This window comes from Ctenocephalides felis, unplaced genomic scaffold, assembly GCF_003426905.1.
Source record: "Ctenocephalides felis isolate EL2017-DRISC unplaced genomic scaffold, ASM342690v1 CF-g0.4_SCAFFOLD_01492, whole genome shotgun sequence".
Classification (NCBI taxonomy): domain Eukaryota; kingdom Metazoa; phylum Arthropoda; class Insecta; order Siphonaptera; family Pulicidae; genus Ctenocephalides; species Ctenocephalides felis.
The window spans coordinates 20,431,960-20,504,048 of NW_020537646.1; the positions used below are offsets into that span (position 1 = coordinate 20,431,960).

At 30.4% G+C, this 72,089-nt stretch overlaps 4 protein-coding genes across 5 annotated transcripts; 1 reads left to right on the forward strand and 3 right to left on the reverse strand.

Moving 5' to 3' along the window:
• Positions 1-1,045: 1,045 nt before the first annotated feature.
• Positions 1,046-4,123, reverse strand: LOC113370321 (basic salivary proline-rich protein 3-like). 2 transcript variants are annotated; one of them, XM_026610990.1, is made up of 6 exons: positions 3,775-4,123; positions 3,120-3,422; positions 2,640-2,909; positions 2,205-2,549; positions 1,723-1,919; positions 1,046-1,256 (listed from the first exon to the last, which is right to left on the reverse strand). In XM_026610990.1, exons 1-6 carry the CDS (start codon positions 3,885-3,887, stop codon positions 1,204-1,206), a joined length of 1,281 nt encoding a protein of 426 aa, XP_026466775.1. In that variant the 5' UTR covers positions 3,888-4,123; the 3' UTR covers positions 1,046-1,203. The 2 variants fall into 2 exon arrangements, with proteins under 2 accessions (XP_026466775.1, XP_026466774.1); XM_026610989.1 differs by having other exon boundaries at positions 2,187-2,549.
• Positions 4,124-4,492: 369 nt separating this feature from the next.
• On the reverse strand, positions 4,493-6,125 carry LOC113370437 (general transcription factor IIF subunit 2). The gene is made up of 3 exons (XM_026611101.1): positions 5,702-6,125; positions 5,335-5,546; positions 4,493-4,931 (listed from the first exon to the last, which is right to left on the reverse strand). Exons 1-3 carry the CDS (start codon positions 6,000-6,002, stop codon positions 4,635-4,637), a joined length of 810 nt encoding a protein of 269 aa, XP_026466886.1. The 5' UTR covers positions 6,003-6,125; the 3' UTR covers positions 4,493-4,634.
• Positions 6,126-6,392: 267 nt separating this feature from the next.
• LOC113370436 (G2/mitotic-specific cyclin-A) lies at positions 6,393-8,592 on the forward strand. The gene is made up of 7 exons (XM_026611100.1): positions 6,393-6,784; positions 6,853-7,040; positions 7,151-7,349; positions 7,513-7,736; positions 7,809-8,013; positions 8,094-8,338; positions 8,407-8,592. Exons 1-7 carry the CDS (start codon positions 6,635-6,637, stop codon positions 8,477-8,479), a joined length of 1,284 nt encoding a protein of 427 aa, XP_026466885.1. The 5' UTR covers positions 6,393-6,634; the 3' UTR covers positions 8,480-8,592.
• Positions 8,593-22,085: 13,493 nt separating this feature from the next.
• LOC113370010 (breast carcinoma-amplified sequence 3 homolog) lies at positions 22,086-32,631 on the reverse strand. The gene is made up of 15 exons (XM_026610648.1): positions 32,582-32,631; positions 29,637-29,876; positions 28,593-28,698; positions 28,271-28,501; positions 27,857-28,100; positions 27,545-27,750; positions 27,244-27,480; positions 26,955-27,146; positions 26,621-26,792; positions 26,307-26,519; positions 26,148-26,230; positions 25,649-25,854; positions 25,418-25,563; positions 25,057-25,209; positions 22,086-23,866 (listed from the first exon to the last, which is right to left on the reverse strand). The coding sequence occupies exons 2-15, from the start codon at positions 29,849-29,851 to the stop codon at positions 22,161-22,163; spliced, it is 4,110 nt and encodes a 1,369-aa protein (XP_026466433.1). The 5' UTR covers positions 29,852-29,876; positions 32,582-32,631; the 3' UTR covers positions 22,086-22,160.
• Between the last annotated feature and the right edge of the window lie 39,458 nt (positions 32,632-72,089).

Here is a 72,089-nt window from a genome sequence, read left to right on the forward strand (position 1 = left end):
ATCTTATTCTTCAAATATTTTAATAAATGATTTTTAATATATTATATTGTAATAATATTTACTGTGGTTGTCTAAAATTTAGTAGATGTACTATTGATTTTGCTTTTATGATACCAAATGCACATGCTACTTTTCTGATTAAGATATAAAAACAATTAATGCCAGAATGATTATGACCGTTTTAATTTAAAAAAGTTTCAAATATCTTGGCAAAATTATGTGATTTGCAATAAAATATACATATATGCAACATTTTTTTAAAATTATATGTATCTAAATTAATAAATATTGTAATCATTAAAATATTTCATATAGTATTCTCTATAAACATTATATGGCCCTATAAATAAAATATTGATATCTTTATTTAGTAGTTGCATATATGAAATTTTTATTTTTAATTATTCTGGACGTAGTGCTTTTTCAATGATTTGTATATTTGAATTATTTTTCTTCTGTTGTATATATTAATGCATTTAAGAGTTACTTGTATACTTTGGTCAATGCATTTTTTGTAATTAATCTAATAATGTTTTATATCACAATAGTATCACAGTTAAATTCTTGTTGAGGTACTTGAAATAAATAATAAAAATAAATTTAAATGTAAAATGATAATAAATATAAATTCTATGTAAAATAATTGCTAATTATATTATTAATATTAATTTTATTTTGTAGATTTTATGGTAAGTATAATGATATATCAATATATTACATAAATTATGTATTAATCGCAGCTTTTTTTGATACATATTTAATTTCAAATTATATCATTAGTATCTACATCTTGCTATATTAAAACGAAAATGCCACTATTGCAGAATTTGAAATAAATGTATAAAATAAATAATTTGAAGTTCTCACTCCTTTTGTGAAATGTCAAAAATGAACAATTCTAACAGTTGTTGAAGACAATTTCAATTAAACTCTATTAGCACAAACTAATACATACATAAATTATTTAACATACATTTCAAATAATGTAAATACTTTTGTGTAACAAAGTATTCATAAAACTTTCATACCTATATTGAAATGCCTTCAAAGTTTAAAATCTTAAAATATTCACTTAACTAACTTATCAAACCAACCTTTAACTTGTTCTGATGGTTTTAAGAAATTTCTCACCTAGTGATATAATCACTAATTTTAGCTTTTAGTACTCAGTCATTGACACAATAGTCAATTTTCAATTCAAGATTAATAGTAACCAGAAAAATCTTGCTTTGCATACGTTGAAGTATTTGAATAATCTATAAACATATAAATAATCTTACATTAGATGATCAAAAGTTTAAAAAAAAGTCTAACCGTAAACCGCATGCATTATTGGTCTCTGAGATTCATACTTGTTACTCAAACATTCTAAAGCTTGTGCAAAGTGTTCAAAAAACGTGCGCAAACGATTAGAGAATGCAATAAACTTCAAACATATGAAATTAATTCCTAAGTATGTGAATTTGACCTCAAAAACATACTGTAATTTGTAATTATTTATGTAGATATTGTTAGTTGATAAATCATAAGAATAAACACTACTGCAACCAACATTTTTCAATATAGCATACCATATGGCAAGTGCTATAAAATTACATCTCACTCAAAGCCATAAAATTAATTTTTAACAGTCAACAAAATCTAACTTATAATAAAAATTATAAAGTTCAACCCCATGCAAAGTTCTCATCAAATACACATAATAAGGAATAAATTATTTACCGTATCCTGCAGAATATGTCCTTTCATCATAACCACCTGCAGGTGTTGCATATTGATCTGTAGCTGTATATTCTTGGGTTGGATATGTCTGTGCTGGTGCTGGGGTAGCAACCTGAGCATTGTAGTCATATCCAGTACTTGTCGGAGCTGCAGTATATGGTCTTGCTTCAGAATAAGCAGTATTTGCACTGTAAGCACTGAAAAAAAGAATACATGAAAACTTTTATTAAGACAATTTGAGCACATATATGTTACAATATTACAATAATGTTCTGTGGCATAAGTATAAGATATCTTCATATTAACTAAGAGATGAAAGCTTGTATAAAAGCACTATTCAAAAGCCCATAAATTGTTCACCAATTTATTTTTGGTCTTAAAAAGTAAGCAGTTGTTATACTTTTACCACTTTATAATTTTATTCATTCTAAAAATAATAAAAGAAGCATATTATCTCTAATCACCTGTTATAATCTTCATACCCAGTATAACTTGGATATCCTGCCTGTTGTGCAGGCATAGGTGCAGTTTGAGCTTGCGGTACAATTGGAGGAGCAGCAGCTTGTTGTGGCATGACTGGTGCATGTTGTTGCACAACACCACCTACATATGGATGTTGAGGTGGTGGCGGCTGTTGTTGATGGTATTGAGGCGGCATTGGCTGAGGTGCTTGTGCATAACCATTACCAGCTTGTGCATAGTTTGGATCTGGTCCAACACCATTAACAGCACCATAATAAGGTTCACCACCCATTGGTGGCATTTGGGCTGGTGGCTGTTCATACATAGGTGGTTGCTGTGGAGGATACCCACCATGTGGAGGCATGCTAAAAATAAAGCATAAAATGATCAGATCAAAAAATAATAATTTTTACAAACATTATCTTATAAAAATGTTTTCATTAAATAGTTATTACTTAGGTGGAGGAGCTCCAAAACCATTCCCATGAGGTGGCATTTGTTGTGGTGGTCCATGCTGCATCATTTGTGGTGGTGGCATTTGTTGTGGTTGTTGATCATACCTCCCTCTCATTGGGCCTGGACCACCCATTCCAGGTGGCCCACCACCTGCTTGCATTCCACCACGTTTTGGTCCTCCACCAGGATATGGTTCAGGCCTCTGATTATTAAAATTGTTGCGATTCATACCACCTCTACCCCCACGACCCCTCATATCTCCATTACCCCTAAAAAATTTTTAAAATGCAATATAATTAGCTTACATAATTTAAATAATACAATTGCAATAGCATGTTTATTAAATTTCAAGATGTTAATAACTTTATAAGAACTAGTTGGATATTGCATTACTATAATATCTATTTCAATATCTAAATTAGAAACTAGAGAATTATTACAATCCGGAATTTAATTTAAAATATTACAGACCATATTACCTTTGATTAAAATCTCCACGACCTCTTGACATTCCCCCTCTACCTCTAAACATCCCACCCCTGTTGTGTGGAGGTCCTTGTGGTGGTCCCTGTGGTGCATGTGGCGGTACAGGTTGCAATCCATTTTGAGGTGGCAGGTCAGGTGGCCCACCTGGTGGTCCAGGAGGGCCGGGTGGCATAAAACCGCCTCTACCAGGAGGACCTCCACGAGACATTGGACCACCACGAGGTGGTCGCATACCACGCATTATGGGACCACCTCGGCCACCCATTGGTCCGCCTCGCATGGGCATTCCACGACCTCTGCAACAATTGAATGACAATAATTAAATTATGTTTAATTTTTTATTTGTTTTGTTAAACAGCTTCTATTGATAAATATATAGAACAGTTTCAAGCAAATATGGTAAATCTGATTGACGATCATTTTAATATTCATATTAATAACTTAAGTACTAATATAACATATTAGCACTGATATGAAAATATTATTGTAACGATTTCACAGTATTGATAATTTGTAACTAAATATTGTGCAAAATATTTATTAATATTCAGGAGCAAGTTTCACCTGATAAAATGAACATACACAATGAATTTCATGTCATCAACTCATCGAACCTTAATCATTAATGCAAGAAAATAAAATACTAACCGGCCGCGTCCATCAAATCCACGCCCTCTCATTCCCATCCCACGGCCCCTAAAATTTCCTCGTTGTGGGGGCTGGTTTGACCCTTGTCCTAATACTTGCGGAGAAGCATCCATTATAATAAATCAAATTTCACACGACAGAACAACAGTTAGCAATATAAGCAATTAGTTGAATGTACAATGGTGTAAAAACGATGCGTATAAGTATTGCAATAATATATAAGTCGCACAAATAAATATTTCACAAGCTTCAAGACCTAACCACTAAATAAGGATATAATTTCAAAATATAAAATGGCATCAACATATTTTTCCACGGATTTTACTTATGACATGGACGCCATTTTGAAAATCGGTTCGTCTTCTGTTTGTGTGTTTTGAAGTTTGAAGTTGAGACGTACCAAAATAAGCATGGCACAACTTGGACTTTTATGGTGGCGAACATGAAGGGAAGGAAAATTGAATTTGCAACTTCTGCGAATTCTACAAGAAAAGTTAAGCAAATAAGAAACAATGTATGCAGTCAAAAATGTTGATAAGTATTTTTATGAAAATTGTATTCATAAACATACCAAAATCAACATTTTTACATTAATGATAAAAACATTCAAAACCTGTGAAACAACAAGATATCAATGTTTGCATGTTGACCATTGATTCATAAATTACAGATGCCATCAAATTACTAAGAGCATTAAATTTATTGTTTTTGTATAATATTGCTTTTATCATGTACATTTCCAACATGCTATAAAACATAAAAATATAAATTAAATAGTGTTCAAACTTTTTAAAATTAGAAAACTTAGATTGTAACACCTTTTATTCTCAAAATAATATACCTAAAATATCACCACATTATCAATCACTATCACTACTATTTTTCTCTTCATTTTCCTCTTCCTTTTGATCATCTTTATAATGTCTATATTCAGGTTTTAATTCCCACATATTTCTGTGAGGATTTTTTAAATTATAATTACACACTTCTTTTAAAATTTCTTTTAAATATGTGACAGGCTGTCGTGTAATTTTAACTAGGTCCCTAATATTATAATATTGATGTTTCTCAAAGGCAGAGAAAAGCATTTCCAATACTGCATCTTTATCATCACGAGCCTTTTTGCCTTCTGCCTTCTTTCGTTCCATATATTCAATCTAAATTTGAAGAAGCAAATTGCATTAAAATAATTTACCACAAAATGTCTAAATAAATGCTATAAAAATTAATTGAAGATGTGAAAAATTAAATTTTTGTATTAAATTATTAATAAATATACAATGTAAATAGATTACATATTGAATTATGAAATTGGAAAAACAATAAACTTTATCTAGTAACTAAATCAAAAATAATTTTAACCTTATGGACATGAAGTTAAGTTGCAGAAATCAATTCTAAATTGCAGAATTTTAACTGTAAGTATAAAAGGTGTACTTGCACTGAATTTACTCTTTTTTAAATGAAAATAAAAATTCTTAAAAACCAAGACTCTAAAGGCTTTGGCAAATATATTAGATTAACAGTATATGCATTTTGAATTCTATTGTGAAAACTTACATTGGCTTTGTGATCTGAAACAGGCTTGAAATTTTGAACAACTCTGTCTAGCTGTTTAACTTGTCTCACCGGCATGGATGCCTTTTTAATAGATTGCAATTTCATATTCATGTAGCAATTATCTGCATAGGGCCTACATTCTAACTTTTGAACAATACGACCTTCCATAAATAAAAGTTCAGGTTTCGTATCTAAGGGATCTGTGTTATCCGCTGCAAAGTTAAAATAAGATAACAATAACATTAAAATAAACAACAAATGCAAAAGGTGAAATATTTAGGACTTTATCGCAAAGTAAAATTCTAAACTTCTCATTTTCACTAGAAAATATAAATCATTAGGTTATATAGAAATTGTAAACTCTTACGTGTCATATGAGAAAAAACTCCTAGCGTTTGCCTTGTCACAGTAGAAACGTCTAATCTATGTTCTTTTGGAATACTCATTTCTCCTGGTTCTTTGAGACATAATACGGCTTCTGATAATGTTAGTGATACCTGTGATTTTTGTCCTTCTGGTTTAACTATTTTAAGTTTACCCACTTCAATATTTCCAGGCGCTTTATCCCATTTATTAGCAATATATTTGGGTACCTTAACTAACCAAACACCTCTACCTCTATTGGCAGTGTTCAGTTCTTTATCAATATTTGGAGTGGCATTAGACATACTGCGATAGATATTTCTTTGTATATATGTTATTATTTCACTTATTCTGTGCAGAATTAAAATAGATTTAATGTGCAGAATTAAATTCGACGAACGGTATGTAACTGACAGCTGGCATGCAGTACAGCAGGTCACGAAGTATTGCCAGATTAAGATATTGTTATTAGCAGAAGTGTCAAATTTATATTTAACGTGTTGATTTCAACATAGTCATTAAATAGTGAATATTTTTACTACAATATTGTGATACCAATGTCTTCTGCAATAAGTTTCGAAGAATTAAGCAATATTTTAAAAATATTTGAATGACATCTTCAAAGTGTCATTTTACCCGCCCTTAACCGTTTTAGCTGACTTGGATCACGTGACCGCCGAACGGCGCATATAATTGGTGCAACAGAAGTCACAGCTGTGTTTGTGACGCTTGACTTCTACCCAGTCGAACTTTCTTTTACTATAACGACTTTTGGTATGTCTATTAATCGTTCTTGATTCGTTGAACATACTTAAAAAAAGACAATGGCAAAAAAATGAAACCGAATTTGGGTTAGAATATTGGATTTGAACGATAGTTGTGTTTTCTTAGTCACCTTGGACTCAGCTCGTTTTTGTTTTTTTCAATAAAATATTCAATGATGGCCACTTTTCGTATACATGACGACCAAGAAAACATCTCGAGCATGGCAGCGAATATAAAGGAGAATTCACAACCAGTGCAAAGTAAACGTGCAGTCCTGGGAGACATCAACATAAATAAACAGTCCAACAGAAATGTTAGACATGTGAGTTAAACAATTTTTTTCATTCATTTGTCATGTTACATATTTTAATGTCTTTTGTAAATTAATAGATCAAATCTTCCGCGGTTGGTGAACATACTATCAAAGGAGGTTTCAAAGATGAAAATGCATACAATGATAAGATATCGAAGAAAGTCATACCATCAATTCCTGTTGCGCAGTTTGAAGCATTCAGTGTTTATGAAGATGTGAAGACAGAAGATGTTATTACGAAGATTAAATCTAAAGAGGCTGTGAGGTAATCAAAATATATAACCTAAATTAGCCAACAAATCATCTTGTTTTCATAATGAGTTCATAAACCTTTAAGTTGTCTTTGATTATACATAAAGCATTTTATTCTCATAGAGCACCTCTCCAAGAGCTTAATAATGTGGATTCACCCATGTCAACTGGGGATGCAGAACTATGTCCTATGTCTGTTGATAAGTCTGTTGTTGTCAAGGAGCCGTGTAGTTTACCTAGTATTGAAAGAAGTGTGAGAGATCGATTCTTTGAAGTTGAAGAATACCAGAAAGACATATATCAATACTTACGAGATGCAGAGGTAATAAAACAATGCTTATTATCTTTACTTAATTCACCATGGTTTGTTTGAAAACACTTAGATAATATTCAAAATTAGTTTTGAAGGATTTTGTTTCTCTAATAGTGGCCAGTTTGTTCATACAACATTTCTGTGATTTTGCTAATTGTTATTTAATTTGTAGCTCAAGCATCGTCCAAAGCCTGGATACATGAAGAAACAACCTGATATCACTAACTCCATGAGGACAATTTTGGTCGATTGGCTTGTTGAAGTGTGTGAAGAATACAGGCTGCAGGCTGAAACTTTATCCCTGGCTGTCACTTACATTGATAGATTCCTAAGTTACATGTCTGTTGTTCGTGCAAAATTGCAACTTGTTGGAACTGCTGCGATGTTCATTGCAGCGTAAGGAAAAGAAATATTGATGCTTGATTAATTTGTTTTGATTACTTCTTAATTCATCAACTTATATTACAGTAAATATGAAGAAATCTATCCACCAGAAGCCTCAGAATTCGTTTATATCACAGATGACACTTACACAAAGAAGCAAGTTTTGCGTATGGAGCATTTAATACTAAAAGTATTGTCATTTGATCTGTCAGTACCCACTCAACTATCATTCATTAGTCTATATTGCATAGAAAACAACTTAGGAGAAAAAACACAGTACATGGCCATGGTAGGAGAATAATTTTAACAATTTTTAAATCTTCTTAATTATAAATAATTTCTAAAATCTCTTTCAAAATATATTTACAGTATATCAATGAGTTGTCTATGCTAGAAGCGGATCCTTATCTACAGTACTTACCTTCACATATGGCTGCAGCTTGTTTGGCTCTCGCTAGACATACTTTAGGCATGGATGCATGGAGTGAAGAGTTGCAAGAAAGTACACACTACTCAATGCATGAATTATATTCCTGTTTTTTGCATTTGCACAAAACACATAAAGAAGCTACTAATATACCACAACAAGCAATACAAGAAAAATATAAAAAGAAGTAAGTCAACAATATTACAATGTAAAATATACTAAATTACATTTATGTAATTACATTTACCTTTTCAGATACAAGCAAGTTTCAATCATTGATTCTCGACCAATTGAGGACTCCGCATATCTTTCGAACATTATAAAATGAACAGGAATGAAATTTTCATGGTTTTGCATAGATAAATTTCCTATGCAATGTAGGGCGACATAACAAATTTTAAAAGTTTTTCATTAAATTTTTATAAAAGTCTTCACACTTTGACACCATTTTATGGATGACTTTTTTTATTACCCTTAATAATTTTTGGTGTATTTTGATAATTGTCCTCTATATTTTTATAGTCTATTATTTTTATATATTGATATAACTTATATTACAATTAATATTTTAGTGTTTTTATAATTGCAAAACTAGTTTGTGGTATTTGTAGAACTATTTAAATAAAATTGTAAAAAAAAATAATTTCTTTAAGTCATCTTTTGATCTTCTTAAGTAAATGTTATATCTAATAAGGTATTATTTAAATACAAATCTCACAAGCATTATATATAAATTGTGTATAATTATTTATTCTTAAATATTATTTAATATTTAGTTAAAATGCCATGATCAAATGCCATTTTTGTATGGAAAGGTTAATTTAGATGTAGGTATATATTTAAATACTTTTGTACTTTTATACACTAAGCTCATAATAAATTAAAGTTCAAATCTATCATACTGTGTTTATCATGATTTTTTTGCATCTTTTTTCAAAATATTTCTGGCTTAAATCAGTCTTCTAATTACGTTGTCAACATAAAATTTAACAAAGTCCGATAATTTTAAATATCTCCACAATAACTGAAAATTGTGAATTTCATTTCATTTCAGTTCATGCTATTTTAAACTCTTGTGTACAAAAGCATTCAATTTAAATCAACATGCTTCCAGAAAATAATTGTAAGTGGCACTTTTCCTTAGAAAATTTTCAGATGATACCATTGTTTGACCCATTGTTGTAAAAAATTAATTATTTTATATATAATTACAATTAATCATAATTAAACGCTTTTCATAGGCCCATTATAAATAAGTTTTTTAAGACTATGAACTCAAGACCATATAATTCTTTCATAAAATTTTAACTTCCGTAGGGTAACAGTATTAGTAAAAAAATCGAAGATGAAAATTTGTGCATGTCTTACGTTTCAAAAGTTTCTGAATATTTTGGAGTACCGATTAACAGATGTGTATTATTCAAAATTTTGATTTCTATTGATGGGGAGACGTGCTCATTAGCTTATGATAAAGACCTGTCCAACCGTTTCGGAGATGCAAAGCCAGAAGTGTAAAAGAATAGCTATTCAGTCATCTAAACAGGTAGACAGATATACAAGTAAAAAAGTAGAAAAAATGGCATGTAAGAGAGGTAGATGATGGATAGGTAAACAGGTGCCAAGTAAACACCGAACGGTGGTAGCAGATTGCTACCGCCGCTCAGATCACACGATTTTATTGGGTGGTCAGGAAGATAAGTACAAGGGTAGACAGGTAGATACATCATATAAAAATCAAACTATTAGGGTGCATGGCATCGTGCCTTAAAGCAAATTGCTGGAACTTCCCGTAACGCAATTAAAAATCTTGGTACGGAACCCAAAAAAATTACACAAAATGTGTACACATTATTAAAAGATCTGATAATTTTGTGTGCATATGTTCAATAAACATTTTTGACCGCCAAATGACATTTTTTAAATTTATTTTTATTGAAAGTCTATAGCCGTTGGACCTGCCTTCCCAAAAATTTAATCATTTCTTCATCTTGTCAATACAAGTAAAATGTATTTTGAATTTTTAAAATCGGACGCTCCGTACTCTTAAAAACTGAGTTACTGTTTTTGGCATTTTTTGCTCGTATTTTCGGAACGGCTAGACCTGCCTTTGCCAAAAACTAATCAGCACGTCTCCTTATCGAATGTTTCTTGAATTATTCAAATCGGTTGATCAGTGTTCCCGAAATCGTCGACGAAATTTTGTATCCGCACACACAAACATACATCCGTTTTTTCTAAGGTATACCAAATTGTTCAGAAACTTTTGAAACGTAAAGATATATAAAATTTTTCTTTTTTCGCGATTACTATAATTTGCTATAAATTTCTCTATCGGTTGGAAAATTAAATTCGATTGAATTATTTTAATAATATTTTGTATCGAGATTTGATAATATTCAAACCGGCCTATAAAACATAGGAAGTATTCGGCATTCAGTACGATATAATATTTATCACTATTATATAATTAATATTAAATATAAGTTAAACGCATAATGAAATTTTAATTATAGAAACACATTTTTATTATAATCAAAAAAAGATTATAATTAGTACAGGATATATTCACTTCAAGCAGTGCATAAAAAAAACACTTGAATTTCACATTATAAATGCTTGAGGATGAATTGATTGTTAACTATTTCATTTAATTAAAGAATTTATTTCATTGGCTTATTTTGTAACTAATTCTCATACAGATATATAAAATTTGCTTTATGAAAATAACGCTATGGATAAATTCTAAACTTAATCATAAAACAATGTTTTTGTTTCGTACAATAGTAGAGAGACAAAAATTCTCAGATTTATACAAACACAGTATAAGATTCTAATAGGATCTTATGTATCTAAATATTTCATACATAAAGTAAGTACCTTATTTCCTACATCTATAACATTGAATTCCATTATATGGGATATTGCATAGCAATGATATATTAGACAATTAATATTCTAGAAAATTTGAATATATAAACGTGATGCTATATAAAAACAAATAAATAAAATTTCTTGAAAAAAAATCTTGAAAGATATAGTTCTCAAAACCAGCGTATTAGTTACACACAAGTCTTTAGAGTTTTATTCAGAAACCTCAAAAATATATCAATATTTCTGAACCATTATTGTTCTGAAAGGCCTCAAACCAAAAAATGCTTTCAGATTTCTTAAAACTTAAATAATAATAATGAATGACTTCTAAGGGCCAGAAAATCCTATTGAAAGAAATATACCTTCATAGAAAAATCAATAAAAAATATTTTTTCTGAAACGATAAACTATACCGAACTGTAAAACAAGTTAGATATTAAAGTCGCTTAGTTACAGTTACAGAACATAATAAAAAAATGTTTCTTATTTTATTGAATATAAATATTATTCTATAGTGCTATAAGGAGACGGAATGTGACTAGGTAATAGCAAAAATTCGATAAAAAGATCTATTATTGCATTGTGTAAAAACAACGGGCAATTAATTGCCTTTTTTACAGAAATAACTTTTTTAAACGCTTTTTATTGTTGCAATCCACCACAAAGACCAACGACAACTAAAGATTTAAAGGTGAGATTACTTAGATCATAGGATATTTCCGTACCGAATTTAATTTAAATCAATATCAGTTCACAGTAAATCTATTAATATATACAGTAACGAATTATTTGCTATAATAATGTATTTACGGAACCTAAATGTAATAATTAGTTGGTTGTAAACCCATATTGAGATCAAACCAAGCGCCAAATCATTTGTTATAACTAAAATAACTTTTTACTGTATATGGTTTTTAAAAATTATGTAAATAACCTACGCCGATATAATATAACACTAATTAAAGTATATAATAACGTTATGATTGTATAATAATTATATAGTATACTTATATATAATATAGGTAGAAAACTGCATCAGTTTTTTTTCAAACTTCATCCAAATTATTTTAAAACTAAGTTAAGTTCTATTTCCCAAACCAACATTCAACGTTTGTGATAAAAAAGTATCAGACATATTTATATCACACTGTTTATATATGTTATGAAAAACGACTTTTACCTAAACACTTGGTTAATTAATTAAATTAATTAACAAAATTCAAAGAAAAATCTTAATTTGTGTTCAGAAAAACTATTAAGTTGTATGAAATCCATGCAGAAAATTAAAATTACTTCTTACATACAAAAGAGAATAATTATTCTATTTTTTTATAAAAACTTAACATAAAACATATATTTTTCTTCACGGATTGTAGTATATATCAATAAATCTTCGAATATATTTGATATTTAGATTTATTAAATATGTAAAAAAAATAGTTTTTTTAAAAATGCTATTTCATAGGTATAAGTTCAAAATTAAAAAAAAATATTATTATTTATTTTGAAAAATCAACTCGCGCAATTCATTTTAATTAACTTAAAATCATTTGATTAAAATAGCAAGTGTACTTTACGGAACAGAATTCTAAATTTCTGCCAAGAAAAATGATTAAATTATATGAAGTCATGAAAAAAAAAAAAAAAACTAAAATTTTCTTATATATCTAAAATAATTATTCCATTTTTAAAAACTTAACTTCAAACGGTAATATAATTTTTAAGCTCAAATATATTGCTCTCTCCTGGCTTTTCAAAAGTAAACAAAAAATTCAATACCAATTTTTAAAATTAGTTTCTATCACTAATTTGCACTGATTCTAATTTGGGATTTCGAACAAATTTGCACCAAAATAATTTTTTAATTTATGATAAAAATTACGCATTTTTCTTAATAGTATTAACGTTATATTAATATATTACCTATTATTACTTTCGTAAAAAATTCTTTTCTCGCAGCTTATGAGAAGGTCCTTTGAAAAATTTATAACCATGGACTAAATTATTCTAGTTGACTTTCATGTTAAAAATGATTATTGTGCGCAATAAAGTTCATCATTTCATAAGTAATTTAAACACATTACTACATAAATAACATCAAAATCCAAATATTCAACTGCATATATAAAGAACTATTAATAAAGTTTTATATAAAATAATTTCTAATTTTATAAAATTTATCAAAATTTTTTAAATATCACCCAAATTGTTACTGACTTTGTTCCTCACACTGGGATAAGAGACATATGCCATCTTCCAGCAAAAAGGTGGCACATTTATTATTTTTAATAAGACCTAATTAATTTGTAATAACTAAAATTACAGTCTTAAATATAATAAAGTATGAAGACTCCAAGTAGCAAAGATTGTAAAAAAATATTTTAAACCTAATGTAGAAAAATATGTTAAAAACATGCTCCTATTGCTGGAAGGCGTACTAGTGGACCACGGTTCCCATGTTTAGTAATATTATAAAATATATGGTTAAAGTATTTTTAATATCAAACATTAAATGTTTCCTTTATGGCTTGTGAAAAAATATATGACATGTTTTGCGACTGAATTTAATTCTTCGCATTTACCAACAACCAAGTTAAAATTCGTGGCACTTTTACTTTCTTTAAATTAATTTTAGTATTTTTTAATTCATTTTTGGTATTTAAATATTGAGACCTATTTCCTGATTTACAGTTACATACAAAATCTATAAGATATTTTATTTAGTATCATATAAGAATATATGCTTATTATACGGATATTCTACTTTCTACGGTTAAGTATAAATGAATGCGATATATAAGTGTATATTATATTATATATATATATATATATATATATATATATATATATATAAGTATAACAATGTTAGATTAAGCTTGATGATGAATCCTTTTGCACGGGACGAGACAAACTATTCAAACCTGAAATTCTATTAGAAGAACGATTGTACAAATGTTCCATTGTTCTAAAGAATACTACTAAATAATGTCCTTTCTGATTTCACATTCATTCATATCGATTCAGATTATTTAAGATGTGAAATAAAAAATTGTCAGCGTAATTTCATAAGAAGTTCTATCCATAATTCTCATTTCTCATGTTCATAATTATTATATTAGCAAAGTTTTTAGTGAAGTCTTTTTGACCTCAAGATTTGGTTAAAATAATAATAGAAAATATTTAAAACTATTTTATGCCGCATAAAATATACTTCAAAGTCGTACGCATAGTCAAATCAGAAAATGTATTTATTAATGATACAGTTTAATTTTTTGATAAAATAATTTTAGGTCACTGTACTTTATTTTTTCTTAAATTTACTATTAAATTCCTAATGGAATTATATTGGTTAATTTATTATAGCTATTATTTCGTAAAATCTTTTTAAAATTAAAAATAAGACATTGTACCGCCTATGGGGTAAAAAGGACCAGGTTATAAATTTTTGAAAAACAGTAATATTAATTTATACTTGTTTATCTAATATTAAGTTATGCTTGTTTATCATAAATAATATGATTAAATGACAAATAAGGTTGTATATGTATTCATAAATAGTAATTGCCGAATTCGCATTTCTATTTCTATATAAGCAAATATGAATTAAATAGTAAATTTAATCTAATTTTCATGAGATTAATTTTTGAATTCCAATGTAAAAAAATATGCTGTTCGAAAATATTAAAAATAATTTATAGAGAATTGCAGGGCACAAAAGTACAATTTGACTTTGAGCAATTATTGTAAAAACCAAACCAATCATATCACAAAAACTAACATGTATCAAACAAACAACTATCTGGCTATGTTCAGTAAACAGATAATTCATCATTGTAAAAGTGTGTTTTTTGCAGTTTTTCAAAAATTGATAGGGTCCTTTTTACCCTATAGGCGGTAAAAATGAGACGGCAAGGGGGCAAACAGGCCCAATGTCTTATTTTTCAACTTACGAAATAATAGCTATAATAAATTAACCAATATGATTTCATTTGGAATTTAATGGTAAATTTAAGAAAAAATAAAGTACTGTGACCTAAAATTATTTAAACGAAAAATGAAACTGTATCATTAATAAATACATTTTCTGATTTGATTGAAGACATCATCATGTACCCCTCATAGTAACAACGTCCTTAATGAACTGAGATAAATAAAGATTCAAATTATTACTAATTAAATCCAATGTATTATTTCTAATTTTAAAAGGATTTTACGCTATATTATTCAACTAATATAATTCCATTGAAAATTTAATAGTATATATAAGAAAAAATAAAGTACGGTGATATAAAATTATGTTTAATCCTTTCAGTACGCATGGTACACATATATACCACAAAGTTTGAAAATTTCTAGACAGTTGACTTCATGTATAAAAGCAATGCAATTTATGCAACGACGTAATGTAAGTGTTTAGCTGTGATATAAAACAGATATCTCCCATAAAACAGCATTTATAAATAAATATAAACTATAGTTTGGAACCAGTCACGTTTTGTTTTTCGTCCGCCCCGACCACGTTGCTAATATTATACTATTTTTAATAAAATATATAAACTACTTGCGATTTTCGGTGATTATTAGTTATTACAGTGGACAAGAAAGTTCCAGAAAATATAACTATGTTTCACACATTTTGTATTTATTACTAAATTAGATTTGTGGTACACATACGTTTTTTTATTGTTCTTATAGGACGGTTGGTGACCAACCAAGATGGACTAACAAAAAGTTAACGGTTAACCAGCCTCACCAGCCGTCCCACTAATAATTAATTTTTTTTTATTTTTATTTCAACATATATGACATATATAAAATATTACACAAACCGATCTTTTGAATACCGTCCTGAAGGGTGAAACCATTATTCTTTGTTCAGAGTTACCTATGTTTTAAGGCGATATATCAAGCTAAATAACTAGTTGTACTATTCATTTATATTAACCCTCCGTCGGTCGGCGTGGTCTGGCCAGACTTTTTTCGACTTCAATTTAAAAAAAATAATACTTCTAGTAATCCTATCGACTTGAAATTTCTTGACTTTTCCTAAAATTTTATTAGCTATCGATCAATGAAAAAATCAGGACGAAAAAATGTACAGAAGGATAATTATAAGGATATTAACTTTTTTATACTTCGAACGGTCGGAAAGGTCTGCCTAGACCACCCATACATTTTGTATGAAATATACGCTTTTTGATATATGTAAACCAGTATTTGTCTTTTTTCATGGTATTTTCTATTCAAAGTGCGTTGTATATATTCTTTGCTATGTGTTGTAACATGAATGTTAGTATTTTCATGACGAGAGTTCTTTGAAAACCTACCAAACTTATTGGTAATCGCAAACACTGAAAATCGGATGAGTAATGCGCACATTAGCAACAATTTTTCTACCCGTACTGCGTTCGAAAATTTTTTTGGCAAACCTGTAGTGAAACTATATTTTCACTTTGAGTTTTACGTTTTTTTATATTTCTTGATTTTTTTATATAATCGTTAATATATAAGACACCAAAAATGCATTTATTCCATATAAATGCATGTAAAATGAATGGTGGTCCAGCCAGACCTTTCCGACCGTTCGAAGGTGAAAAAATATCCGACCGACGGAGGGTTAAAAATAAAAATTAGTATATTGTCTTTCACACTGTTTTTTTTTCATTTATTCGATACTGATAAGTGAATTAAACACATTCATGCATACATTACTCAAATCATGACACATGAAAATTAAATCATGTTTCAATTGCATTTATCATTTACCTTATGTCTCTCCGCTTCGTCACAGGGAGCCATTGGAATCTCCTGGAAAATGGAGCAGGCTCTCGGCGTATGTCTGCTGATGATGATGCGCAGGCGGAGGCGTGCTCGCAGGTGACGGTCGTGAGCTGTGCGTCAACTCGCCCGAACTCAGGCTGCTTGAAGTTAACTCGTCGCAGGTGCCAGCGCCCATCATGAGTGAACTCGAACATCCTGTTGGAAAAGGACGAATGTTGGTATGTGTAGTTTCTTTGTAAGATCAATATATGAATGTCAAATACTTTATATGTTTAATTTAACAATATTGTATGAGTATTATATGTTGAAAATACCTTTACATCGTGTAAAAATAAACTTTTTTTGCTCTCATAAAAAACTTTGTTGCACTCCCCCCCCCCTCCTTCATTTTTTCAACAGTTTATTTTTATAAATACTCTACTGATATTATCAGACTGCAAATTAATATGCAATATTATGTAGAAATATGCATGAAAACTAATTATTTTTTGTTTATTTTTTAATATTGTTCCAAATATACTGGGTTATTTTCGATTTTTCGCGCCCCGCAGGTTGGAAACCGCTGAACTACATTATAAAATCGCTGTAATAAGTGTTATCTGGACCGTTTATATTAATATTATGTACAGCAGTCTATTCACAAATCTTCAGATTCAGTAAATATGACTTAATCTTATTTTAAAGTATTACAACTATTACTACCCATACAAAATTAACGATTTCAATTACTTTTGAAAATGTATTATATGTGTTATATGAAAATTGGACATGATAAGGGTAAATTTAAGTTGTTACTTTTCTACAATAAAAGTTTGAAATAAAAATCGTCACTCAATCTAACAATAAAGTCAACATTGATTGCTGTAAAGAACTAAATTTACATCTTAATTTTTTTAATTAAAATAATTCGTTTTATTTTTTTCAATCATTCAAATATTCTTTTAATTTATCTAAGGAATGCTATGCTAACTATTAGTTGATTTGAATTAATTAAAGTTGAAGTTGAATTCATTAAAGAATTGTTTTTCCAACATTTTATTAATTGCATATTACGTCTTTTGATAATTGTAAATTATCAAAATTGCCTAAGACACTAAACTAGACAGTAAAAATGTATAGTAAAAACAAAAATTAAAAAAAATAAAAAAGGTTCTCTTTATTTTGAAAAATAAAAATCTCGGCAAAGTATTATGATATTTAATGTAATACTGATGACTAAAAAATATTAATAGTTCAATACATACATATAGGTATTTTTAAAATTTTGTCGATAGAAAGCATTTTTGCCATACCAGTCAATAATAATATTTGAGTGGGTGTTAAAATTTTTTTGCCGTTAATCAAATTTAATTATATGCAATGATTTACTTAAATCACCTTAAATACCCAAAAACTTTATAGTGATCGGTAAAAACTTAAATATTTTAAGATGATTTACATTTTTTTCGAACTGATTTTCATAAAAAACAACGCACCCAATTCACTTTTTTTAGCTTTTTCGACGATACCATTAAAGCGTAAATTCAACTGATAATTCAATTTCACGTTCGATAAAACAGATACTAAATACTAAAAAATCAATTAGTTAAAAAAAAAACAAAAATTTAGAGTAGAACCGCAAAAACTAGAAATAATTCAATTCAATAATCAATCGAATCAAATATAGAACTTAAAGAACTGGCAATTTTTTATAAGACCAATGAGACATATCAATTTTACTAAAGTTCATCTCCAACTTCATAAAAAAATAAATAAAACAATCCTATAAGTTTTTGGATTTTACGATTTTTTTATTTTTTTATTTTTCCTTCTTTTTCATATAACATGGGGTGTGCTAAGAATGAATCATAATGAATCTTTATATATATATATATATATATATATATATATACATATTTATATAAAGATATATATTACAATTTGTAAATATATTCTTGCCATTACATTTCACAAGATCAATTTTGAAAACGTTGAAGCTGTATTTAAATACAGTTGACATCTAAGTATATGAAAACAATGAATTATTATATATACACTTTTGTTCACTTAGAGATATAATTAATATATTATTTACATAAGGTTGTAACTAACTGCAGTACATGACTTTCTGATTAATATAACCTGTTATTAAATTTTATATTAGTTCTTATGTATATGAGATGAATATAGAAAAATAAACTTTGATGAAAGTTTGTAGTCAGCGTTGCCAAATTTTTGCGCTTCTAAAACACAGGTTGTTTCTATATATCATATTATAATATAAATTCGAAAATATTTAAAATCCAATTGTTTAGAGACTATGTACCAGTACTATTTATTGGTTTGTTTTTCATTCAATTTTGCGACAACGCTGATGGTTTATGAGTTCTCTATTGATTTTTATTGTGTTATTACTAATTGATTTGGAATCCCAAGAATTTTGGAACAAGTATTGCTATTTTGTCGCTAAACCGTTTAAAACTAAACATATACATACATATATATTAAGATATTTGACGTATTTTTAGAGTATTGTTCGTGTAAAATGTTTATCAAAAATTCTCATTCATATTCCGGTTTTCTAATAATCTCACAAATATTTCACTGCAAAGTGGTTCTTACATGATCATGCGCTTTTGTAGATATAGAAAAAAAAAATAGGCTTAGATTACCAAAATGATGAGATTTGAGGCCATTTTGGACCTTATTGACTCATACAGCGTAATACTTGTCTTTTTGTTTAGCAGATATTAATTTAAAAGTTATAAATTCTCAAAAGCCGATCGTATGAAATCCACTTGGTTGAACTGAATAACTTATGTTTAACTCCATTACATTCGACATTCAACACTTTTATTACATGATATTTAGAATAATACTTCAGTATGATCACATTGCTTTTGTTTTTCTTTATACAAGCGAAATTATTATCACCGCTACTTCTATACACGAATTACAATAAAAGTTTTACACAATTTGAAGGCATTATTTACAGAAGGATCTACATATTATTTATCAGCTGTCCCCATAAAAATACTATGTACAGTCAAAGTAATGCTTATGTACAGTACAAATAATATATTCAATTAAATATTTAATTATAATTAAGTTCTTCAACAGCCATATTACTTTGTATAATATATATCGAGCAGCTAACAATGCCGTTTCTAATTTAATCATTAATATCTCGCTGATATATTATGTTAGAGAATATTTGTTAAAATTAAGTACAACAGATAGCAACATTTGTCCTAGCCAATGTTAAAAAAATATTTAAAATAATTTTTCAGAACAATTTAAAGAAAGCTAATTTTATTGAAAGGCATGCCATGATTGTAATTCAAGGAACTCTACTCTATTTCATTGAACAAAATTATGCTCCATCAAATATATAAAAAATACTAATGATAAAACATTATTTGCTTTGATTGTGCTTACTGTTATACTGTCATCTTTATATTTTCTTTAAAAATCTGAATGTATATATATATATATATATATATATATATATATATATTTTGTACATTAATAAAATTATCTAGCCTTGTATCACTTGAATATTAATTGGTTTTTTAACACAGTGTAATATAAATAAATCATAAAAAAATCGTATACCACAGAGATTTGGTAGCAGTTATCACTAATAAAGTTTCTAATAAAAAAAGTAGTTCTATGCAACAAAAGAGTTATTTACATTTCACAAAAACTGTCTATATACGATCCTAAGAGATCTATATCAATATTAAACATGACAGATAATTATTTAAACAAAAAATGAAACTGTATCATTAATAAATACATTTTCTGATTTAATTTAAGATATCATCTTGTACCGCTCATAGTAACAACGTTCTTAATGAATTGAGATCAATAAAGATTCAAATTAATACTAATTAAACTATATGCTAATTAAAATAACTGTCACATATATTTACACAATAATATAAAAAATTCAACCACAAAAAGGCGAATATTTGTTGCATATTGAAATTACATTCAAATCGAAGTTTCATTTTATCATTCATAGATCATTTGAAGTATTTTTTTTAATAAATTATATATATTTATTTATCTGGCATATATATTTACGCAAACTAAATCTAAATAAATACAAGTATGTACATGAATCAAAATTTAAAAAAATCTTAAAATAAAATTGTAAAACCCTGCAAAAATTACGATTTGTACCTTCATGAAAAATTTGTATATAACACCACTTAATTAAAAGTAATTTTTATCTTGGGGACAGCTAATTATATAACGTAAATGAATGATTTCTTGAAAGTGAAAAGCATTGAATTAAAAAATATAAAACAATTCTAAAATTAAACCATCATGACATAATAGTATGACCTTCGTGGTCTTTAATGATGATGGTAAATTAAAATTACAATCGCGACAATAATATTATTGACAAAAACTGAACTCATAACCAGTCAAAATTCTTCATAAATTCCTAAAATTGATTTTCAATGCAATTATTATTCACAATATTAAAAAAATGTAATTCAAAATATTAATAAAGAAATATCCATTTACGTTTCAAAGTCGTAATGTGAAAAATATGTAGTAAATTGACTACTTAAATAATCTAATTTTCAGAGAGCATGAAAAACTCTTATAGTTACCGTTACTGTAAACATAAATTACACAGTTATTTTTTATGTACATAAAACCTTTGTAATCACTCACTAGCAACAATTAAAGTCCAAATCTCTTTTATCTTTTTTAAGCATAAATAGTCATAACATCATTTGTAGTTGCCACACTTTTGAAATTATGTATCTAAATGATATGGTCATTATTTCATAGTAATTTGAGAACACAATCACGTTATTCTTTCATCTCCAAAAATAACTTTTGTATAATAAATTATTCTAAATTCTAATTTTGGTGATTACTTTTTAGTTTTAAAATAAACTCAATTGAACTAAACCGATTATCCCTGGGATGGTTAAAATCTTGTACTGTATGATAAAACTTGCAATGATAATCACTTAATATAATAATTATAATAAAATATATTGATGATTAATTATAGCGCAAACAAATAAATCAGGTTTAAAATTTTTTTTTCGTACCATTTTCCATAAAGTCTACTTGCACAAAATATTAATAAATTAAATTTATATATTACAAATAACTATTAATTAATGTTTTTTGCTAGTGACATTAGAAATTATTATTAATTAATAATATTATTTTGAATTCAATTAAAGACACGCTATATTTAATCATCAACGCGATCGCAAAATTTTTAATAGATAAAAATCATTAAATCATCTATTAAATTTTTGCGGTCACTGTCTCAGCAAATGGCTGTTATATATTTGTAAAACGTAATTAAAAAAACTTAACATAGAGGTAATGATTAGGACCTAATTTTTCTTCTTTTTTTTATTCTTTCGTTTAGAACTTTGTTTTGTATCATTTTGAACTACAGGCAGTGTTTTGCTTTCCACATTCACAGGATTATTTTCCACATTTTCGATTTTGCTTGACCATATTTCTTCCTCTTCTACAATATTTTCAGCTTTTTTATTAAGGTCTTTTAAAAGTTTTTCCGAATCATCACTATCAGTTGATAACTCCGGGACTTTTTCAACAGATTTGCGTTCAATCTCTATAAAATCTTCGTTTGTGATTACGTCATCTATTATTTTATCCTCAAATGTTTGGCTCAGTTTCTCCATTTGATGCTCAGGATCCATGCTCATATACATATCATCGACTTCGGTATCCAAACTTTTATAGTCAGAATCCTGTTGACCAGCAACATTTAAGTCTATTGAGCAGTTATCCAGAGCATCATCAATTTCCAACATCTTTTCTGGAGCAAGTTCAAAATCAAGCTTGGAAGTACTCTCAGACATAGTATTTGGTTCTACACAAAAAGCTACCACTAAATTTGAACTATCATAAGGTATTTTGTTCTTAAATCTTGTAACTTCCTCATCTGTGTTCTCTGTATTATGAGTGCTGATGATTTCAGCCTCAATTATATATTGACTAACAGCATCACAAGATGGTTGTTCTACTAATTCCTCTGACTCAATCGATGCCTTGTTATTAACATCTTTTAAATCATTTTCCTCAACAACTGTAAAGGTAGTTTCGACGGGAGTTTTCTTATTGTTCCGTCTTTGTCGAGGTTTAGGCTTCAAAGCAGGAAAGTCCAATTCTGATTTCAATGTATCAGCAATATCATTATTGATATTGTCATTTGATTTATCACTAGAGTTATTATATGTCTTTTCAACTAACTCTTCAATAGCTTGCGTCGGTTTAATTTCTTCTATTATTGTATCTTTTGAATCACTGTTACAAGCACTATTCTTACTAACACTATCTTCGGTAAGTTCTTCCTTTGAAAAATTAATTTCTTCTGGTTTCAAACCTTGGTACTTGATAGTATTAGACATAGAACAGTCTTCTGCCGGTTTAGTAATCACATTTACTTTATCATCGCGTATGATTTTTTCAGATTTTTCTGAAATATCATTGTTACGCTTGATATCTTTTTTCGCTGCATTATTATCTCCTTTATTTTTCTGTCTTTTACCATTCATTTTCTTGGTATCGTTAACAGCTTTTGCATTGCTGCTGCTTTTAACGGTAACTTTAATTTTGCTTGTTTGTACTTGTTTCTCATAATTCAGATCTTCTAGTATCTTTTCTTCTTCAGCATGTCTGAGATTCTCCTCAGCTTTTTTGTCATACTCGTCATTTGTATTTTTCTTAATTATCGGCGCTGATTTTAGCAGCGCTTCTTCTGTTGACTCATTGATGCACACCGTTACCGTTTTATCGCGCAGACAAACATCGTCGGCCGCCGGATCTATAGTATCTATGATAACATTGCAGCCGGTTATTACTGGTCTAAATAAGGCTTCGTCGCAATTTTCGTGAATATATTGATCACTATTTTGTTCCTGCAAACCAGATTTCGATTCCGCAGGGTCATCTAGTTCCGACGGCAAACACATCACAGTTCCCACGGGGTTGACAATTTTCAACACAGGCTTCGTCTCGCATGCGTTCTCACCGACATTAACCGAGCATGGTTGTCGCGGGGCAGGACGTCCTTTAAACAAAAATCCAGAGGCAGGTGTTATTATTAGAATCAAATTACCGTTTTTTTTTCTAACACCATTCCAAAAAGCGTTTACTAAGATAAACTATTTAAGCACTGTGATCAATAATAACTAAAAATAAATTAGAAAATGCTTTTCAAGTGGACACAATTTTTAAATGGATGTATTTTTTGGTCTGCATAGAAAGAAAATAACCATCATAACCATAAAATACAGAAGCCAATAATAAATTAATAATATTCGGCTTCCTAGCAAACATGATATTAAAATAAATATTGTTTATCCGTGATTGTTGAGTCAAAATAAATGACAAAAGCGATGATTAATCAGAAATCAAAGGTTCAAACTATTAGAACAAAATCTGATCATTAGTTTTCATGCAATTCAACGAAAATGATATATAATTCATTAAATCAACGTTATAGTGCTTATAATATATTACAAAACTATTACTACGTCAGAAAACACCTGCCTTGGATTTTGCTCAAATTTTTTGTGATAGTATAAATAGTACCGCACAATTTGAATGATAAATAAAATGTAATATAAGTGTAACCGTATACACATATATATAAAAATTATTTATATTTTTTATGTAAATATAATAATTTTGTCTATTAGCATGAAACTTATGAAAGTGAATTGTGAAAAATGAATAATGGGCAATAAAAAATAATGATGCATGATGATATTAATAAAATGTTAATAGCTGTAGAAGCATTATATTTAACTTAGTAAAAGCAGATTTTTTTATGTTTGTTAGGATAGAAAAAATGAGTGGCAACATATACAATTAGTATAAAAAAGAACGGTGTTGAAAAAATTCAAATGAAAAATTTTATATATTGTTATAGCTTAAGAGTTTAATATATTATTTTTTATTTAATTTTTTTTTTTAAATAATTTTTTTTTAAATAATTGTAGACAATGAAGATTATATAAATTAACTACATAAAGGATGGCCAATAATAGATGTACTTACAGCTTTAAATAAATTTACATATTCTAAAATAGTAACCAAAATCCACAGATAGGAAATACCTACTATTTATTTTTAGAATTTTATTTAAAATATACACAATAATAAACATACCTAAATTAATTAAAATATTTACAATATTGGCCAACCTCTGACTACTCTACAAAATGATTGTGGAAATCTACACTACAATAAATTTACCTGAATCTCTATGCGCAATTCCTGGACATTCTTTCATAGCATCAGCTAAGTCTTCCTTTAGTTGAGAATCCCCCAAAATATCAAAGCAGTTATTTGATTCACCAAAATGATCTTGAAAACCTTCTAATAACCGCGGAGATTGCTCAAAGCTGCCTAAAAATTTAATAAAAAAAATGCATGCATTAATTAAAGTACAATTTTAATTACCGTGTTAAAAAATTCGGTGCATATAAAATGAAAAAAAAAAATCATAAATTCAAAATTTGAAAAGATAATATTATTAGAGTTTATTAATACATATATGTATTATAATATTGTAATATAATTATGATAGATCGATTTTCTATTACATAGTACTTACTACAAGAGCCTGCTTCAATTAACACTGGAACTAGAGGTTGACCAGAGTTCAAACCTGGCATGTTCACTGGGTTTGATCGAGCAGGTCTCGAACCTGGTAAACAAGCTACTTCCACAGAATCTGCTTCCATTAGTGATACGCAAGATCTATTACATAAAGTTGAATAGAAATGTTAGAAGACTTGATTATTAAAAAGATCTTAACCTCAAGTTAGAAAAAAAATATAATTACCCAGGATTGCTAGTGTTATAGGTTTTGAACATAAACTGCGGACCCATCCACAATCTTCTGTGTGGTCCAGCATGAGTAACAATTTCAACTTGTGATAACCAGCGTTCTTCGCACTCATCTTGAGTAGCTGCATGATGATTTGAATTTTTCGATTTTAGCAGTAAATTTGATGTTGAAAGAGGAGGCTGTATGTCCATTGATGTATGCTGTGAATTATTGAAAATAAAATATATATTGTCAATATAACTGTTTAAATAATAAAACATGAAAAAACAAAACCATTATCATATATCTCACTATAAATACAAATGTATATAATTTGTGTTGGATAAAACAAATAGAAAATTGTGAAGATAAAAAATAGATTACATACTATTTGTAAGTAAACAAAAAATTTAAATACATTAATAATCATATGACTGTTCACTGTCCAAGTGCAAGAACTGAATGTTAAAAATTATATTTAATAATAATTTTTCATTGCAAAGCCAGTACTAACCTGTCTCATTAATGGCCATTGAGCTTTTGGCTCTACTTCTAATTCTATGGCTGTGTCATCACATATTTTCTCTTTAGGTAGGCCTATTAAAAAATTTAATTAGTTTTTCATTTCAATTTGCATTAGTGACAAATATTGATTAAAAAGTTTGATTCAAACCTGAGAGTGGTCTAGGTTCCAAGTCATATTGAAGCATTGCTCCATGGCAAGCCATAATGAATAAGGATTCGGCAACCTTCTGTTGTGTGCGATGATTGTGATCTCTAGGAGCATTTGTGGCATCAAGTAAATAAGCTCTAGCTGATGCAAATGTCGCACACACCCGAACACTATGAGGAGAATCCTCAGAATATGAAGGAATACGTTGTCGCCCTAGAAAAAGAACAAAGTTTTTCTTTAATTCAGCTCAAATTTTGATTCATATGATAATAATTATGAAAATCATAAAAAGTATGTAAACTTTTATTCCTAACCTGTATTAGATTTCAAACTCCCTCCTGAATTATTTACTATATTACCAGATAAAGATATAGGTTGCCTTATTTGAGCTAGTGGCTGTATTACAGTTGGATGTGGAAAAGGAGGAATTCTAGGGTTATTATATGGAGCCGCAGGATTAACTATTGGCGTCTCTGATAGAGTTATCTAAAAAATTAGAACAAAATAAATTATATTTAACTTTCACTAATTCTAAAACATATATCAAGCTTCACAATCATTGTGATTTAAAAATTGATCAATAAAAATTAAATAAATATATTGACCAGACATTACTGTTGAATTAAACCTGATATTCAATTTACATACCGGACTGTTAGATCTTCCATCAGCAGCAAGACCTGCAGATCTATGGAATCGAGATAATCTGTTTACCACATGAGGTGATCCATGGGTTCTAACTCCTACAGGCCCTCCATAAGGTGTTATAGGAAACACATGTGTTGTACCTCGCAAAGTAGATACAGCAACCCAACGCGAGTCACTTGCAAAGGCAATATCCTATGTAAATAAAACAAAACATAATTAACATTAATTTTAATTAAATCAAATTCAAAAAAAATATTATTTTACATTTAAAAATGTAAATTATTATTACCTGTACTTTAGCACTGGTGTCTCCTCTGTGCAAAACATAGAGATGATGTACAGCTGCTAACGATGAACCTCCTGGATGAGGTTGAATACGAAATACATGGAAATCGTGACCGCGTTTATCTGCAGTCACTAATAACATCCCTGACATATCAAACATCATTGCAACAACAGGATCATTATGAGCAACAAAATGTGCTACCATTGGATCTGGAGCATTTGATGCATCAATTGTTTGGCACTGAAACAAAAATAATAATGTACAAATGAACTATTAGTTATTAGCAATTAATTTTTTCAATTACCTGTAAATCTAAAATGGTAACTACACCAGCTTGAAGTGAATCGGAGTGGTTTTGGGAAGGCGGAGCGTTGATTGGTGTAAAACCTGCACGCGGATTTCCTGTTCCAGATAGACTGCTGGCAACAGTTTCTCCCAAACCACGCAAACCTTTTCCAAGCGATTTTGCTGCATGTAGAACTGTCGCTGTGTAACTTGCTGATCCTTCACCTTAAGTAAATTGACATATATTGCATCATTATTATGTTTAATTATATTCGAAAAAGGTTATGTAAGCATCGCATAAGTCACAACTGATGAATATTATATTAATTACCATCACATCCACCAGAACTTCTTTTAGAATTAATTAATTTTTTCTCAGCATAAGCCAGCCATCTCGTACCCAGACTTATTGGATTTTGATTTATTCCTGGACTTGGATAACAAGTAGTTACAATTAACTTGTGTTCTAAAGTGCTTGCTTCAAATACAGCTATTCTTTCAACAAATGTAATTGCCAGTACACGTTGATTTGCCATGATATCCAGAATTGGATTATTGAACTTAATCTTTTTGACCTGGTAATAGAAAGATCAATATATGTAAGCCTTGAAGATAAATTTTATTATGTATGATTTGATTTAATTATCAATATTTCTCTTGAGACATTTTAAAAAAAAAACCTTAATCAAATTTTGGGTTTTTATCAGTTTTGTTAAGGTTTATGAGGTTATTGCATTGATTTTACCTGGTCGCCATCTTTCAATGATACAAAATTAACAGAGCAGTACTGCGGCCCAGATCCAGAATTATCACAAATTGCTACTAATGGCCTCTTTTGTTCATATTGATCCGATGGTTGATCTACTGGACAATCAATATCAACTTTGGGTGAAGGAAGAATTCGTAAAACGCGCACTGTACCCTGCCTCCAAGCCAATACTTCGGTGGCTTCTCCATTGGCAGGCACAGCCCAAACCTGTAAAAGAATATCAGGACATCGCCAATTCAAATTTAAATTTGTGAATAAGAAAAAATATGGTATAGGTAAAATCGTATCAAAGTGATACCTGTATCCCCGATCCATAGCCAAGAATTAATAAAAGTGGCTGTACTGCACTATCTGCATCATATTCATCTTTTGCACTTGGCTCATTTATATCAGCCGTTTCAAATCTGAAAAAAAATCCAAATATTATTCATCTCAATGTAATAACAAAAATATTTTGCTTTATGATAATAGTAATATATAATTAATGATAACTCTTAAACTACTTTTTTAACTAACTAATCTATCTTCATTATGATTCCGGTTAGATCTGTAGACCTTAATGAGTACAGTGTAGGATGACACCAAAATACCACCGATGATGCCAAACATGTATGTAGGTTCTTTCTGCTGCTAAACAAAAGCTATTACCAAACTGTGGAGGCTTGATCAGTAAAATAGATGAAGCCGTTTGATGTGGTTGTTTATTTCATGACTTCTTGTAATAATTTATCTTCATTATGATTCCGGTTAGATATGTAGACCGAAATGAGTACAGTGTATGACAGCAAAATACTACTGACGATGCCAAACATGTATGTAGGTTCTTTCAGCTGCTAAACAAAAGCTATTACCAAACTGTGGAGGCTTTTTTTTATTATTTTTCTTATTTACAACTGTCCTGTAAAGGGCATTCAATAAATTTGATGAATTTACGATAGTCGGCCGAAAAGGGACATTGTATACTACAAGGGCTGTGGAGGCTTGATCAGTAAAATAGATGAAGACGTTTGATGTATTTGTTTAATTCATGACCTTTTGTACACTTTACATATAACTTGAATTAACAATTGAACTTGAATACGACTCCATTGATTACTAAAGTACTACTGACTCATGTTGATCTGAACTTATTGGAAACCAAATGAGGACTGAACTATATTGATGTGAACTTATTGAAACCTAAATGACGATTGATCTATATTGATAGACAGAAATGATTACAGATTATGATTCTGGTCACATCTGTAGATTACAATGAGATACAGTCAACATATCTGACCAGAATCATTTACCAGTCTGCGGGTTGTAATCAATTCAATAAATTTTTCTTTCCTCCACCTACCTAGCCCATAGTATGGAATCCTTTGAGTCACCAACAACGGTATTGTTGAGCGTGACTTCATTTATGAACCCTGCGACGCTATCGATGAGACTTCTGTCGCAGACTGGCTGGGGGGGCACCACTTGCTGGGGAATGGTTGAGGATGCCACCTCGCATTCCGATATGTCTGTGCAGCTGCCACTGTTCTGCCTCGCACAGCGCTGAACGGAATCCATCGGAATGACGCAAATAGTGCTCACTCTGGGAAAAAGATATGAGAAAATTAACATTGGTATTAGAAAATATTTATGAAATATATTTTACAGACGATATCGAATGAAATGCGAAAATGTTGAGAGAAAATGTCATATGGAGTGCTAGCAAAATATATAACGAATTGCCAAACGATATTAAGATGACCAATAATGACGATAAATTTAAAAAAAATAAATAAAGAAATACTATAAGGAAATTGAAGACAAGAAGACTGAAGAATTATATATATAAAGATATTTTAATTATAATAGATATTATATTAATGAAATAGTCAAATGAAATGTATATATAAAATATGATCACTGTTTTTCATAATCTCTCATACCAGGTACCTCTGTCTGACTGAGATATGAAAATAATGTATATATATAAATAATAATAATGTATATATTCTTATAATGTATATATAATAATAAGAAAATAATAATATATATAATAACGATTTACCAAAAAATATGTTTCCAAGTAAAAATAGCCAATTGTGAATATGTCTTTATTATAAGAAAAAAGGGCAATTATTAAGTGCCCTAACAATAGACTGGATAAAGTTTGCCAACACTCGGTAGTAAAAAGTTCAATAAAGAGGGGTCAACTTATATATCCTTAGTAATATTTACATAGACAAGGATTTTTAACGAGTCTTCAGTTTATGACATAGAAAACAATCGAATTTCAACAATAAGTTTTATCCAAAGGCAAACTTTTCTCTATATCGTATGCTCCTAATTCCGCTTCCAATATTAGCCAAAGTGAAATTTTGTTATGTTTGGTGATCAATGGACTTTTAAACCAAAGGTGCCAATTCGAATTTCAGGGAGATACAAATATATGAATTTAAATTAGGTTTATTTTTATTTAAGAAAAATATGTCTTAAGGGGGTTGTTCGGTTTTTATTTATTTTTTTTTCGATTTGGAGATTTTTTGATATTATGAAAGCTAAAAACCTAGAATTATTTTAAAAAAAATCATCTCAATATCTATTTTTTTGACGCAGTTATAGATATATATATATATATATATATATATATATATATATATATGTGTATATCTCTATATGTATGATCCTCTGAAACAGTTTTTTTCATCGCTCCGCGAGCTATTGTATGCCAGCTGCCCTCTTTTTCATACCTCATGCACATAACCTTTTTAATGATGACCATCTTTGAACACCATGGTGTATTTAGTACATTAAATTAAATGGTGTATTTAGTACATTATATTAGTGATTCTTTACATGTAAATTAACATATTTCAATGTGTATTGCTCGAGTCGTTTATCGTTTTAGTCACTAATTTAATTTAATTAAAAAATTTGGTGCTCGGAATTATTTAATTTGAACAGAGAATTTCATAATATGAGTGCAAAGAACTTTAAATACATTAATATTCTCAATCAGTTAAGAACCAAATTATTCCATATATAAATTATTCCACAATTTGTGTCTTTGAAGAAAAGCTTGGGGACCAGAACCAAGGGCAAAATGGAGGGATAAATAAACGCATTTAGTTCGATATAGAAAAAAATGTAAGGCTAATAAGAAAATAAAGGAAATTAAGAGTCTAGCCAAAACATTTTTCCTCGATTTGCATACAAAAATAAATAGAAATATAAATCCAATATATAGCAAAATATTTGTAATTCTATTATTGGATTATTACATAGAGTCAAATAAAAGAAATACAATGACCAACATATGGACTAGGCTTTATTAGCTTATCTCGCCATACAGCGCGATATAACATATGATCGCATAAACAAATTTAGAATGTACGCTCGTGTGTCATAAAGCCATTATTTTTTCCAGAAGAACAATAATAAATATTTATTTAATGAACTAAATAAACCTGATAAAAATTAATTCTATTACTCATATAAAAAAATCGTATAAGTGAGTAATATGAGTAATCAGGGTAATACGTCGATTATGATAAAATTTGAAACATATGTTACCAAATTATTATATATCTTTATATTAATGTCAAATCATCAAAACTAATAAAAAGTAAATAATAAAATTATTAATTTCAAAATTACGTTTCATATTGATATTTTAATTATAATATTTAGTTCCATAATTTGAGTCATTGTCAACTAATTTAATAGAATTTTAAATTCAATGGTCAATTTTTATATTGAATTTTCAGAATTTGAGTATTTGAATTTTATATTCATAATTCATATGCAACATCTCAAAATCAACATATGCTACCAAATAACTTTATAGCATTTCTATATTTTTAGATTTAAATATTGTAGTAATTAACAATTGACAAAATTATAAATAATTATTGCATATTGTTAAATTAATGCAATACAAAAAAAAGTCATATGATGAGTCATGAGAACATTTCTTGCATTAAATAATTGCATCATATGTAGCGTATGCATAATTATTAAAAAGCAAAAAAATGTAATTAATGAATTAAAAATATTAATACAGATCCAGAATTTTACAAAATATCATTGTTTATATAAACTCTATACAAAATATTTTCGAGTCCCCCTATTTGTGTACCATATGCGTTACTTGACATATAAAAATAGCTTTCATATGTTGTTTACAAGGACAAAGGAATTGTATCTGAACGCCCAAAATTGTGCATCTCTCACTTAATTCTAACTTACCATATTGCAAAAATTGATCTTATTCATACTAAATATCAGATTTATATAATAATTTCCACTTACATTACTTAAAACAGCAATAATCATGTTGGAATTATTCGGAGCTAAACTGCGTCATTGTAATGACAGAAGATGTCTATACAATCCAAATACTCTGGCACAATAGTTTTAAGCGTCCGCAATTATATAACAAATGCGCAATTTATTAATAAATGGAATCTATGCATTCACTTTTATAACAACATTCACACAATAATTAATAAATAAGAAAATAATAATATATATACAACAAAACTCCGCAGTTATCGCGTATGACGTTTCAGCGTACTGAAAACAAAGATCAGCTGATAATTCGTGCAGTTATCCAACGATTGACTTCACACTATCATTTTAAATTGAAAAGGTGGTATTAATGTTTGCAATTAAATTAAGAAAGGACTCAAGTTTTGCATTTAAATTATTATTCAGATAAACGTCTAATATTGTGACTAAAATAATAAATTGATTTTAAAACTATGTATTTGTCGGTAGGAGAGGGATCTATTATTGCGTCTGAAGTTCTCTACTTCGTCATGGAGCGACATGAAGTTCGCAGAATGCGCGCGAGAGTGCTCTACATACACCGAATTTGACTCATTTTGATTTAGCCGTTGTAATTCAAAAGTGTAGAATAAAAACTAGAGAGATATAAACAAGTAAGCATTTTGCCTTAAGGCAAGTTGCATAAACTTACTGATACGCATATATAATATCTTAATCAATAATTACGTTCTCTCCTAACTCGATGACAAGCTGTAGAAATATTTTTCAGAAGTATAACATTCTTACCGTTCCTATCATATTCCTACTCATTACAATTATCTTTATAAAAAATGATCCTCATTACATTAATTTATCTTCAATGTCTAATTCCCACTATGTCACAAGGAATAAAATTATCAGAGGATCAACTTTTAAGCTTAATACTACTTTTAATTCAATTGATGGATTTAGTATATAACTGTTCAATTTATTACCCTTACAAATACGTAAACTAAGCAATTATAAATTCTATAACGTTTTGATTAATTTACTAAAAGTCAACAGTTTTTATGACATTTTTGAACATATGAATTTTGACTTCAAGAAATACTGTGGTACCATCCCCACCAAATTATAAATATTTTTTGTTACAAATTGTTTGTGATGTCTTACAAATACAGTCATTTTTGACTATAGCTAAGCATTTCTTAGCTAGGAAATTTTTTCTTCGTCTCTGATACTGCTCTTTTTTCCAGAAAAACTTTTAAACTTTTTAAAAACTTTCTGCAAATCAATGGATATACAAGACCTCATCTTTTGAAGATGCTCTAAATAAACGAAGATCAAATTTCATAAAATCAAGACACAAAATTATTTTATAATTGTTTCATTGTATTTTGTATATTGGTAGGGTGACTATACGTCCCGGATTGGCCGGGACAGTCCCGATTTTCAGCCTTGCGTTCCGGCTTTTGCCAAAAGCAACATTTGTTCCGGTTTTAAGTGTTTTGTCCCGGATTTTTAAAAATGTTTTGATTGCCAATTCTTTCTTTAAATATATTTAAATAAAAAAAATTGAACCGAAAAAATGTGCATATAAATTTTTGCTCACCAACAAACCTACCCCCCCCCCCCCGCTGCTCTCCCACACATTATAATTCGTCCCAGATTTTATGCAAAAAACATATGGTCACCTTAATATTGGTTGTTTGTTATCCTTGAAAATTGTGAATTGTACATCTAATACATTTAAAATAAAAATTGAAATTCAGATATTTAGATAAAATATTCAACTGTTTATTTTGAAAATAACATTTTCGCTTTCATTAAAAAGTCACCAACAAGAATTCTACATGATGTATTTTAACTATACCTATAATATCACCAATTGAATGAATTAAGTAAATTTGTTTGACACATTTCATTTCATCTATTGTGTGCTGTAAAAATTTATTTTATTTAAATGCGAACGTCAACTGTAATCAATAGCTGTTTGAATATTCAACTGTTTATTTTGAAAATAACATTATTGGTTTCATTAAAAAGTAACCAACAAAATTTCTACATGATGTATTTTAACTATACTTGTAATATCATTAATTGTATGAATTAAATGAATTTGCTTGACACATTTCATTTCATCTATTGCGTGCTCTAAAAATTCATTTTATTTAACTGTAATCAGTTACAAAACATCACAAAACGTTAATATTTTCTCCGGCATAGATTCTGATTAAAATCTCTTAAACGGGCATCGAAATTCTAAACGTTGATAATTTTTTATAATTTAACCGCTAATCGTAGGCCTATAATATTTAGGTATGTTATGTTATGTTTAAAATATATGTCTCTTTAGTCTGAAAATTTTAGAAACTGTGTGCAAATAATCAATATTTTCTTTTTTTGTCATTATTTGCTTGCTTTTTGGAATTCATTGCTTACAAAACATAGTTTATGTTTAAAACTATTTATTTATCATTTCACATCATAAGAGTGAGTGAGGGAAGATTTTGATTTAGTATTCCTAAAGCTCCTAAAATAACCGGATATTTAAAATGAAATTCAATAATTTGCTTTCTCTACATTTTCACGCAGAGAAGATAAACTGTCGTTTCAAAAAACTTTGCCAATTATATAATTCTTAACACAATTTATAATATTTGTTTAAATATCAAGCAGTTAGTTACACAGAGCTGTAAGTTTCTTGAAAAAAATTGGCAGTGTTTGGATTTTTACTCAGGCTATCTTTCTAGAACTCCTAAAATGTCCAGATAACTACATCAGTGTTATGGCGCAGGCGCACGCCCCACCGGGGGGCAATTTATGAATTCAGGGGGGCAATTTGAAAATTTTGGTAATTTGAATGTAATGTAGAATAGTATCGGTAAAGCATTTACATGAAAAAATGCTTTTTGGAATTACCTAAGATGTCCCGGTTTGGCCGGGACGGTACTTCCCTGGCGCCGGAGTTATGTTTTTTATCCCGGATTGACCTTACTTTTTAAAAGATTAGCTTGAATTTGAATTTTCCTCATTACACTCTAATAAAATTACAACTATTCATCATAATCTGAAAACGATATATGCGATAAATTGCTTATATAAAACTAAACATTATGAAAGAGAATTTTGAAGAGAAGTTGCAAAATGCAATAATTCTCAGGTTTCAAATGGCACTTCACTGATTATTTTAAACTTCAATATTCGAATTTACGAAAATTACCAAAAAATTTGTTAAATCAAGTTTCTGACTGCTTGGCACAGGTGCTTTAAGGTCAGTGACAAGATATGACTTGAAATATACACAAGAAAAGTGATATTTACTACTAGTAAATTGCGAAGTTTTACGCGAACAGAGTTTGATACAAGGCTTTAAAAGCGAAAAAATCGTAAATTTTTCTCACTGTTTTTTCTGAATCAATACAGACGGTGGTAAATATTACTATTACTACATTTAAGTAAATTTCGTCTAGTTAGTTTTTTGTAGTCCATATGGCGAATATGACTTCTCCCGGATATAACTCCAACCGGCTGTGACTCCGGTCGGATATGACATTGCCCCGATATAACTCCGGCCCGATATGTCCGCCCGGATATAACTCCCCGATATAATTTCTTTTTATTACCTTGCACGGTCGATTTTCTTAATTAATAAAGATTTTAAATTTCGTGTATTTTTAGTTACGAGAAAAAATTGTATTTTTTTTAAAATGTTTGGTAAAAAATAAATACACGTGATGTCTTACTTTACCCCTCCTCCCCCACGTGATTATTTGTCAACCGCCCTCCCCCTAAAATCATCAATAAATTTCATCAAGTTAGTTTTTGACTCCGCTCGGATATAACTCCAGCCGAATATGATTCCGCCCGGATATGACTCCGTACGAATATGTCTCAGCCCATCCGCATATGACTCCGGTCGGATATGACTCCGGTCGGCTATGACTCCGGTCGGATATGACTTCGTTCGGATATGACTCCGCCCCGATATAACTCCGCTCGTATATGACTCCGCTAAGATATAACTTCATCCGGATATGACTCCGGCCGGATATAACTCCATCCGGATATGATTCCGCTCGGATATGACTCCGCCCGGATATAACTCCGCTCGGATATGACTCCGCTAGGATATAACTTCATCCGGATATGACTTTGCCCGGATATAACTCCATCCATATGACTTCGGCGGAACATGACTCCGCTCGGATATGACTCCGCCCGGATATAACTCCGCTCGTATATGACTCCTGTCGGGTATAACTCCAGCCGGATATGACTCCGCTCGTATATGACTCCGGTCGGATATGACTCCAGCCGGATATGACTCCGGTCGGACATGGTTCCGGTCGGATATGGTTCCGGTCGGATATGGTTCCGGTCGGATATGATTCCGGTCGGATGTGACTCCGGTCGGATATGACTCCAGCAGGATATGACTCCGCTCAGATATGACTCCGCTCGGATATAACTCCGCTCGGATAGAACTCCGCTCGGATATGACTCCAGCCGGATATGACTCCAGCCGGATATGACTCCGGTCGGATATGACTCCGGTCGGATATGACTCCGGTCGGATATGACTCCGGTCGGATATGATTCCGCCCGGATATAACTTCATCCGGATATGACCCCGCCCGGATATAACTCCATCCGGATATGACTCCGGCGGGACATGACTCCGCTCGGATATAACTCCGCCCGGATATGACTCCGCCCGGATATGACTCCGCTCGGATATGACTCCGGTCGGATATAACTCCGGTCGGATATGACTACGGTCGGATATGACTCCGCTCGGATATAACTTCATCCGGATATGACTCCGCCCGGATATGACTCCGGCCGGATATGATTCCGCCCGGATATAACTTCATCCGGATATGACTCCGCCCGGACATAACTCCATCCGGATATGACTCCGGCGGGACATGACTCCGCTCGGATATGACTCCGCCCGGATATGACTCCGCTCGGATATGACTCCGGTCGGATATAACTCCGGTCGGATATGACTACGGTCAGATATGACTCCGCTCGGATATAACTTCATCCGGATATGACTCCGCCCGGATATGACTCCGGCCGGATATGATTCCGCCGGGATATAACTTCATCCGGATATGACTCCGCCCGGATATAACTCCATCCGGATATGACTCCGCCCGGATATAACTCCATCCGGATATGACTCCGGCGGGACATGACTCCGCTCGGATATGACTCCGCCCGGATATGACTCCGTTCGGATATGACTCCGGTCGGATATAACTCCGGTCGGATATGACTACGGTCGGATATGACTCCGCTCGGATATAACTTCATCCGGATATGACTCCCGCCCGGATATGACTCCGGCCGGATATGACTCTGACCGAGTTATATTCGGATATGATTCCGGTCGGATATGTATCCGCCCGGATATGACTCCGGTCGGATATGACTCTGACCGAGTTATATCCGGATATGATTCCGGTCGGATATGTATCCGCCCGGATATGACTCCGCTCGGATATGACTTCGGTCGGATATGACTCCGGCCGGAGTTATATCCGGATATGACTCCGGTCGGATATGACTCATGAGGAGTCATATCCGGATATAACTCCAGCCGGAGATATATCCGGCCGGAGTCATATCCGGCCGGAATCATATCCGGCCGGAATCATATTTGGCCGGACTCATATCCGACCGAAGTCATATCCGTCCGGAGTCATATCCGGCCGGAGTAATATCCGACCGGAGTCATATCCGACCGGAGTCATATCCGGATATAACTCCGGCCGGAGTCATATCCGACGCGGATATGTATCCGCCCGGATATGACTCCGCTCGGATATGACTCCGGCCGGAGTTATATCCGGATATGATTCCGCTCGGATTTGACTCCGGCCGGATATGTCTCCGGCCGGAGTTATATCCGGATATGACTCCGGTCGGATATGTATCCGCCCGGATATGTATCCGCCCGGATATGACTCCGGTCGGATATGACTCCAATCGGATATGACTCCGGTCGGATATGACTCCGGCCGGAGTTATATCCGGATATGATTCCGGTCGGATATGACTCCGGTCGGATATGTATCCGCCCGGATATGACTCCGCTCGGATATGACTTCGGCCGGAGTTATATCCGGATATGACTCCGGTCGGATATGACTCATGAGGAGTCATATCCGGATATAACTCCGGCCGGAGATATATCCGGCCGGAGTCATATCCGACCGGAGTCATATCCGACCGGAGTCATAGCCGACCGGAGTCATATACGACCGGAGTCATATCCGACCGGAGTCATATCCGACCGGAGTCATATCCGACCGGAGTCATATCCGGATATAACTCCGGCCGGAGACATATCCGACCGGAGCCATATCCGGATATAACTCTCCGGCCGGAGACATATCCGGCCGGAGTCATATCCTGGCGGACACATATCCGGGCGGACATATCCGACCGACCGGAGTCATATCCGACCGGAGTCATATCCGACCGGAGTCATATCCGGGCGGATACACATCCGGCCGGAGTCATATCTGGATATGTATCCGCCCGATATGACTACGCTCGGATATGACTCCGGTCGGATATGACTCCGGCCGGATATGTCTCCGGCCGGAGTTATATCCGGATATGACTCCGGTCGAATATGTTCCGCTCGGATATGACTCCTGCCGGATATGACTCCGGTCGGATATGACTCCTGCCGGATATGACTCCGGTCGGATATGACTCCGGTCGGATATGACTCCGGTCGGATATGTCTCCGGCCGGAGTTATATCCGGATATGACTCCGGTCGGATATGTCTCCGGCCGAAGTTATATGCGGATATGACTCGGGTCGGATATGACACCGGTCGGATATGACTCCGGTCGGATATGACTCCGGTCGGATATGTATCCGCCCGGATATGACTCCGCCCGGATATGACTCCGGCCGGATATGTCTCCGGCCGGAGTTATATCCGGATATGACTCTGGTCGGATATGACTCCGGTCGGATATGTATTCGCCCGGATATGACTCCGGCCGGATATTTCTCCGGTCGGATATGACTCGGTCGGATATGACTCCGGTCGGATATGACTCCGGCCGGAGTTATATCGGGATATGACTCCGGCCGGATATGTCTCCGGCCGGAGTTATATCGGGATATGACTCCGGTCGGATATGACTCCGGCCGGAGTTGAACCAAGAATGTTCACAATCAATGAACCAATTGCACCCAATTATCACTTCTCAACTCTGCACATTTGTGTCATACGGAAAAGGAGCATGCAATGTAAGTAACATTACCAATTATATTCAATAATTTAAATTTTCATTCATAGCTAAACTTTTCATCTAACTAGTGGGGCGCATGGCATCGAGCCTTAGGCAAATTGCTGGAACTTTCCGCACCGTAATTTAACATTCGAAGAATGAAAAAAATCAGGCCGGGCGGAGTCATATCCGTCCGAGTTATATCAGGGCGGATACATATCCGGACGGAGTCATACGAGCGGAGTCATATCCGGGCGGATACATATCCGACGGGAGTTATATCAGGGCGGATACATATCCGGACGGAGTCAAATTGTGCATAAGTCAGTTTTTGATAATAAAACTAGAAGTTTTATAAACTTGGGACAATGATGCTTCTTGGAAGATAACAAAAGGTCATCGATTAAAATGGTATACAGAACAAAGTTTTTTTTAATCCACACAAAATTGTCTTCGATTTTATAACAAAAAATGCGCACTTACTTAGTTGCCAACTATAACTACCAATTTCTAATAAAAATAAAATGCGTACTTACTTAGTTGCCAACCTGATAACTACAAATATCATTTCCAGTTAAAAGAAAAAAGATTTAACAAAAAAGATATATAAAAAATAGATATAATTCCGTTCTGAGTTAAGAAAATATTAACTAGCTAAGTAGAAACAGCTTCATGAAAAAACTGAAACCAAAAGTAATCATAAGTACAAAAAATTGCTATAATTTATTTATGAAAAAGAAATAGATTTGAAATAACACAACGTGGAGACTTAGGTTTAAAACTCAGTAAGTAAGAACCTAATATAAAATCTTTGTGCAGCATGCAAGCTTAAGAATCGCATTAAATAAATTTCGAAAAAAATAGTAATAAAATTAAATTAGGTTGAAGGTTCCGCTTTTTTGGCTTATTCCGAAATTTTACTTATGATGTTTAATAACAATTTGATTGCGATTTCATCTTAAAAGTTAGCATTCATATTTTTTCAAGAACAAAAAAATTGTATGGGGGGGCATAACGTTTTTTTAAACCCTGAGGTGGGGCGGGGCCCAAAAAAGGTTGGAAATCACTGCTCTACATTTACACGCAGAGAAGATAAACTGTCGTTTCAAAAATTTTGCCAATTATATAATTTTTGAAACAATTTATAATATTTGTTTAAATATCAAGCAGTTAGTTACACAGAGCTATTTTCACATGTTGAGAATATAAAGTATCGTATCAAAATTCTTCACTGGGTTTTAAAACATTTTATAATTATTTGCTTAAATATTATGTAGCAAGTAACACAAAGTCTGTTCCTTAAAATACCCGACTTATCTTTCTAGATTTTTTAAAAAAAATACAGATAAAAAATAATTAAACGTGATATCTTACTCCCTCCCCCACGTAATGTTTTATGATTTTTTGTCAAACCCCCTCCTACCCCTCACGTGATCAATGAACGCCCCTAACTTAAAAATAAAAATACCGTGCCAATTTTCATAGACGACGTTTAGTGCATTGAAATCTTCGATAACTAATTATTATTACCTATAGATAAATTTCTATTACTAATCTATTTCTACTCTACTAATGGCAAAATTATATATTGTTCTATTTCCATCAGCGTTTTAGTCGTGGCTATGTAACAGCTCTATAATGTTGACCGGAAAAGCAAACGCGCATGCATCCGGCACGCGTTGTTGATGTGAATAATAAATAATGATCTCTTGGCTTTTTAATTGTATTCAAATCAGCCTCAGAACATTTGCCTTTTCTAAGTAACAACTCTCTGTGTAACTTACTGCTTGATGTGTAAGCAAATAATTATTAAGTGTAGTATTTTAAAAATAATATACCTACACAGTACCATTTTCTGATTTATCTTAATTAGAAGAAAATTTATTTTTTCTGTATATAAAACTAAAATTTAAATTTTATTAATAAATAAATAAAATATTGGTATTGGTAACTTTTTGCAATAAGTTCAAAAATAAATTATAATAAAGTTCTGAAAAAAACTTTGCGGCGATCGTCCTAGCCGTTTCTTTACAAATGCCATGGTCCATGATGAATTAAATTGATAATTTAATATTTGAAAATTCTTCCCATTAAAAACAATTACTAATTGATTACTCTATTTTGTCATTTTAAATTCTATTCAAACTTTTAAATATAGCATGTGGTTTACTTCATTTTCAGTACAAATAAAAGTGTATAAAAAATCATGTAAGTTTATCGCAAAGCAAAAAATACCATAAGGGGGCTTACGCTTATTGATCATAAGATTGAATTTGTTTATCATTTTATATTTATTTTCTTTATTATTATTCTCATATCAGAACCTTAAGTCATATGTGCTGTTGGGCTAAAACTTCTCCTTACTTTGTATTTTTAGATGATGATAACCTAATGGTTTCTCCATCCATATTTGAAGATTTTTTTATTATTATAATTTATCTAATAGGGCTGACTTTTTATTGGTGCAGCGATGCCGGATGAGGGCTATTTTTCACTTGGAAACATATTGCTATCTATATTTCCAAGTGAAAACCGTTGTCACTACTGCTTGACAACAGGCTGCTCGATGAAGGTCTCAAGCCCGGGTCCTCTGAATATTGAATATAAATATATTTTTAGTATAGTATTATTGATGCAAAAGAAACAAATAATCGTCCATTAAAGTTCCACATTATTATTTTTTTTTTCAATAAAATCACTTATTCACAATGGACGGTTTAGTGTTATCATTTTTTAATATATGTGCATATAAAATTGGTTATTAAGCATTAAGAGCTAATAAAGTTAACATGAACATCATACATTAGACAAAATGGCATGTACCGTAACATGTAGGTTGTTGAATTTGAGATATGCTGAGTTATGCGTTCAAGGTATTAAGGCAATTAACTACAATATTTTACATAAATCTTATTCATAGATAAAAATGCTTTGAGCGTGTAAAATACATACAATAAACATTATTATTCCACTCATTAATTTTAAAATACTGTAAATAATTATGTTTTCGCAAGTTAAGTGGATGTAATTTAGAGAGATATAAATGTTATGATTTTAACCAGAGATAATGTTTTTTTATTGAAATGATTCTAAAAAATATTTATTTTTATTATAGTTGCCATAGTTAATAATAGAGATTTTTATAGTTAATTTGTTTATATATTTGTTATTAATTTTATATTAGGAAAGAATAGAGAACAAAGGTCCATTTTGACTCTGAGCAATTATATTGTCAAAACCAAACCAATTACATCACAACAAATAAAACATGTCAAACAAACAACTATCTGACAATGTTCAGTAAAACTTCCAGCAAATTCATCATTGTAGAAATGATTGTAAAAATGTGTTTTTTATGTTTTTCAAAAATTTGTCACCTCTCCTTTTTACCCAATGGGTAGGGTAGTATGGGACGGCCAGGTGGAAAACAGGTTAAATATCTTATTTTTAATTTTAAAGAGATTTTACGAAATAATAGCTACAATATTCAACCAATGCAAAATACTAATGTCATAGGCACTGGTATGTCAGATCTGGTATTTCCTCAGGCGTATTCATCAGCAGAGTGGTAATAACTATTTATTTAATTTATTTCTTGTAAAATTGCTTTTTTAACTAAAGTTACTTCTTTAATTACTATTTTTTATTGTTTACACCTTCCTTTGGGTAAATGCTTAGTTGGTCTCTTTTACCTCACTCACTTTTACAGAGGTCATATAAAAGGTTTTATAGAGGTTATATAAAAAAAACTGTTAAATCTAACTTTTTTTTATTCCATATAATTATAACAATCAGAGTCAAGTGACTCTATGTGTTGGAGAGCTAATTATATTAAAAGAACAATAATTGAAACAATATAGAAGTAATGTCAAAATAATAATAATTATAAATCAAATTGTAATAATAATTACAATAAGAGCAAAAAATTATAATATGTACTGAATAATCACAATGGAACTGTTCCAGTAAACATTTCACAACTTTATGTCAAGTCTAATAGAAGTTTCTCTTAAACCTTCTAGTTTAGGAAGTTCTTAGACTTATGCCAAGTCTAATATAAGTTTCTCTTAAAATTTCTTTTGGGCGGAGTCATAAGTAGAGGTGCTATTGATTAGATGATTCGGATAGATTTTATTAATTTTATTAAGGTCTCGCAAACTAAACAACAGTGTTCATAACCAGAAAAACTTACATCAAAAGAATATTTATTGTTATGGATTTTCAAACATTCCCATTTATCCCTGATAGCTCGTAAGAATCAACGTGATGACTGCTTATACATACTTTATCCTCTACTTTGAAATAACATTTAATAACCCAGAGTTCAGTCAAAATCCAAGCGACAAGAGGTGCTATTAGATGATTCGGTTGGATTTCTTGTTTGAAGTGATGGTTCAATTTTATTAATTTTGTTAAGGTCTCATAAACTAAATAACAGTGCTCACAACCAAAAAACCTAACATCGAAAGAATATACTTTTGCTATGGATTTTCAAACATTGGCGTTTATCTCCTGATAGCAACTCGTAAGAATCAACGTGATGACTGGTTATACATATTTGTCTCTGTACTTTCAAATATTGTTGTTAAAAAAACTCTTAACTTTGCTTGTTTTTGAGCCACGCGCTACCCTATATGAATTAATCGTAAGTAGTAAATATTATGTGAAACTGGGAATTAAAAGTGTTATCAATATTTCGAGACTGAAATAACTTTTAATAACCAAGAGTTCAGTCGAAAAATCAAAATCCAAGCCACAAGCGATCAAGAACCGTGTGCTCTGCGTGCGGATGATGGCAGCTCGCGCTGAATTACAATTTGGATTCCTTCGGGAGAGTGCGAGTGGTAAGAGAGCGCTCCTCGCGCGAGAGAACGGGACCGCGAAGAGATTGTTTAAAAAATAAACGTGCGTAGGACAGTAGCATACTTGTTTGTAATTCGTTGCCAGGGTCAAACTTAGGGAATAAAGAATTTTAACGATTGAGGAAAAATCAAGGAATTTCATGAAAAACATGGTATAGTAATTTACTTTGAAATAAAGTATTTTGTTTGAATTCATTGCTGGTCGATTGTCAATACACAAACAAAAAATTGGCGGTAAGAAGGTGTGAATAATATACTTTTATTATATTTTTTCTATTGTGCTTGAGTAATTTAGTACTGTTTTTAAATGATACTATTCAAATTTGCAAATATTAGCAAAAAAATAATCAAAGATATATATATATATATATATATATATATATATATATATATATATATATGGGCCATTTCTCCGGTAAAACTGTAGCATAGCGTTGTTATGGTAATCTTCTTCATATAAAGTAGGAGTAAAAACTGTCCAAATGCTATGTACTTGCTATGGGGTCAGGTGTTTTAGATATAAAACCTAGTCTAGAAAACGCACAAACGTCAAAAAACAACCTTATCATAACTGCATCTTTCTGATGTGCATTTATAACACATATCACGTATATACTCAGATTTCATGAGTAAAACGTCTGATCGCACAGCAAATACATTTAAATACCATTTTGACAGTTTTTACTACCATTTTATATGAAGAAAGAGTGTAACATAGCGTTGCCATAACAACGCCATATTACGGTCTATTTTACCAGAGAATTCGCCTCATACTTTTTATTTAAATAATAATTTTCATTGTCGTTATTAATTTATTATGGGCATAACAGACACATCAAAAAAAAGATGAAATTTTATTTAATAATTGACAATTTCATACTATCATTATGAACGCAATTGATCTAAGCAGAATTGTTAGACGCTTAAGCGTTGTAATATTCACTTCAAAATTAAATTACAATTTATTTCATTTCAAAGGTATTGTGATTACAGGAGAAAATTATAAAAAATTACTCTATATAACACATTTTTATAGAGGGTATTATTCAGTAATTTTGCATTAACACCAAATATTCAAAACTTTATTAGTAGATACTGAACTTCTCATACTGCCCCTTCGAGCCTTTTCTATTTAATATATGTATATTGGTGCGAATTTTTTCATATTAATTTTTTCAAAAATTCAATAATATCGTGACATTTAATATGATTTTATGAGAAACTTTCAAAAATCTTGCAATTTTTGTAAATAGCGAGCTCTCGAAGAATCTTGCGATTAAAATGATTTAGCTGGACGTTTTTAATTGCATATAATTTTGAAATAAATTATGAAAATATTAATTAATTATTATTATAAAATTTATAGGGAATCCAATTATGCTGTTTAAAAAAATTATTAATTTTAAAGTAACAACAAATTACACCTAATACTTTTTTGTTTATAGATGAATTTAAAGTTTTTAATGTCATAAATATTAAAATTAATACAAAAATCTAGAAGAAATTATTTGAATTTGAAACAGAAAATACGAACGACAATTTTCTCAAAGTATATTCAATATTTCGTGAAAATATGGTTTTTTAGGAAGATGATGCCGAAAAAAATTAAAAAGTGGTATAACTTAGATCAAGTATTAATAATAATTGTTATCAATAACATTTTAGACTAGAGTACATGCAAATATTTAAATGTACTGCATTTCAGAGTCAGTATGCTAATGATGTATATCCATGCGGTTTACAGTTATCATTTTGTCGTAAGTAAGTGTTCAGATTTTATTGCAGAAACGTTTTAACGTCTCTTTTAGCACAATTTTGGTTTCGCATTTCCGTGTCCGTTTTCTTACTTCGCCCATTTCATTCTTCCTGCTGTCGAGACTTTCGACCGCAAATCGCTCAAGGGCTATAATTCACCAGATAAAGGCTTGTTCGTAATAATTGGAATCCTTTAAAAATGCATTACTGATAATAATATAGGTGACCACATCGCATTCTGATTTTAATAATCGTTATTATTTAATAAATATGTTTATAATTCGAAATAGAGAATTCGAAAATATGCGAGAGCTTTTCTGAAAATGTATGCATTTATCATCTTCATTTTTAAGGGATCTCAATGCGTTTGTTATGGCAGTTTAAATATGTTTCAGTAAATTCTAATAAATTAAATTTTTGAACAGGAATATAAATCATACCTGGTGCCAGAACTAAAATATTATTCAAATTGATAAAGAACGTTTTTACTTGGATATTAATATTAAATCAATCAAGGGCTACAATTCATCTGATAAAGGCTTGTTCGAAGTACAAATTGGAATCCTTTAAAAAGGTATTATTGATAATAATGTAGGCGACCACATTGTATTTTGCTTTTAATAATCGTTTTTGTTTGATGAATCATTTTATAATACAAAATAGAGAATTTGAAAATGTGTGAGTTTTAAATCAAAATGTATGTATCTTCATTTTTAAATTATTTTTCAATTTTAATGAATCCTAATATGTTCGTTTTGGCAGTTTGAATATCTTTCAGTGAGTTGTACAAAAATAAAATTTTTAAACTGGTGAATATAATTTTGTTATAATATTTAATATAAATCAATCCTGGTAATAGTGCCTCATACCCTTCGTTAAAAAATAGATAAGTAAAATTTCTGGAAGAATACGACTTCAAATTTGAATTTAAAATATTGAATTTATACTCAATTAAAATTTTATTTGAGTATATAAATATAAATGCATTAATTATTATAATTACTATATGGTGAAGATGATTATTTTTAATATACTTTATGTATAAAACGTATATATTTTCTTGTGAATTACAATTTCAACTTTTCGATGAATACGTACCATATATTGAAACAGAGTATTTAAACAAAACTGTTTAAATAGCAATTACAAATTTCAATTTGAAACATATGGGTTTTAAAACGATGGCTTTTCCACGTAATTTTCAAAAATTGAAGAATGTAAGTATGTTATAGGTATATATTTTACACTTGTTCATCTATGATATTTTATTAGTAGAAACTCGTACATTCCTGGTTTTCGAGAATAATGGTATTTAACTATTTTCTCTCCTAAAATTATGTGATTGCCTTTTGTTGCAACTGCTTTATTTCAAATTCTCACCAAATGCAATGTAGCTGGCGACTGTAATTTGATTTATATATGCAAATTTGATTCACCTCTTGTTTGATTTAAAATCTTTTACTGCGATGAGACTGGAATGTACAGTTGAAAATTAATTGAATGTCTTGAGTTTAGTGAATTTTCAACGCTTTGTAATTCGCTTCTCGACATACTCTGGGCACAATACATTTGTTTGAAGAATGTTTCGTGTACTTTTCTATAATATTATAAAATCTAGTTTTCATTTATACCATCTACTTTTTAACCGATTTGACTTATTTTTTGTCAGATTAAATTAGAGCGCTACCTTAATCTTAAATGCTGCTCGGGTTAGTACTTCTCTCCGTGTTCGATTTTCTATGAATAAGCTGATATAATACATAAAATTTTAATTTCTTCATGCTCATGAAATACCTTCATTTTGGGCATTTTCAAGACTATTTGCAACAATGCACTTCAATATCTGCGATAGATGCATAAAATTTCTACTCCTGGCGCTCGTAACATAAAACTACAATGTCTCTTACATATCAAGAAGTTCATCGTCAGTTTTCGAAAATCAAAATTTTCTCTATAAAAATTCAGAAGCGGTCCTGGTGATACCCGTATCAAGAATGGGATTATTTTTCTATCTGTATGTATAGATTTCCTAAATGTGTGTTAGTTCAATCGTAGATGATGTTAGAGAACATGCAGTGAGTCTTCCCATCATCTGTGAGTCGTTCTCACTACTCTTTCTCGGCGTTCGTTCTAACAATTGCCAAACCGGTTTCGAATTGAGCTTCGTGAACATCACGACTCTTGTCCTGGCTAAAAAAGAAAATGTATTATGAACCATGAACGTCATTAAAGCAAGTCTTCTATATCATCTAACGGTCAACGCCGATGATGCATGATGAACCAGGCGAGAGAGAAGAAATTTGATATCGTTTTAGAGACCTATCTTCAGTAAGTGCCATTGCTATAGAGAAGTAGATTGAGGATACATACCACACCTATTTTTCTACAAAACAGACTACAAAATATTTTGAGATAGATATTTAAACCGCTGAACTGCAATAAGATTTTATACTGAGTTTAATATCTAACATGTAAACTATACTCCTCCCTTCAATTCACTTTTTTCTGATCAGTTATATAAATCAATATCAATGTCGCTTAAATAAAAGTAAGAGAATGTTAATGCTTATAGCATAAAAGCATTATCTATTCAGAAGTTTAAGCTGTTTTTAGGTTCTTATGCTACTATCAATACTAGACGCATATTAGATGGACATTTTTGACAAAATTAGTATTGTTGTATAATTTTTCTTATCTGATACCTACTGTATCAATCATGAACTCTGTGCCAATGCTTAATTCACAATAATACATCTACAGCTTTTTCAATTTGAAAGGACATTTTAGAAATATATACACATATCTATTTTATTCATATTTTATATTTTTCCTATATTTTATCTGTTTAACTTATTTAGTTTTTTCAAATTTTATTTATAAATTCTAGATGTTCTTCATTCGTTAAAAACCTCTAGTATGCCTCTAGGCACTTGCTCCTGATGTAAATTTCAGATTCCACCATTATTTTACTGAAACAATTTTATTGGAAATTCTACCGATGCATTCTATCATCTATACAATTAACGTCTGATAGGTCATTAAAATGACATGGAGATAAAAAGGAAAAAATATGTTGTCCATTATAAGTTTGCACTATAAATTTTCATCCATATCGGTATTAAGTGTTTTAACAGCATATGAAAGACAGGACGTAACTTACTCCTTCTAAGTACATACATAAATACGATTGAGCTTTTTACGTAACTTATAAGCTTTTGTGAATAATTTCTATTCGATTATGGGAGTATAATATCTAATAAGAAACTAGCATATTGCATTGAAATTATGAAACTACATTTGAAATTTGCTCCTTCATCTTCTATTACCATTTTGGATAAAAGAATCACCAATATGTTATACATAAAAATTACTCAAGAATGAAAATGGTCTAACATCAAGAGAAAATTATAAGAAAGAAATTGGCAGAGGTATTGGTAGGTATCAGTATTTCATCCAATTTTTATTTAATCTGCTGCAGAGTACTGTTTCGATCTAGACCTCCCTTGATTCGAAATGAGCTGCTCAATGTTTGCTCAGTCGATCCCACAATAAATCTTCGACTCCTTATATTAGAGCTATCGTTAGACCAGAGCAAATAAAAAGAAAAAAAGCGTCATTTTCATTTAGCGTTCGACCTCAACGTATAATTTAACAAACACGAAAGTGCAATAAACTTTACAAGTGGTTTTGTATTGGATTGTGTTTTCTGTTTTCTGTGTACTCAGTGTGGTGCAACCAGCGACCACAAACGTGATGTGTTTACTCTGCAGCACTGATTCTTATGTCGGGTTCACATGAGGCCAGTTGACGTTGCCAATTGGTGCCTGTACTATTTCGTATATATTTTGATAATAAATCGAAAGCAATTTTAAGAAAATAGCTATATTCGGTAGATAAAATAACAGAAACAAGTTAAAAATTATTCAACGTGATGTGTTTTCTCCGCAGCACTGATTGGTGTCAATTGTACTATTTCGTATATATTTTGAAAATAAATCGCAAGCAAATTACTATATTCAGTAGATAAAAATAAGACAATGTTAAAATTATTCAATAGAGCACATATCAGCAGAGACTCTTACGAATGGTATGATCCAATTATGAACAGTAGTGTATTTCCAATAAACAATTTATATTTTTATTTTACTTGGAATTAAACATTCCATAAAAGGTTTTTTTAATATAAATTCTGCATTAGGTAGCAATTTTAAGAAAATAGCTATATTCGGTAGATAAATAACAGAAACAAAATAAAATTTATTCAACGTGATGTGTTTTCTCCGCAGCACTGATTCTTATGTTCAATTGGTGTCTGTACTATTTCGTAGATATTTTGAAAATAAATCGCAAGCAAATTACTATATTCAGTAGATAAAAATAAGAGAAACAAGTTAAAATTATTCAATAGAGCACATATCAGCAGAGACTCTTACGAATGGTATGATCCAATTATGAACAGTAGTGTATTTTCCAATAAACAATTTATATTTTATTTTACTTGGAATTAAACATTCCATAAGAAGGTTTTTTAATATAAATTCTGCATTAGGTTCATTTAATTCGTATTAACAGTTACTTAATGACTGATCATTTGATAGCAAAGTATTTGAAACAATAGTTATGTACTACGTGCATATATATAATATTTATAAATAAACTTAATTTATTGATTCTTTTATAAACTAATTTTGCTTGGTTTTGACAGACTTCAATATTTTGCGTCAACGAGAAAAATATTGGAAAATTAGATATGAAAATAATTTTTATTATTTTTAATAATACAAATTTATATTATTATCGGAATGATTTTAAAACAGATAAAATTACTAAACTATTAAATCTGTCATCCTGTCATCCCAGCGAATAAGTCGTTAGGTCAATTTTCATTATTTTGTAATGCTTGATTTCAAAGTTACATTACTCGTGTAATATCGCGTATTTGAAATGAATTTAAAATTGAAATGGTTTAAATTTTATATAAAGTGCTTCATTAACTTTTGTTCCTAATCACTAGTTTTTTAATTTAACAACTATTTTCAGAGAAATAGTTAATACGGCGATTTAAAACATTTTTGCACTTCATCTCACTTATTCACTGAGATGGCAGATATTAGACATTCTTTTTTCTTGGTGATATTTTCAGACGTGTTTAGTTATATTACAATCAATATGCTAAAAATAGATTTAAATTTAATTAAAATTAATTTGAATTTGATTGAAAAGACGAATTAGATAAAATATTATATATAAACATTTGTACATATTAATATTTCCGATGTACTAATCATTCAAGTATAAAACCAAAAGAAGATTTCAAGATCGAAATTAATTAATGGGAATTCTGAACCTGAATTTGAGTAATCGTATGAGGCCGAAAAACCAAATGCTCCTAAACAAAAAAGTATGAGAGGGTTGATATTCCTCAAACAAGACAACTTTTTCTAATCTTGCTGTTGCAAAGGTTATCACCATGACCCTTTGATTTCTCACAACGTCCGGGCATTTATACATAAATTAAACAAAGGTGTAATTGTTTCTATGAAAATGTTTTTGGTTTTACAAATAATCATAATATTAGTTGATCGACTTCACAATTCACTTCATTGTCCGCGTTGAGAAGTTGGACAGCACGTTCAGCGGTTGGTAGGCTTACCGTGTCCTTGGCAAGGTCACGCGTATCCAAGAAGCATCGGGTTTCTTCAGACTTCAGATGCAGCAACTGATTACCAGAAAGCTGGTTATTATTTTACTCAAAATGTTCTATTATAACCAAAAAATATGGTAATAGAAGATACATATCACGCATTAATATAAGGTAGTTAAGATCTGACTTCTGAAGTAAAACATCAATTCTTATTTACTACAATAGTAGGTAAAATTTATTAAAATTATTCATCAACTAGCAATTATCAATTGTCTATCAAAAAATTAATTGTAGATTTTATTGAAAATTGAGGATAAAATTAAGTGTTAAAGAGAGGTTGTTAGTGTTATTCATCTTTCTTCTTCATCTGATTCCCTCAAAAAAAAATGCACGCATGTACTTCGAATCTAGTTTTTAGATACATTTGACAATTGACTATTATTCCTGAAACATACTTATCTATGTATAATTTAGTATCTATTCTATTTGCAAACCATTCTCTTAACATACTTTTCTGTTTAAAATAAAATTATATGATTCAATTTAAAAAAATCAAATATGGTAATTAAACTAGAAGTACATATACGTAAAAACAGATATGCTCAATACTGTATCTGAATTTTTAAGATTAATTAATAAAGTTAAAATCAGTGTTACAGACATTTTAATTTCCGCTGTATTTAAACTGTAAGGGGTATGCATAACACAAAATCAAACAAGTTTAGACCAACATCTACATTCACATATTTGCTAATATATTTGTTTGAGTCAGTAAAATTGTGAACCCAAAATTCACGTCGAAACTGATTTTTAAATCTGGACAATAGTATCTTAGTTATAAAATGTATCTTCAGCGTTTTCTACTCGAAAAATAGTCATATGATCTTAAATAAAATGTCAAAAAAAGAGATATCTTAGTTGAGATAAACTCTCTAAAAGGCTTTTGTCCTTTGCGACCCCATTTATGATTGCGAGATTCTTGACGACTTCAGAAATATAAAAAAAAATTAATATTTTTAGATGATTTATTCATTTGGCAACAATATACATATACATTTTATTATGAAAATATATAGTTTATTTATAGTTTTAGAATTCGTTGTAAAACATACGAAAACCTATACGTGATGCTATAAAATGATGTTATAAATATTTGACACTGAAAACTTGCGAGACTCTAGAATTTTCCTACACGACCCCATTTGAGTTCGAGACCCATAGTTTAAAAAGCCCTGCTTTAAAGAGCAGTATATTGTCTGAAAAAATAATGTATATTTTGACTGGCTATAAATTTACGCATAAAAAATTGTTTGTTTTGCTTGTTGCCATTTCTTGATTTGCACCATTATATTTATTGGATGGCTGAATCATTTTATATTTGAAATGTTTTATAAAATAAAAAGCCGCGTTTGGTGTTAAAAAAGCTCAACTAGTCGACGTGTGCGTACCAAGTGCATGTACCCCACGTCGCGTGTGCCTTATCAAACTCGCGGGCGTTAGCTCCGAAGATCGCGACACGGTGTACTTCGAGACCTGGTCACCAACCCTAATGGACCAGAGTGACCATTGGCGCTGCTGACTGACCAATTTATAATACTCATCTTAAAAGATCAAAGATTGATTTGAAAGCATTTATGCATACCTTAAATAATAATAAATAATGACAATTAAGGTAGTCTGCCTGAAGACAGGTCTATAGTGTGAGAGCCACCAAAAGTAAATGATTTCTTCACTCTTCATTATCCATCATTCCTATTACCACTATTACCTCCCCCCTCCCCTTTTTTGTGTATTTTCTTTTCCTAACTTCTGCTTCCATGCTTCTTGATCCCTGTTCAATCGTCTTCATACCTTAAATATGATAGACTTGAGGGAGTTGTAATTATTATGAAAATATATTAAATTATAAACTCCCAACATATAAAAATATATAGAATTTATTCATTATAAAAATATTACTGATATCAAAATATACAATGACAAGTCCAGTTGTTTTTTTCTCAATCACTAGCCTGCTTGATTTCCCCACACCCCGATGTGTGAGTTGTAATTATTATGAAAATATATAAAATTATAAACTCCCAACATATAAAAATATATAGAATTTATTCATTATAAAAATATTACTGATATCAAAATATACAATGACAAGTCCAGTTGTTTTTTTCTCAATCACTAGCCTGCTTGATTTCCCCACAGACTAAACGAATTCAGTTTCAAGTATGTTGTAGAACATTTTTACCTTAAAATTTAAAAGCAAGCAAGTAATATTTGGTAATACAATGCGTACACAGAGATGTGTTCCTTACTCTGATAAAAAACGATAATTTAGTTGAAAATATTTGTAAAATACTATGGAAGCGTATTGTAAAGTCATTTGATTCTGCTCGAATAAGAATTAAACGATATGCCTAAGTATGATTAATATACCATAATTTTGTAGTATATTCTATATATTTACTGCATTATAAATGATTACGTATGGCATTTTATTATTGTTCCTATAAGCTGTTGGGCTAATTTGACTTAATACTACGTCGGTTTTACAGATGGCAACCCAAACAGTTGTCTCATCTATGTGTGATAAATTTTATTATTACAGTTTCTGTAATAAGGTGAGTATTTCATTGAAGCACCAATGCCATATGCCGTATATTTCTAAGTGATGTCACTACTGCTTGACATCAGGCTCCTCGAACCGGTATCTAACCTGAGACTCTGATTCAGGTCGAGTCGCTCTAGCCACGTACCCACGAGTAATATCATTATATACCTTATCAAGGTATAGGTATCAAGGTACAGGACAATCAATGTCCTGTGATAAGCTGTTATATGTTGATTAGTTAACGAGTGGATTTTTAGAAAGCATTCGAATTGGTCTAAATAGACCAGTAGTTTGATATACATTTATTATTAAATTTATTAATAGACTTGTGTTTGAAACATCAATGCCGAAGAAGAGCTATTTTCACTGAAAAACATAATGTGAACTATATTTTCAAGTGAAAGTAGATGTAACTTGACATTAGGCTCTCCGGGTTCAGTTTTCAATCTCAAACTTTCTATTTGGAAATCCAAAGTTTCAACCACTAAGCTACGAAGAAGTCCCAACAACATAATATGCTTGAAATTTTTTAGCATCATTTTTGATAAGGTATTTGGGTTCTCTACCATATCTCTACCATTCATATCTTACAATTCAAAAACACAGTACAACAGTCTTAACTTATAAATAGATAAATATATACAGATATGCTTAACAATAAATTCAACCAGTGCATAAGATATATCCAGTACTTGATACTTCGGAAGTGAAATCGGTTGTCGTGGTAGTAAAATATCTCCGCTGCACCAAGATGTGTGATTTGTACAATATAATAAATACACGTTCCACGTGCATTGCGAATATGGCTTAACAGTACAATGCTACTGGTCTTGTGAAAAAAATACATTATATTATATAACCGTTATGAGAATTTATTGGAATCGCTACAGCGGCGCATATCTTGCATGAACTCAGCTCCACGAGATACGAGAGACTTCGACGCCGACGCCACGGAAGCCGGGGTGCCGTTTGAATAATTTCTGATTATTTATTTGATTTACAATCTAAAAGCAAAGGAATTTATGTCCGAATAGTAAATCGAATAGATTGTTTAAATAAAACGACGCTATCAAAATTGGTTTGCAAAATGTTGTCTTGGCAATTTTTTACTCAAAGAGGAAAAAGGCTCTGGTCGCCCAATTGAAGTTGATTACGAGGAAACTGCCTACTTTTACTTTTACCACCCAACCGAACGATCAACTCTGACGTTTACATTGAACATTGGACCCAACCCAAATCGACAAAGTTATTTATTCCATTATTGCCATCACATAACTTAGTCCACTTGACAAAAATTATTGAACCTTTTTGAGATGTTTTGGCATTTCCACAATATGGTCCATCCATATGGTCCTGACTTCGCACACTTTCTGATTAGTTTTTGTTTTGTTCTTTAGAAAACTTTTTAAATGCAGTAATTGTGATGGTGTCAAATTGTATCTGATTCAGGTTTTTGCTAACAAAGACAAGAAGTTTTATGAAAGAAAGATGCTTGTAAGATAACAAAAAGTCATTGATCAAATTGAGCAATATAAAATAAAGTTAGTTAGTTCCATGAAAGAAATGTCTTTGATTCTCTAACAAAAATAATTCGAATTTTTGGCGAGGGTCAAAATTGGTTTGCAAATTTCGTACTGGTGATTTTTCATTCAAAGATGAGAAACGATCTGGTTCTGCATTTGACGTTGATTACAAGGGAATCGTTTTACCAAACAATCAATTCTGATGTTTACATTGAACAACCAACGAAATTAAATAACCCAATTAAAAAAATATCCCAAATTAAAAATCGACGAGGCGATTTATTCCATTATTGCCATCACATAACTTTGTCCACTTGGCAAAAATTATTGAACCTTGTTTGGGATATTTTGGCACGTTCACTATATCGTCCATCCATATAGTCCTGACCCTCGCACACCTTCTGATTAGTTTTTGTTCCGTTTTTTACAAAACTTCTTGAATGGTAAACATTTCAGTGATTGTGATGGTGTGAAATTGTATCTGATTCAGTTTTTTGCTAATAAAGACCAGAAGTTCTATGAAAGAAAGATGATGATGCTGCTTGTAAGATGACAAAAAATCATTGGACAATACATTGGATCAAAATGAACAATACAAAATAAAGTCATTTAGTTCCATGAAAAGAATGTCTTTGATTTTCCAACAAAAATCTGCACTTTGAAAACCTAATACAAATGAAAACTAATAACTCATAAACATTGTATAATCAAATTTATTTACTATGTACTTATTTAAGATCTTTACCAAAGATTTTCTATCAATTTTTCTATCACGTGAAGCCTTTTACTAATCGATTATCCAAACCGGTATTTTTATGAATGAACTTGATTACCAGCATGCGAGTTTACAAATGCAAATTGAGAACTGTTTATTATGTTAGAATCGTGTATAAAATGCAACAAAAGAATGTAAACCAAAAACAAATCATTAAAATTCTTCGACATCAATGTCATGCTGTTATGTGTGTTTGGAATGCTTCGTGATATTGATTGATGAAGACAATATGGATGTTTTAAAACATTATCACACAAAACAAATACAGACCATGAATCCGTGGTTTTATTGTTATGTTTAAAAAACAATATAGTTTTGACAAGTCATTTGTGTTGATAATGTCTAATCATGAAGAGATGCATTATGTCAAATTTAAAATTGTGGTTGCGACCTTATGTGCCCATAAGTCATGATATGAACTTTATTGATATTGAGTGTTTTAACGAATTATTAATCCTGAAACAATATCCCAAATGTAAACATTTAAAATTCACATTTGATTCCGTTTACTATATACATACTTTTATATTAATTTCAATAACATTTGGTCACTAAAAGCATGTCCACTCACTGTTTTCTACTCGAATACGTACAAACCTACTCGTAGTGTCTTCTCATCCAGGAATTTTGTTCAACATCTTTAGATAATTAATAATAAAATTTTCAAATATTTCATTTTCAACATTATACTCGCAAAATTTACTTGTTTTTTGAGAATCCTGCTGGCGTTTTAAACAAGAGGCAACTCAAATGAATACATTTAGAATTTTCAGATTTTATTTAGATAAAGATGTTAAGAGTTTAACAAATTCTTGGAGAAATTTGAAATATGTAGCTTTGGTCTTTGCTATAGAGAACAAAAATAGTTCAAAAGATATCAAACTCTATACCATTTAGGAACCCATTCCCAGATAAAATAGAAATGTTAAGGTAACGAAATGTTACGGGTCTATATCCGTATGAATTGGTAGTAAGAAACTATCAAAATGCTATATATTTGTTAAGCAGTCACATAGTAGTTTGTTTTATGCCATTAATATAAGTATAAATCGTACCTAGTTAACTTATAAAATGATCCCAATTAATATACCAGCAAAGAAGCTGCAACTTTTATCGGTCCACGTACTCACAGCAAAATATCATAACATCAGATATTGTAACCTGTAATTATATTCTTTTTGTGAATGATACTCAGCATCCGTTCCATTCTACGGAAACAGAGTTTAGCAACCTATAGTCGGCGAACGGAAATTATATCTTCAAGTTTGCTGTAGCTGAGAGAAAAATAGAAATTGAGTAATTAATTTGATTTGGTACAGAACAAGTATATGTATGGTTATCGTAGTATGGCAGTTGTTGGAATTTACATGGAATCACAGATTAACCTTTAAATTGCCTATAGATCTTTGATTGCATTATTCTAAAAAAGTTCAAAAATTTTTCGAATTTTTCTTTTAACTAAAAATACAAGTGTTTGGGGAAAGGGAGGGGGTAATTTTGAATATCACCACGAATTACCAAAGAAGCGGCGTCGTCCAAAAATTTTCAAAAAATTGGTCAAGTGATTTATGGATACCTCCTAATAGAAAGAGCATATCCAATCTACAGCATGTGATTTATCGATGTGTATTCTAAAGATCAAGAATATGTTCCAAGTACAAATAACCCTTTGCCGGAATTGTTGCATCAAATAAAAAATATCAGTGATATCTATGCCACCAAAGCCATATTTATATCAATATAGTAATTTTTTTTTGAATATAATTGTTAGTCTGCCTAGTTAACTTTTTTTTCTTTTAATTTTAGGAGCAACAAATCGTATAGATAGAGTAAGGCATTTTAGCCTTAATTATATGATTATTATAATTGCGAAATATGGAAAATTTTAATTAATTATACCTACAATTGACTCTTTTAGATATTTTACCGTCCAGGCTAATATATGTAGTTCTCTACATCTGACAGAGAGTACGTCGTAAATTTTTAAACGGAGTCTCACCAAGTCGGATTTCCTTTTTATTTTTGTTTTTGTCGTCGTTTGATTTGAATTTCTTTTATGGGATCTCGTTCATTTTTTTATCTAGAGTTTTATTTCCAATTCGTGCTGCGTCGAACGATTGCTGTTATTTTAGTTGTTAGCTAAAATGGCGTGATTTCAGGTAATCAGTATTACAAGACAAGAACACAATATAGTATTGTAAAGGTACTACTTACAATTAGTCTAGCCTAGGCGTCATGAAAGTTTAAAATGATCTTAAACAGAATGATTTCATTTTTGATATGACATGCACAAATATACCTACTGATATATAGAGAAACATGAAGTTTTGAAACTTCCATAATTACTTCTTATTTTATTTAAACATGCTTAAAATACTTATATCTTAGATCTTTAAAACTTTATCAAGAATAACTTATATCAACAGATTTGATTAATATCTATCATCAAATTTCTCATGTATTTTAATAACATTTATTCAATTTGAAAATATCAATTTAAAATCATGGACAATCCATGCATTTTTATGAAAACTTTTATTCAATTTGAAATCATGGACTTTTTTGAATCATGTATTTTTTTATAACAACTTTTATTCAATTTTAAAATATCAATTCAAAATCATGGACTATAATTGATGTATTTTTATAACAACTTTTATTCAATTTGAAATCATGGACTATTCAAGATTTAGCTCAATTCTATTTAACAAACTTCAAATAACAAAATTAGTGTAAATAAATAAATGATATATTAATCGTCCAAGTAAAAAATAATATATTTCTGTATAAATGCTTTCGTGAAGATTAAAAAAAATCAATTATTGTAGTTGTTGTACGTATCATATTTGTTAAAACATTTTAGTTTGTTATATCATACCAAAAATTTTAATTGCATTTGGATATTATAAACAGCAAATTATTTTTTAAGTATTGTTCAATATTAAAATTAGTCAATCCAAATAATATATGCGCAGTTTCTTTAATGGTAACTGATATCAGAAATAATCATTTTCCAGTTGTGCTAACAATAACTTATGAATCATGTTTGCTATATTTGTAAATATATTAATATAGCAGGATATATGTATATATATATATATATATATATATATATATTTCACAAACAAACTCAAAGGTACAAAAGAAACGTATTCTGCCAAGGAACTCTTAATCTTCTTAGTCCAATTTATTGAGCTACCCTTTTCACTATCCTATATATCTCAAATCATAATGTTTAAATCTTTTCACCTATGACTCTGATCATTTGACAATAAAAATTTCATTCGTTCATGTTTGTGAAAACCTCATATTTCAATTAATTTTTACAATTCTATAATCTCAAAAGATTGTAGTAAAAATACTTAAATATCAAAATTGACTTATAGAATCTGTATCTTCAATAATTTTTGATCTTTGTAAACAAAAATTAAATATTAAGAATTAAGCTTACAGCCTAAGCCTTACAATGTTGTAAATAAAAAACGTGTCAGCCAAACTCCATCTTTAATTTGGATGCAACTGATACGTGACAATAATGACAAGAAGATTATACACTTGCTCATAATAAAAACTTCATTGTTGTCAGTACAAATAAAAAACTTAGACTGATGGCCATTGTAAAAATAAATACAACTCAATAATAAAAACTTAATGGATTTATACAATGTACACTTGACACGATCCTACGTGGCGAACATATTTTAGTAACGAAAGAAATTTCGATAAGCTCAATGGTATATTCAGTAACTCTAAATATAAAAATATTTAAGTTAAAATTTTTATATAGTTATCAAGATTTCAGTAAAATGATAAATTTATATTCAATATTTTGATTTTATATTGCAAAAATTTTAAAACTTTAACGTTTTTATAACTACTAAGTCGTTTTTAGATATATTGATGAATAGTATATGCATATTTTAAAGCAACACCTTAGATTTTTCAAGGCAATACCATTATCTGCATTTCATAAATTGATATATGTAACAAGAAGATTTTTATATATTTTTTCATTTCTTTATAAAGGCAATATTGAAATTTTGAATGAAAATATTAGGAAGCTACGTTTATTAAGAGACAAATGGTGGTGATAAACAGATGAATAATTGTGTATTAGAGCTCATTAATGAACGACGTTCAATCTTGTTAAAAAATATGCTTAATTTTATAGAAACAAATTATGATATTTAAAATGCCAACTTATTGTTAGAATGAAATGGTAAATTACAAATTAGGAAGCAACCATTAATCACGTGATCGATTTTTTAAGGATTTTTGAACCCCCCCTTCCCGTTGGTGATATTCAAAATTAACCTTTAGATTACAATACCTGTGACATAAGTCAATACTGCTTTCACGAATATATAAAAATAACCAAATTAATGATTTTTATTAAAATAGTTACAATAGAACAATAAGATTTATTTCGAAATTAATAATATTATGCAATTTTACTAGATAGTTAATTGGCCATAATTTGGTCTTCTCGATTCAAGTGGTTGGAGCTCCATATATATAAGGTGATCACATTTTTTAAGTCAAAACCGAGTCATTTTTAGTCATGAAAATCCGGTACGGAAAGGGAGGGTGGGAGGAGTAGGCTTTTAATCACACATGCTATTTAAAGATACTATAAAAACAGTTCTTTTTATATGAATCATTTTTTTAGAACATTTTTGAGGACGTGAGTAAGAACTTTATTTATCGATTATATGTAATACTTTTATATCTACGACATTATATTATATCTTATATTTTCGATCTTATACTTTCTGCTTTTGAGCCTTATATACAATTATATTCCACTGTCTTAATAATTATTCGAAAAAATAGCACTTGTTCGTATAATTACTTTAAATTTTAAAGAGCTAAATCCGGGATAAATATTGTTTTTAGAAAAACCCGGGATACAAGATGCAAATCAGGGACTGTCCCGGCCAAATCGGGGCACCTTAATAAATATGACTTTATAATTTAAAATTTTTGTCTTGTATAACAGTAGAGATATCTCACAAGTAAAACATGCAAATATTATAGTTTGTACAATATACAAATGTATATAATTAAAATTAAAAATAGTTTGACGATTAAGAACTGGTTTATATTAGTTCAGATGTAACTTTGGTTTATATTAGCTCATATGTTATGATTGAGAAGCGCAATTTTGTCAATTGTCCCAATGTCGATATCGGTTTAAGCAATTTTCTGATTGGAATAACACACCCGACCTCGTCAAACGGCTCATGAGGGCATGAAATACATACGAATTAGCGTTCGAGGTTCGAGCCGGAACTCGGTCCATGCGATAATCACGTCCGACCGGACTCAATCACTCATGCACTTCGCATAACATATGCGATATCGCCACCTTTGTTCGTTTTATTCAGATGGATAAGTACGATGAGTACAATTTTAGACCTATAATAAATGTATTTATAATTTTATTCAATGCCTTCTTGTCGATATTATCTACAATTTTAAATAAATCCGTTGGTAATAAAAAGAACACTATTACAGAGATTACAAGATATCTTTACTTTATTAATTTAATCTCGTGATATTCGTTCAAAACCGTTTTTAAATATTCACACTTAAATCCTTAAGTAAACTAAGAAAATGTTAAATATCCGGAATATACTTGGACCAAAAACTGACATAAAAAACTCACATAATAAAGCCTTTATTATCAAAATAGAGCAAATTAAACAGAAGGATAAAAGACTTATATTGGCTAATAAGATAGATTGCAAAAATGTGCAAGAAGTTCTTGATCCACCGAGATGCTGCCGAATTCTATAAAAAAAAATTACACTTGCACTTTATTTATATTTTCGAAGGACCAGATATATTTAGATAATGGCTATATCAGACCGATTAAAAGATGATAAGTAATTGTTGTATATTTAAATATTAAGATTTATAGATGATATGTTACTTAGTTGAAGTTTGAATTAACACTTGTTTGTTAGATGAAATTTTAGATATTACTGCTTTGATGGTTAATTTAAGACTGATTACAATAAGATTTGAATTTTATATAATTTTTCTTGGCCCATTTATTATTGCTGCTATCCAGTATGAAAGTAATATATAATTAGACCAGGGATGGGAGTGAGGCGTTAACAGGCTCAAATCATTCCTCTCACTTGACAATAAAGTATTGATATATAATTCTATAATAAAGCTTATTTGGGTCTATGGTATAAGGCTTTGGGTTGCGCCAGTATGTCCAATATTTTTTTAATGCAACCTGGTACATCAGAAATAAAACTAACTCAATATCCTCTTTATTAAAGAATGTAATTAGCAGCAGAAGTCTTAACTACCTTTCCAAACTAGAAAACCATCCTAATCATCTAATAGCACCTCTTCTTGCAACTCCGTAGACTAGAAGGTTGAAGAGAAAACTTCCGTTAGACATGACAAAGTTATGAAATGTTCACTGGAACAGTTGGCCGGTGATTATTTAGTTTATATTATAATTTTTACTGTTATTTTATTTATTATTATAATGATTTATAATTATTATTATTTTTCTGTTGTTTCTATATTATTTCAATTATTGTTTTTTTAATATATATTAGCTCTGTAACTCATAGAGCCATTTGACACAGATTTATATGAAATATAAAAAAAATCACAAATTCAAATAAGTTTTTCTCGTGAAGTATTTCAACTACAGCCAAAATATTTTTATAGCAGATATCTAAGGTATACTGTAAAAATGTGAGCACCTCGAATTTTTCAATAAAATTAAAAACAAAGTGAAAATTATAGGCCACATGAATCATTTACTACAAGTATATTGGTAATTAATGTTGGGATCAATAAAATTCCAAAAAACGGCACATGTAATAGAAATATATATTAAATTTATTTGAATTCAATAGTCTGCTCTCGCTTTTTATATTAAGTATATTATAATATATGTCTTTAAAAATCGACAGACTCCATCAATTACAATCTACCACTTTCTGGCTGAATGCGGTTTTGCAAACGACTGCCTGAATGGGATGGATTGTTAGCTCAAAGTGAAGTCCATAATGATATCTGTTTACCGAAAGACAATTAAATCATTATGGGCATACTATAACGGACGATTTTGTAAAACTTTACATATATAAAGTATCTGATAGGGTCGGGCACAAATTTAAACAGAAATTAGTACTAATAAATATAATAATTTTTTATTCACTACTATATTTACGACTGTCCAGTTAAGGACAGTCCCATTTAACAAATTTGTTGATTTACAATTGTCAGCCATAATAGGAGATTGTATATCACAATGAAATGTTGCAAAAACAACTCAATAGTTGGTATAATAAGAATTAGAAAATATATTTTGAATATATTAATAACTTTCTTACTTCAAGAAAACTCAAGAAACTTATTTTCTATATGCAAGAAAAAGCCTTTAGAATTTCTAAGTAAATTAATCAAGCATTAGATTCAATGAATTCAATGAGAGCATATTGTAAGTGAAGAAGATTCCCAAACGTTATCTTATTGTTAGTACCTGAAATGGGGTACTGGTATTGCACGCTTTTAGACACAATTTGGCTGATAAACATACTAACTTTTTCATGAATTACCCTCTATGAATCAGTAATTACTTTCCCATTCACAATTATACTGCACGATTATTTTTCATCTAATATGATTATTGTTTATCTCCACCAAAACCATAATCTAAAAATTCATTTTATTAAATATAATTTGGTTATCTCAATAAATAACCAGTTTCTTTAATACAAACTTAGGCCCTGGAACTAGACGCCAGCGCGAACTCGAGACAAGAGTCTCCTTCTTTAAGATTGACCACAGTATCGCATTATATGCTTTGCATAAAATTGCTCGTTATCAATTTGATTGGAGTTTTATTGCTGATATGGTATCCTAATGGATGATCATTGTTATTCTGCAATGACATTCGATTCCAATGTCAATTTTATTCCACGACTTTACAGAACATCAGCTTTAGTTTATGTTTGAATAATGGCGATCCGACTACTCGATAAAATTGGGTAGACATAAAAGTTTCTGGTCTGAAAAATTAAAATTTATTTATTTATTTATATAGATTCACCAGTAAAAATTTGTATTATTTGTGGAACGACTATTAATTAAATAAATAAGACCACATTACAATTTATTTTTGCATTTAGGTAGGTTTGCACATACTGTAGGTTGTATAGCTTAGTCACCAAGTTGTTGAGGCAGTTAATTTTTCGATCAGTATAAATATTTGTTATTATTTATTTCGTTAATTTACAATGATTATGAAATAAAAATGAGATAAGGCAATCTCTAGACGTGTGTATCTCAGAATTTTATAAAATAAAATTAGTGCAAAAATAAAGTGCATTATATTCTTGCTTGCATATATATAAAACTATGATATAGAAGAATCATGCGTCATGTAATTGTGTGGTTGACCATTCTCTTTCTGCTAAGATTATTAGCATGTTTTCTAATAACCATGTGACATTTGCAGTAATGCGCCAAAATAGTATATTCACTTGAAATCATATTTTAGATCAACAATTTCAAGTAAAAAGCACTACTGCTTAATATCGAGCTGGCCGAAGAGGGTGCCGAACCTGTAATCATGGGGTTGCAAGATGACGCTTTTACCATGAAGCCATGGCAAACTACATATATTCATAGATTTATATAATATTTCTATAATTATCACATGTGATCCACATAATTACATGCAATTCTAATCAATCACTAATTGTTATTCGGTAAATCGTTGTTTCTAGATAGATTTACGTTCGTACCATAAATATGACATATGAAAAATAAAATCGGGCCATGTCGAATTTAAATTCGATTCAGTAATGTCCGGTTTTATTATAAATAACTTCTTCATTTAAAAAATCCCAGATAAAAAAAAACAAATCATAAATCAACATATCTATAATAGTTCATAAATATCCAAACGGCATTCTTTCCGTAAGATTACCATATATCTAAATTGCTTTATAGCATGGAACCAACTTGGACTAATAATTCAAGCCGTATCAATCGGATTGCTTCCAAAAATAATACTATGAGAAATTGCAAAACCGGATATTGTTTTAAGGTGATCGCTCAAAATATAACAGATTATATTCGGTAACGGATTATTTAAAATAAATTTGAGTTTTATGATCTATAATTATTTACTTTCCTCCAATTAAACTAGATTTTTAATAGCTCGCCCTGTTGTATATTTCGGAAATTTTATAATTAAAGCTAATACTTCCGTCAACAACAGCATAAAATTGGGATAAATTTTTAGATTAAGAAACGCAAGATTTTAAAATTACATTCGTAATTTATAATTAAGATTTTACCCATAATGTACCAAATCTTTAATCATCATTTTTTCTATAATCCCTAATATTTCATTTCCGTTAAAATTGCAAATTTTGTATCCCGAGCCAATAAATTCTCACGAACTTCAATAATTCAATATCGCATTGAAATTTATATAATGTATTCGATACTAAAAGGAATATTTTGAGTTCTCATGAATAAAACCCTTCGTGAATAAACCATACGAGAATAATATATATAAGAGACCCGCGCAGCTGAAATATCTTCGAGACTAAAAATAACAAAATCCATATGAACACACCGTGATTTCTGTTTAGCCCTATGCGAAAAAACGAGAAGACATCAGGATAATCGAATATTTTTATTATAAAGCCCACGCTCACCCATGGACCAAAATATAGGAACCAATACGCAGAGTAAACGTAGCCGAGTTTTACAGGAGTTGTATGAAATGAATCATTTGTGGTAGAAATGATGAAGTTTGGAAGAATTGTTTTCAAATATTTAAATAACTAGTGGGGTACCTTTAAGGCAAATTGCTGGAACTTCCCGTATCGTAATTAAAAATTTTGGTACGGAACCCAAAAAAAATTTACACAGAATGTGTACATTATTAACATCTCCATAAAATATCTGATAATTTGATGTACATATGTCCAATAAACATTTTTGACCGCCAAATGACATTTTTTTAACTTGCCTCCTCAAAAATTTAATCAGCTGTTCATTTTGTCAATACAAGTAAAATGTTTTTTGAATTATTCAAATCGGTTGATCGGTGTTCCCGAAATCGTCGACGAAAATTTGTATCCGCACACACACACACACATATACATACACACATACACACACATATACATACACACATACACACATACATATACGCACATTCATCCCTTTTTTCCCTTTTTTCTAAGGTATGCCAAAATGTACAGAAACCTTTGAAACGTAAAGATATATAAAAATTTTCATTTTCGATTTTTTTGCTATTACTATAACTTACCCTACGGGAAGTTAAATATTAAATAGTCCTGAAGGGATGGGGGATGTTTAATATTTGCATTATGATTCTGAAATATGTTAGACGCTTAAGTATATAAAAGTGATTATAGACTAGGTGTAAGTGGCATTTTGCATTCAGAAAAGTTACAAAAGCTTGATGCTTGATACTTAATAAATAATTATTGGATTAAGCAACTTTTCGAATTAGAATAAGATAATAGAATTTAGAAATTTTGACATGGCCCATTCTTTCAACCTTGGAAAATTCAACAATCTGCAGTATCTCCATAATATTTTAGGATGTTAGTTAACGGCATGATCCTTATCATCATAGTCATAAAAATAGCCCAAAAAATGTTTTTGTGGTTTTGGCTGCAATTTGGAGTTTACACTTATCTGCGAAATAATAATCAAAGCGAGTCCTTATTGATTGTAAGTTAAATTGAATGGTTTTGAAATTTTTCAACTAGTTTCAGCAGTTTTTTTTTGAGAAAACGTCGACAGAAAGGTCAGATTTTGACTTACATACACCAAGCATTCATACACACACATACTTTTCCAGATTTAACGAAAACATAAACTTCTTTTTTGAGAAGTTAATTATAAGATTCATAATTTTTCTATGATGATTAACTGCTGATTAGATTGGAATGCCTTCCAAATGAGTTTTTGCCGATTACTGATAATTATTTAGACATAAAAAAGATTTTCTGTGCAGTGCAAAATATATTGAATAAGTTTGTAAATTAGTTCAAAACTATAAGAAAATGAGTCTCGTATATAAAAAGCCACGTGGACTTCATATCTTCAGCAACTTCTCCTACGCTATCTTTCTCCTTTGACCAAAAGATATCCTTCCATCTATCTATATTAGATATTCCATACACAAACAATCGCAGGCTTCTATATAAAACGCGGCAATAAACACAAAGATATATCTTCTGCCCACGCCACATCATCAACATAATGGAAGAGTTGGTATCATTTTCAGAGTAGAAAATTTTAACCAAAGTACATGAAAGTACAAGGCAATTCATTACTTAAAATTTGTAATAATTGCTGCTTAATTACAGCAATCGAAAGGAGCATATTTTTATTATTTTTGAATTAATGTAAGAGTCAAAGTATGAAATTTTATATCAAAACATGTACATGTATCAGCTTCAAGTCTCAAGTCAATATATGATAATAAGTACTGTATAATTTTGTCAGCACCATTCCTTTATCACATTTGTCTTTATTTCCCAGTAATTGAGTTCGAACTAAACATATTAGTTTTGGAAATACATTCTCGTAGGTCAGCCACCTTATTAACAATACAAATACAATATATACCTACAAAGATTACTCTCAACAAACACATGAACAAGCAACATGCAAAACAAAGGAGGCGTGCCAAAAATTATGACGCTCAACGTCTTCTGCTCTCGGTAGTTTAATTGTTATATAATTGTTCATTAAAATTGATGAACACATGTCGCCCAGCACTTCTTAAACTGGTCACAACAACATATTGTTGCATAAGGAGACAACGAGAGAATGTTTTATTTATCAGACAATAAGTTCCTAAAACATTGCGACATTGAAATGTTAAATGTGATTGGACTGCTAATTGTAAATGTAAGTTATTTAATTGCTTTTGCCTACATCATTTAAATAAAGTTAAAACCATATTGATAAAGTATCGATATGATAATGTTTTATTTCTCAGACAATATGTTCCTAGATCATTACGACATTGAAATTGGGAATGTGATTGGATTTTTTATTGTAAATGGTAATGATTATTGTAAGTTAAGTAAACACCCTATAAATCCATATTAGATAACATATTAGTATGCTACATCATACAGCTTGTGTTAAGGATGGGGCTTGTTTAAATCCTTTGGAAATAGTTCATTGTACATAATTCAATAGCTATCCAGAGAATTTGGAAATTGACTATAACAAAAAAGAGAATTTATTTGCCATGAAGGCTGCCCAGTTGATAGTTGCTTGAAGTCTGGATATCAAGAAGATCAAGAACAAGAAAAGCACTGGATGAACTTAGTTAAATCATTTATTTACAATGAAAATAGATAACACTCGAAAATTCTCCAGAGATAGTATTTAATAGAATATCATATTCTAACCGTAAATGTACACATAAAGGATTTGAATTATCAAAGCAATCTATTTAATTTTTTTATCTTTATAATTTCAGAAACGCATTTCTTAACCCACGATCATTTCTAAGTGGGTAGGTGTGTGATATATATTTTACGAGAGGAATATTACATAGATTCTGTGGCGTATTTTGAGCCGCGCATAATTTTATCACCGGGCTTAAAGCGATATTATGGAATAAGTTATTTCAATCAGCATTTTCTCCTGTCTGCATAGTGTCGCGTGAATGAGACCAGTTGAACGACATTGGTGGTATCTCCGGGCAAAAGTTTAGTGCATTGGATATTGTTTCGTTATTCAAGAAACTGTCGGCGTCTTATCTATATAGTTACAGATTTCTTGAGCTCTTTAGTATTTGTTCTGATACTACTAATGTATCAATCCAGTATATATTTTATAAAAAAAATCGATCACTTGATGTAGTTAAAAAAATATCGAGACACTTTATTTGCAATATAGAGAATACCTACTATACAAATAAAGATCAAAATTCTTCCATAATTTGGCAGATAAGCCAAAGGTAGATTGGGTTATCTAAAAAAGGACCGCGGTTATCTAAAAAAAATCAGTAAATTTAATAATTTTTTAACAATATTTGAAAGTAGAGGTAAAAAGATGCATAACCAGCAATCACTTTTATTCTTACGACGGGAAGAAAATGGCAAAGTTTGAAAATCCATAACAAAAGTATTTTCTATAGTTAGCTTTTGTGGTCGTCAGCACCGTTGCTTAGTTTACGAGACTTTAATATAATTTTCAAGTATTCGGTATTAAATTGTTTTATAAGATATATTGTTAATTTTAAGTTAGATTCAACTGTTTTTATATAACCTCTATAAAAACTTACACCTGTGAAGGGTAAAAATGACCAATTGAAGCTTTATCCTGCAAAGATTTAAAAAACAAAAAACAGCAAGTTAAAAAAAATAAGTGAAAAAAGAAATTTTACAAGAGATAAATTGAATAAATAGTTATTCCAACTCTGCGAATAAATATATCTGACAAAGATCAATGTTATTTACAGTGTTATCTCTATAAAAAATGCACTCATGAAATGTGTATTTTGCATTGATTGAATAATGTAGCTGTTATTTTGTAAAATTCCTTTAAAATTTTTAAAATATTGTACCTGTATGGGGTAAAAAGGAATAGGTTACAGATTTTTGAAAAACATCAGAAAAAACACAATTCTAGGATAATGAATTAGCTGGCAGTTTTACTGAACATAGTCAGATAGTTGTTTGTTTAATATGTGTTATTTGTTGTGATATAATTGTTTTGGTTTTCGCAATATAATTGCTCAAAGTCAAATTGGACCTGATTGATTTCAAAAGTCTTTATTAAACTTATATAATAGCTGTATGTTACATATATTATTTTTTATTTAACACCTGCCTTATGGCATTATTATAATTTATTATAAGATTTGGTATTTGTAATTAGGTCTATTTGCTACAATTGATGCACTTATGTATTTATGTTGAAATATCAAAATAGTGTAAAAAAACATATTTTATTCAAATTGGACGTTTGTGCCCAGCACTACTATAGGTTAGTAAAATATTGTTTAAAATTTAAGACAAACATTTATTTATTTATTGATTTTTTTTTAATTTATTTGAACAGCGATCAGAACTTATGGGTTCTATGAGCTGTTGCGATTAATATCCTACAAACTACGTTTGTTTTATTATAGATGACAACCCAAACAGTTGTCTCATCTCTATGTGCTGAATTTTTATTATTACATTTACTGTAATAGTGATGAATTTAATTGGTGCAGCAATGCCGTATTAGGGCTGATTTCACTTGGAAACATATGCTATCTATGTTTCCAAGTAAAAATCGTTGTCACTGCTGCCTGACAACAGGCTGTTTGAAGTGGGTATCGAACCCGGGACCCCTGATCCAGGTTCAGTCGTTCTAGCCACTTACCTACGAGCGAGCCCTATTTAATGAAATTAATCTTGTAGTTATGAAATTCGGTTCAAAAACTCTAAGAAATATCCGCAAAAAATAAACTACTTCTACAATCCAGAAAATTCCATCGCTCTACCTGGAAATATTGTATTAAAAAAAACCACAACATAATGCAATAAATAGACAACGCCCGCAACAAAATGTTCAATTTCATTTTCGTATAACCCAAGTTTAATAACTCATATTTCACTCAATCTATTCCACATACACGCTAACAATGTCTCTGAATCGCGTGGGCAGCCGCGTGGGAGGCATCCCAGCAGCGTGCTCGGGTCTCCGTCTCCGAACCTCGAGCCTGCTCCGAAAAGCCGGCCCGCCTCGCACACGAGCCGACACAGCCGCCGGACTTATTCAATCGGAATAGAAAGTACAGATACCGACGAAGAGATATCGGTTTTAGATGGATAGACAAGCAGACAGACGGACAGACAACGTGGATAAAGGATAGTGCAAAGGCTTTCAATCTGTTAAGTCGACAGATTTAACTAGATATTTCCGAACCTAACTATGCTATATTAATAATTAAATTGATTAAAAATCATTCTAAAGTTAAGAATTTCCAATTCGCTCACTTAAATGATTTTGGTATAGATAATGAACCCATTTCTGAATATTCATATAATATTAAAGATTTGCTTGAGGAA

Bases quoted from the DNA above. Each gene is read 5' to 3' on its own strand.
- LOC113370321 (XM_026610989.1), bottom strand. From the start codon at position 3,887: ATGGATGCTTCTCCGCAAGTATTAGGACAAGGGTCAAACCAGCCCCCA. The intron at 1,920-2,186 runs GTGATTAGAGAT...TCTTTTTTTCAG, and splicing joins GGGTATGAAGATTATAACAG to TGCTTACAGTGCAAATACTG. The intron at 1,257-1,722 runs GTAAATAATTTA...ATATGTTTATAG, and splicing joins GACATATTCTGCAGGATACG to ATTATTCAAATACTTCAACG.
- LOC113370437 (XM_026611101.1), bottom strand. From the start codon at position 6,002: ATGTCTAATGCCACTCCAAATATTGATAAAGAACTGAACACTGCCAAT. The intron at 5,547-5,701 runs GTAAGAGTTTAC...TTAACTTTGCAG, and splicing joins AGTTTTTTCTCATATGACAC to CGGATAACACAGATCCCTTA. The intron at 4,932-5,334 runs GTAAGTTTTCAC...CTTCAAATTTAG, and splicing joins TTTCAGATCACAAAGCCAAT to ATTGAATATATGGAACGAAA.
- LOC113370010 (XM_026610648.1), bottom strand. From the start codon at position 29,851: ATGGATTCCGTTCAGCGCTGTGCGAGGCAGAACAGTGGCAGCTGCACA. The intron at 27,481-27,544 runs GTAATTGAAAAA...TTTTTGTTTCAG, and splicing joins TTACCATTTTAGATTTACAG to TGCCAAACAATTGATGCATC. The intron at 25,210-25,417 runs GTAAGTACTATG...TTAAATTTTTAG, and splicing joins AATTGAAGCAGGCTCTTGTA to GCAGCTTTGAGCAATCTCCG.
- LOC113370436 (XM_026611100.1), top strand. From the start codon at position 6,635: ATGATGGCCACTTTTCGTATACATGACGACCAAGAAAACATCTCGAGC. The intron at 6,785-6,852 runs GTGAGTTAAACA...GTAAATTAATAG, and splicing joins CCAACAGAAATGTTAGACAT to ATCAAATCTTCCGCGGTTGG. The intron at 8,014-8,093 runs GTAGGAGAATAA...ATATATTTACAG, and splicing joins AAACACAGTACATGGCCATG to TATATCAATGAGTTGTCTAT.